Raw genomic sequence first — 72089 nt, 5'->3', positions numbered from 1 at the left:
TTTATAGATGATATGGTATGCTTCAGATCATTAGTCGTTCAAAGCAGGACCGGAACAAGGATTTTTGGCTACACAGTAAAGAAAATGCATATGCATATGCATATTCACCAGTGTGTCTTGTAACCCCCTTTTAGATTTCTTACTCAGTTTAGTGTATTTTATCCCCCCTCGTGTGTCTCTTACAATCCCCCTTGTGTGTCTCTTACTTCCCTCAGCCTCTTTGTTTGTCTCTTTCCTCCCCCAGCCCCTTTGAGTGTCTCTTTCTTTCCCTCAGCCATACATACACACACAGAAACATACAGACACAGTTAGGGTCTGTAGTAGGGAATAAGGGCTGCATGTGGGGGGGATAAAGGCTAGTTGAAGGGATGTGTAGCAGGTGAGTTAGGGCTGTAGGGGAGGGAGCAGTGGCTATAAAAGGTGGAACAGGGGCTGAGATTACTTTATCCCAAGTGGTCAGGGGCTGTAGAGGGGGCACAGGGGCTACAGAAGAAGAGGGAGGGATACACGATGTAGAATAGTAGGGAATGAAGAAGGGGGGACATGGATGTAGAAGAGAACAGGGAATGTAGAGGGGAGCACAAAGGCTGAGAGGTGGCACATGGGCTGAGATGGGGCACAAGGGCTGACCTGTAGAAGAGGGGCCAGGGGCTGTAGAAGTGGGGGCAGGGGCAGGGGTGTGGTGGGGGCCAAGGGCAGCAGAGGGAGACACAGGGGCAGTAGAGGGGGGCATGGGGCTTTAATGGGCACAGCCTTTGTAGAAGGGACAGGAGCTGTAAAGGGGGCAGGGGCTGCTGTAGGGGCAGAAGGCTGCGAGGGGGCACAATGGCTGTAGATTTTGATACAGGGGCTGTAGTGGGGGGGTAGGGGCTGTAGATGGGGGGCAGGGCCAGTGGTGGGGGCACAGAGTCTGAGAGGGGGCACAGAAGCTATAGAAGGGGGCAGGGGCTGTTAAAAGGAGGGGTTGGGCTACTTAAAAAAGATTTGGACAGAAAAGAATAAAACTAAAGTGTATTCCCCCTTCCTGAGTCTTACCAGGGAGGGGGAAGCCTTGTCCCTGGTGGTCAGGTGGGACAGGAGCTTGAGTCTGCAGACAGCACTCAGCAGCCAGGGAAGTTGGCCAGCCCCTCCTGAGTGCTGTGGAGTCTGGGAGAAGAGCAGTGGAAGTCACACAACCTCCTCCTGACATCACCAGGCCATCTTCCCTGGTTGCAGGCTGCAGGGAGACAGGTGATTTGAAAAATCCAAGTCCCCATCCAGAGGCAGGGGATTCAGATGTTTGCGCCCCCCTGCTCTGGCACCCTTGTGCCACCTTTCGGACTCACCGGCCCTGATTCCAAGTCTTCTCCATACTTTTTTTCTGCCATCATTCTGGTACAGGTTGATATTAGTCTTATCTGTCCAAAGAATGCGGTTTCAGAACTGGGCTGGCAATTCGGGACTTCGGCACTTCGAAACTTCGGAACTTCGGAATTTCGGAATTTCGGGACTTCTCTTGCAGCCGCTTATTAGATAACTCCCTAATTCCCACGGTATTAGGGAGTTATTTACCAAAAGGCTGAAAGACCTAAATTGGTCTTTCAGCCAAATTTACTAATACTAAGTAAAAATTACTTAGTATTAGTAAATTTTGCCCCTACTTGCTATACCGCGAGTAGGGGCATGTCTATTAAACAGTGAGCAGCCTGTGGCTGCTCACTGTTAAAAAAAAAAAAAAGGGCCCCCCTCCCGAGCCCCCACCGGCGACGCAATCCACCAATCCACCAATCAGAGAGTTATGAGTCAAATTGCGCAGCGTGGAAAAATTCCAAAGAACTTTCCCACGCTGTGTAAAATGACACAGAGCACTCTGATTGGTGGATTTCAAGCCAACCAATCAGAGTGCTGTGAGGGGTAAATGTAGAGACTTAACTGTCAGTCTCTTCATTTACCTGTCAGAGCACTCTGATTGGATGGCTTAAACCCACCAATCAGAGTGCTCTGAGCCTAATTGCAGGGCAGGGCAAGGCTTTACAGGCCCTGCCCCGCCCTGCAGAGCTCAGTCTGCGCGGAACCCTCCATGGGTGAAGAAGGATTTTTTTTTTGGCCTCGCTTATTTTTTATTTGCCCTTTTTTGGGGCTGAAAAGAGAAGATTTTAGAAGAAAACATAAAATGGTAAGTTTTATTTTAATTTTTTTTACAGGTACTTAGTTAATCGTCCCCCCCTCATTATTTTTAGGGTGAGGGGGGTAGGTAGGGATTAGTTTTTTTGGGAGGTGGTGACTAGGGGTTTGGGGACCCCTTTTCACCTGGAGAGGGGGGGTTAATTTTTTTATTTAGAGCCCCCACCCAATAGGTCACCCCTTATTGGTATTTAGGGCCCCCACCCACCGCTCAGGGGTGGGGGTCAGGGGGGAGGACATTAGGTCCCCCCCTTATTAGTATTTAGGGCCTCCACCCGCTGCTCAGGGGTGGGGGCCAAGGGGTTGGACATTAGGTCCCCCCTTATTCTAATTTAGGTCCCCCCTTATTTTACTGTAGGGCCCCCACCCGCCGTTCAGGGGTGGGGGCCGGGTGGGGGGGCAATAGGTCCCCCCTTCAGGTTAGACTTCGGAAATTCGACAATTCGGCAATTCATCTATTCGGACATTCGGAAGTACCCGGAAGTACCCAAATTGCCCGAAATTTGTCCGAATTCACATTCGGACCGAAACTAATTGAACATGTCTAGTTTTCTCTTTATTGTAGACTTGGATAATTATATGCTTACCTCCTGGAGTGTTATTCACTTGGCTAGATGTTGTGAAGGGGTTTTTGTATTTGTGTTATTCTCTTAAAAGGCAGAGGCCTGTATGATGAGGGACTGGATCCCGACTGTGCAACCGCCTTTCTGGTCCACAATCCGCTGGCGGTCGGTATCCCTCATATAGCCCATGTCCTCTGGAGGTCTTCGACCTGCTCGTATGGCGGCATGCTGGGGCAGATGGGAGGGAAGTGCCCAAGCCACTGGACTCGGCTGGGGCGGTGGGACTGGGAGAAAGGATCGGAGCAGTGTCTGGGGCTGGCAGGGAGATAGATCGGGAACTCTGGGACTCTTGTACTACTGCTTAGATGCTTAGATGGCGTAGGCTGAGCTCATACTTGGAGCAGATGTCCAGCATGCTGCTTTTGTAGGCCTGTTACTTTCATAGGCGTTAATCACACTCATGTATATGTTTGGCAGTGGTTTTCTTTTCTTTTAACTTAGTGATCAAGTGGTATTTCTTTTAACACGTACAGCTTGTTAAATACTGATGTGGAGCATACTATTGTTTAGCATGTTTTAACTACTAACCATTAGGCATCTCATGATGTGTCTTGCACTATATATATCTACTAAGCTTGTTATATATTATTTTACAAAAATCAGTGCAGTATTAAAGACATCTCCTGTGCCATATTGCACTACTTATCCATGTACAGCACCTCTAAATGCCTCCACTAAGCTTGTTCATTTTCACTATTCACTGAGATAAAAAAAAAGAATAATAAAAAAATAGATACACTATACAGTGCAGATGGTAATAACACCAGGTGAAATAAGAAACAACAGTATTGATTCACTCACATGGCATGGAGCCTATATATATGGCTCACGTTTCACACAGTTGAGCTTTTAAAGGCAGCACCCCACTTTGCTTCAAGGAGAATATTCCACTCTCAAGACAAAACAGAGAAAAGGATAATAGGTTAATAGTGCTACATGCTTATACATAAGGTATAGGTGAGGTATTATGTTATGCTCACCATAATTAGAGCCTTCTAAATCCATGGCTCTGAGGTTTAAAGGCCTAATGTCACGTTGTGGGGTGCAACTACCTAAGCTGCAAACCTACAACCTGAATACAAGTAACACTGCCAAAGGTGCTTGAATAACAATGTATTAAATAACATAGATTATGTAAGAAAACAATAAAAAGTGCATTGAGCAGAATATACAGTGAATAACATCTGCCAAAATATGTTGTTGTTTTTTTGTAAATTTATTTTTATTCAGCTTCTTCAGTCAACAATAAATGTCCAGGTAATCAGTCCCATATTTAAGCTAATCATGTCCAGTTTCTCAGAGTGATCATGTGACATACACTTTAATTAAAGGAACACTGTAGGCACCATAACCACTTCAACTCTCCCTTTAAGAGTTTATAATAACACAATGTTAACTTATTATGAACATCACACTTCTGCAAATCCCTATTGTTTTAAGGAAGCTAAAAATAAATAATAAGGGAACTAGTTATGTTCAGTTTGGACCGGAAGTAAAATGAATAGTTCAATCCAATCAAGTCCATATTTATTAAACTTTTACAATCCCTCTGAATGAACTGCGTGCGTAATAATAATTGCAAATGACATTTTGTAGCACGTATCATTGTGCAGCCTGGCCTGTCTCTTATTTTAATACTTGTTATACCCAGATAGTGCGACATGGAATGTAGAACTGTTTTGATATGGTTAGTGAATTCTCTTAACCCCTTAAGGACACACGACATGTGTGACATGTCATGATTCCATGTTATTCCAGAAGTTTGGTCCTTAAGGGGTTAATGACCAATGGGGAAAACATTACATTACGTTTAGAGACTCTGTTTCACAATACCAACTGTAATGATTTGTTTACTAACCTTATGATCCTTCCTCATTACAACCAAACGCGGTGGAAACTGGAAAGCTGGAGATAGCATATCTACCATTTTTGAAGATGCGTTTTAATGTCTTTAATATTTGTAACACAGAAAACTGCCTTAATAGACACTTTTAAATCTGCAGCTTCCTGGCTCAGCATTTCTACATTTCTACTTTGAATATGTAAGATATCTAAAATGGCAATGTATTCCACAGTGATAGCTAGCATATTAGATGCAGATTCTAAACCATTATAGGAATGCCAATTTCTACAAAGCGTTTTGTCATTAGTGATTTTTTCTATATTTGCTTGTCCCTGTGTGTTTAAATCTTCCTATGTTGTATATGGATGTGGTATTTTTTTTTTCTCTTAAACTAGTCTGTCACTTAGTGTTGACATAAGCAGATGGGCTTGAAAATAGTAAGCCATATTTGATTTTTTTTAAACCCATCCCTAAAGCTAGTCACTCAGGGATCAATAAATGCCTTGCATTCAAATATCTTGTTGGTATGTATGAATTTACTCTCTTCTGTGAGCCTCTCATTTTCCCTGTCTCACAGTAATTCTTATATACCACTCCTGAATGTTTACAGTAACCCAGTGGCGGATCCGGGGGGGGGGGGGGGGAGTGGGGGGGGGGGGCAGTGGGGCAATTGCACCCCCCCTGCCCCCCCCCCGAGATTCTCCCCTGCCGGCTAATGCAGGGCTGGCATTGTCCAAGTGACAGCCCTGCAATGTGCCTGCGGACCGTGGAGGGAGATCTGAGATCTCCCTCCCTGGTCCGCAGGTACATGGCTGGCAGCTGGCAGGGGAGGGAGAGAGGACCCGGGAGCTCAGCCTGCAGCTCCTCCGGGTCCTACTCTCGTGAGCACGGAGCGTTGCCACGGCTACCAAAGCAAAGCTCCGGATCTCAGTAAAGGTAATGGGAAGGGGGGACAAAAAAAACTAAACATTATTAAAAAGCCTCCCTACCCTCCTTCCCCCCCCCCACCCTCCACCCCCACCCCCCATGTGGCTATATGGGAGCATAGCTGATGTTAGTGCTAAAGTTGTTTCCCCGGGGATCCTAAAGGCTGCAATACGTAATTACAATGAGCACATCACACCAACAGACCTTGAGAACTGACTCAGACACAACACCGCTGTGAGGTCCAAAGCAGTTCTGAGTTTATTGGTGTAACTCATCAGATTATATAGGTATCTGATCATGTCACATTACATCACATTATACAGAACCGCCCATTATTTTGTACAGATGTCAAAGGTTAGTCATAGTCTCAAAACACAATTTGTTTATAGTTCATTGCCTAAATTCAGACTTGGCAAAATTAGCAAAAAGGTCAGGAGTTGCGGTTTGGTAAATTCCTTATTATTAAAGTATTAATGCTCTAAAAGGAAAAATCTGTTAAAATCACAAAAGGTTATACATGTTTTATATGAATACTATTGGCAGATTGGTTATAAGATTTTATTCAATAAAATCTTATAACCAATTCCTCTATTTTGATTTTAAAATGTAAATTCACTTTCTCTTAATGTACAAATATAGTGCAAATATAGAAAGGAGTTTCCAATGGCTACTGGGTATTGTGTAACAGACTCACTCACGGGACATGTCAAATAATTAAAACATTAAAGCGTACACTGGTCATTTGCAACCAGTTTGCCATAGTACTCTATGTGCTCCAGGCCACCTCAAAGTGCACCATCAGGATTATTCATTTAATGAGAATTATTTGAAAGTCAAAGTGAATTTTAAATTTAAGGCAAACGTAACAGAACTGGAAACACAGCTGACTTTTTCCATTTGAGGTATTTTGGCCTCAAAGGGACACTCCTGGCACCAATACTGCTTTAAGGCATTTGATTGGTTTTGGTCTCATTAAAAACTTTATAGTTTTGCATAAAAAATTTTTTGGAAGCATGCTGCAACATTTAGCCACATCCCCTCACTCCATATTATTATTATTATTATTATTATTATGATATTTATATAGCGCCATCAAATTCCGCAGCGCTTTACAATGGGTGGAAGAACAGACATGTAGTTGTAACCAGACAAGTTGGACACACAGGAACAGAGGGGTTGAGGGCCCTGCTCAATGAGCTTACATGGTAGAGGGAGTTGGGTAAAATTACACAAAAAGGTAAGGATAGTATTAGACTAGTGACAGTTGCAAAAGAGGAATCAGTCAGGAGCTATTAACAGTTTAATTGAAAGACTTCAAGTGGGATTTAGTTTGCACTGGGAAATAGATAAGTAAAAACATATTGTTTTAAATATAATTTAGAGGGGCCCAGAATCGAAATACCGTATATACTCGAGTATAAGCCGACCCGAATATAAGCCGAGGCCCCTAATTTTACCCCCCAAAAATGGGAAAACTTATTGACTCGAGTATAAGACTAGGGTGAGAAATGCAGCAGGTACTGGTAAATTTCTAAATAAAATTAGATCCTAAAAAAAATATATTAATTGAATATTTATTTACAGTGTGTGTATAATGAATACAGTGTGCATATAATGAATGCAGTGTGTGTATAATGAATGCAGTGTGTGTGTATGAATGCAGTGTGTGTGTATGAATGCAGCGTGTGTGTATGAGTGCAGCGTGTGTGTATGAGTGCAGCGTGTGTGTATGAGTGCAGCGTGTGTGTATGAGTGCAGCGTGTGTGTATGAATGCAGTGTGTGTGTATGAGTGCAGTGTGTGTGTATGAGTGCAGTGTGTGTGTATGAATGCAGTGTGTGTATGAGTGGTGTGTGTGTGTGTGTGTGTGTGTGTGTGTTGCAGAGCCTTGGTGGGGGGTGGGCAATTTTTTTTTTGCTTTATTATTTTAATTTTTTCTATTATTATTATTTATTATTATTTTTATTTATTTAATTTAATCATTATTTTTTTTTTATTATTATTTATTATTATTTTTTTTTTTTTTATTATTACTATCTTTTTTTTTCGTCCCCCCTCCCTGCTTGATACATAGCAGGGAGGGGGGCTCTCCTTCCCTGGTGGTCCAGTGGCATTGGTAGTTCAGTGGGGGGGAGATGGGGGCTGGCAGAGCTGTAACTTACCTGTACTGCAGCTCCTGTCAGCTCTCTCCTCCTCCGCGCCGTCCGTTCAGCTCCCTCTGTCAGCTCACAGTGTAAGTCTCGCGAGAGCCGCGGCTCTCGCGAGATTTACACTGGGAGCTGACCGAGGTGCTGAACGGACGGCGCGGAGGAGGAGAGAGCTGACAGGAGCTGCAGAAGAGGTAAGTAAGATCTCTGCAGCCCCCACAGCCCCATTGTCTGTATTATGGCAATGTAAATTGCCATAATACAGACTCTGACTCGAGTATAAGCCGAGTTGGTTTTTTTTAGCACAGAAAATGTGCTAAAAAACTCGGCTTATACTCGAGTATATACGGTAGGAAGGAATACATGTTGGTGTTCTTAATGCTATAGTGTTCCTTTAAGGCCTATCTTAGTATGTTGTGTGTAAACAAAATGATCTATGTTTATCTTGATTACAAAATGATCTATGTTTATCTTGATTATCTTTATTACATGGCCTTATCAAATAAGCTGTCTGGGAGAGCTGAGAAACAACACACCATGTCCCATCTTTATTGTAAGTCGACTTAAAGTCTTGAAAGTGATTTTAGATTCAGTTTTGTTTTTGGGGGCATTATGTATGCATGTTTGGGCTCGGTTGTCTGGACTCACCAAGATAACCTGACCTGGTTACAAAGAAATCAGAAACATCTTTATATAAATATATTACATTATGTATATTCTCAGTCAGGTTTTGGAACACATTAATTACCTTTCATAAAGCTGGGATTCCTGCACTCCCGCCCCTCATCAGAAGGGCAGACGTAGAACCAGAAATGAGCCAAAAAAGTGGATACAGTTGCTAATGTACTTTGTAATCCATTTTTAAAGACAAATTAGAATTTGTAGTGATTTACATTTGTCAATATTTTCTTGGGACAGAAATTCTGGTATTTTGTCAGGTTTTTTTTTACTTCCCCTTAACAACACAATCACATCCACATTAATCCATCTCTGCTACACTCCACTCTTTTCTCATCTCATGCCCTGCACTCATTTCTCTATTCTTTCTTTCCTGCTCCCACCCAATCTCATCCTAGATCCCGCCCATATAAAATCCATTCACACCTCCTATCACTATCTCTCCTCCTACTTCTAACAGCTGGTGACGTCTCTCCCAACCCAGTGTCCTTCACCTCGTCTGCTCACACTAAAACAACTAGAAACCACGCAAACCTCATCCAAATACCCTGCAACATTCACTGTGCACTCTGGAACGCCCGTTCCATCTGTAGCAATATTAAATCAACAGCCATACACAACCTCTTCATCTCTAATTCCCTCACACTACTAGCACTCACTGAGACCTGGCTGTCCCCATCTGATACTGTTACTCCAGCTTCTTTATGTTTCAGTGGACTACAATTCTGCCACACTCCCAGACTCAACTGTAAAGGCGGCGGTGTAGGAATCCTTCTCTCCCCTCAATGTACTTGTCAATGTATCCTCCCTGCCCCTGCCCTATCCTTTACTTTGAAGTTCACACTGTCCGCAAATTTAAGCCCACTCCTTTAAGAATTGCCATCATCTATCGCTCCCCCCCGGTCATCCTAGGCTATTAATTGAACACTTTTTTTCCTGCCTACCCCACTTTCTCTCCTCTAGCACTCCTTCCCTCATACTTGGAGACTTTAAAATCCCAATCAACAGCCTCAACTGCCCTGATGCCTCCCGTCTGCTCTCTGTAACCTCCTCCTTCGGCTTCACACAGTGGTCTACTTCAGAAATTCATACAACAGGAAACAATCCTGACCTCATCTTCACCAAATGTCTGTACAACCTCTCCATTGTTCTATTTCCTTTATCTGACCACCATCTGTAGAACTTTGACATCGGCATATCCCATACCCAAATCTCACCACCCTCAACTCTCCAATCTTGCAGAAACCTCCACAGCCTTGATCTCCAGCATTTCTCCACCAAACTCCAAACTCTCCTTTTACCAATCTCAGATCTCACTTGCCCTAACGCTGAAACCTCACTCTGCAACTCCACTCTATCCTCTCAACTAGACATCATGGCACCTCCTACATTTATATGCAGCAAGCGTTCCCAATTACAACCCTGGCACACCAAGCTGACCCGATATCTCCAAATATGTTCCAGAACTGCTGAACGCTGTTGGAGAAAGTCTCACTCTGCACCTGACTTTATACTATAAATTTATGCTGCGCTCCTACACTCTGGCTCTTTCCTCTGCTAAAGTAAATTATTTCAACACCCTCATAAGCACACTGTCCCGCCAACCCAAATGCCTATTTCGCACTTTTAATGCTCTTCTTCGCCCTCTTGCTCCCCCTCCTCCTACCACCCTGTCCGCCTCAAACTTTGCAACTCACTTAACTGAGAAGATTTCTACAATCTGGGAAGAGACCTCTAATCTCTCTCCCTTCTCTTCCAATGATCATCTCCCAATACATCACCCAACCCCACTCACTCCACTGCTCTATGCTCATTCGCACCTACTACAACAGAAGAGGTTTCCGCTCTGCTCCGGTCCTCCCGCCCCACCACCTGTTCCCTTGATTCTATTCCCTCATATCTCATCCGTACCCTGTCTCCCTCTCTTGCTCTTCCTCTCACTAAAATGTTCAATCTTTCCCTTTCCTCCGGCACATTTACTTCACCCTTCAGGCATGCAACCATAATGCCAATTCTGAAAAAGCCCAACCTCGACCCCAACTCCCCATCCAACTACCACCCTATATCGCTAGTGCCGTTTGCCTCCAAGATCCTTGAGAGAGTTGTGTATGCGAGATTGACAGTCTTCCTTGAATCCAACTCTCTGCTTGACCCGCTTCAATCTGGATTCCCCACTCGTCACTCGATGAAACAGCTGTGACCAGTATCCAACGTTTTAATCTCTGCTAAATCTCGCAGCCGTTACTTTATTCTAATTCTCCTTGATCTTTCTGCTGCCTTTGACACTGTTGATTAACAGCTTCTTCTCATTCTCCACAATCTCGGTCTATGAGATACTGCTCTCTCCTGGTGCTCCTCCTATCTCTCCCAGTGCTTTTTCACTTTTTCAGTGTTTCTTCTCCCCAACTCCTCTCTGTTGGTGTCCCCCAAGGTTCAGACGTTGGCCTCCTACTGTTCTCCATCTATACTGCCTTCCTTGGTAAACTCATTAACTCCTTTGGCTTCCACTATATGCAGATGACACGCAAATCTACCTGTCCTCTCCTGATCTCTCTCTGCCCATCTTGACTCGTGTCTCTGACTGCCTCTCTGCGATTTCCAATTGGATGGCTGCTCACTTCCTTAAACTCAACCTGTCCAAAACAGAACTTCTGTTCTTTCCTCCCTTAAGTGTTGCTACTCCTGTGTCTCCCTGTCAGGATTACAGTATGATCCAGCATGTAGAATTGTGTAACACAGGAGACTAATAGGTAACGTATTACCGGGTCTTAGAATGGCTGGACTAACGTACCGAAGGATAGTCAGAGTAATTGCCGAAGTCAGGGTCACAGAAAGGGACACAACGATAAAGGAAAGCCAGAGGTCAGGGATACCAGAAAACAGGGAAGTCAAAATCAAAGCCAAAGTAAAAAAACAGAATAACTAGAATAAGGAACGCGCTCTCGGACAACCACTAGGGAAACCACGACAAGGCAATGAGAAAAGGTAATCCTAGGCTTTTATACCTGCTTTACCTTTCTGATTGGCCGTGATCGCTCTTTGACCCCAAAACGTGCGTGCGCAACGTCACATGCATGCTGACGTCGTCAGTCACGTGAGCGAGCGTGGGGGTATAATTAGCCTTGGATCCGCAGCGGCCGGCATCCATTAACATGCCGCAAGTGTCATTCATGCCGATGCACGGCCGCTGACCGCAAGGTGAGGATGAATATGTTACACCCCCTCCCTCCAAATCAACGGCGCCACCATCACCTCTACCTCGCAGGCTCGCTGCTTCTGTGTTCTTTTTGACTCCGACCTCTCCTTCACCCCTCATGTCCAGTCAAACGCCAAATCCTGCCGCTTCCATCTCAAAAGCTCATAGCTCTCATCCGCCCCTATTTAACACCAGACGCGGCGTTCAAAAATCTTTGAAAACATACTTCTTCAGGAAAGCATATAATTTACACTGTTAGCGGATTTTCACTACCCCCTGCCCCCCATTACCTACAACTGTCATAAATAACCTACTAATTTCCAAGTGAATACTTTTCTAGCAACCTATTTTATTACCCCTACTTATACACTTTGTGTCACTATACCCCACTCCCTCTAGCATGTAAGCTCATTGAGCAGGGCCCTCAACCCCTCTGTTCCTGTGGGTCTGTTTGTCTGATTACAATTACGTGTCTGTTAGCCCACCCATTGTACAGCGCTACAGAATTTTGCTGGCGCTATATAAATAATAATATTAATACATAATAACATATTTTATATTTTGTATGCACTGTATCTATTTTTTGTCCAGAATAAATGTTCCTTTATGAAGTTCTACCTTTGTCTGGTATAAAAAGCATAGATTTGTACGGAATTGATATGTGCAGTGTGCGGAGGGATTTAAAGAGCTGCCAGTAATGTGCAGGGTTTTATTGGGAGTAGGTAAAATACCTTTTAACCCCTTAAGGACGGAGCCAAATGTACAAGTTGTGATCAAAACAAAACGTAAACAAACCACAGAATTTGGCTCTATGTCTGTTCAACTATAATTTACCTCTTTCATACTAAGTGCACCCACACTTATTATATATCGGTTTGTTCAGGGGAAACAGGGCTTTCATTCCATATCAAACATTCATATATAGAACTCCATTTTATATGAATAAAATCTAAAAAAATGTGAAAAATTAAGAAATTTTTATATTTTTCAATTTCTGCATGTCAATTTAACTGTTAATGTCACACTACTGTTTGGTTTTACTGCAATAAAACATACATATTTGTATTCAGAAATGTCTCATGAGTAAAACAGTAACCCCCATGTATAGGTTTTATGGTGTTTTGGAAAGTTACAGGGTCAAATATACGTCTTGTCTATTTATTTATTTTTTACATAGAAATTTCACAGATTGGTTTGCTGGGCCTAGGTTGCCTTTGAGACCGTATGGCAGCCAAGAAATGTAAGTTACCCCATCATGGCATACCATTTGAAAAAGTAGACATCCCAGGGTATTCAAAATGGGGTATGCCCAGTCTTTGGTAGTAGCCACTTGGGCAAAAACGCTAGCCAAAGTTAGTGTTCGTTATTTTTTTTCATTTTTCAAATAAAAACTGTACTTTTACTGATAATATTATTGTCAGTGTATAGTTAACTGCCCTGAAACACTCCTAGTTCTATTCAGTGATGTCTCACAAGCGCCACGGTACCCCCATGTATAGGTTTTATGGGGTTTTTCAAAGTTAAAGGGTCATATTTACGGCTTATCCATATATGCTTTTTCACAATGAAATTTGTCATATTGGTTTGCTGTGTCTAGGCTGCCTTTGAGACCGTATGGAAGCCAATAAATGAAAATGACCCCTTAATGGCATACCATTTGAAAAAGTAGACATCCTAAGGTATTCAAAATGGGGTATGGCCAGTCTTTTGTAGTAGCCACTTGGGCACAAATGCTAGCCAAAGTTAGTGTTCCGTGGTTTTTTTTTTTGCGTTTTTCACATAAAAACTGTACTTTTACTGATAATATTAGCATCAGTATATAGTTTACTGCCCTGAAACACTCCCAGTTCTGTTCAGTGATGTCTTACGAGCGCCACGGTACCCCCCATGTATAGGTTTTATGGGTTTTCAAAAGTTACAGGGTCATGTATACGGCTTATCCATTTATGCATTTTCACAATTACATTTGTCAGATTAGTTTGCTGTGTCTAGGCTGCCTTTGAGACCATATGGCAGCCAAGAAATGAAAATTACCCCTTAATGGCATACCATTTGAAAAAGTAGACATCCCATGGTATTCAAAATTGTGTATGGGCAGTCTTTTGTAGTAGCCATTTGGGCACAAATGCTAGCCAAAGTTAGTGTTCCATGTTTTTTTTTGCGTTTTTCACATAAAAACTGTACTTTTACTGAGAATATTATTGTCAGTATATAGTTTACTGCCCTGAATCACTCCTAGTTCTGTTCAGTGATGTCTCACGAGCAGCACGGTACCCCCTATGTATAGGTTTTATGGGGTTTTCAAAAGTTACAGGGTCATATATAAGGCTTACCCATTTATGCTTTTTCACAATGGAATTTTTCAGATTAGTTTGCTGTGTCTAGGCTGCCTTTGAGACCGTATGGCAGCCAAGAAATGAAAATTACCCCTTAATGGCATACCATTTGAAAACGTAGACATCCCAAGGTATTCAAAATGGGGTATGGTCAATCTTTTGTAGTAGCCACTTGGGCACAAATGCTAGCCAAAGTTAGTGTTAGGTTTTTTTTTTTTCATTTTTCACATAAAAACTGTACTTTTACTGAGAATATTATTGTCAGTATATAGTTTACTGCCCTGAAACACTCCTAGTTCTGTTCAGTGATGTCTCACGAGCGCTATGGTACCCCCCATGTATAGGTTTTATGGGGTTTTGGAAAGTTACAGGGTCAAATATACGCTTGTCCATTTTTGGTTTTACACATTGAATATTGGCAAAGCGATTTTCTGGGCCTATCTTGCCTTTGAGAGAGCATGACAGCCTGGGTAATAACATTTCCACTATTATGGCATACCATTTTCAAAAGTAGGCAACCCAGAGTATTTCAAATGGTGCATTTTAAGATGTTTGATCTAGCCACTTTATCAGAAATGAAGGCCCCACATAGCGGTAATAGTTTTATTTGTGCTTTTTTCCACACATGAACTCACTTTTCACAGGACATTTCTTATTCCTGGTATGAGTTATTGCAACAAAGCCTCACAATTTTTTTTTAACATTGTCTCCTGAATATAACAGTACCCCCATGTACCGGATTTTCTGTTTTTTGGGGGAAGTCACAGGGACAAATATATTAGATGTCCATTTCAAAGTTGGAAATTTGACAAGGTGATTTCCTGGGCCTATTTCGCCTTTGAGAGAGCATGGCAGCCTGGGTAATAACATTTCCACTATTATGGCATACCATTTTCAAAAGTAGGCAACCCAGAGTACAACAAATAGCAGACCTTCAGATGTTTGGTCTAGCAATTTTAACAGAAATGATGGGCCCATGTAGCAATTTCTACTTTTATTTTTGTCTTTTTAATCACATAAATTGCATTTTCACTAGAAATGTCATAATCCTGGTATTAGTTAGTGCACTAAAACCTCAGTATTTTGATTTAACACGGTCTTCTGAATATAACGGTACCCCCACGTATCTTATTTCAGATTCTTTCCGATAAGTACAGAGCGAAATATATTAGATGCCCTTTTAGCTTGTAAGTTTGACAAAGTGATTTGCTGGGCCTATGTGGCTTTTTAGAGAGCATGGCAGCCTGGGTAATAACATTTCCACCGTTATGGCATACCATTTTCAAAAGTAGGCAACCCAGAGTACAACAAATGGCAGACCTTGAGATGTTTGGTCTAGCCATTTTAACAGAAATGATGGGCCCATGTAGCAATTTCTACTTTTATTTTTGTCTTTTTAATCACATAAATGGCATTTTTACTAGAAATGTCATAATCCTGGTATTAGTTAGTGCACTTAAACCTCAGTATTTTGATTTAACACGGTCTTCTGAACATAACGATACCTACATGTACAATGTTTCCAGGTTTTTAGTATATCACAGGAATAGTACAGTACCCCCACATACACTTTGATCTGAAGGCAGAGAGAGGCAGATATATCTTTGACTCCGATACTGTAGCATTAACCCTGTGATTAGTTTTTTGCTTTTTTTTTTTTGAGAAGGCACATTTCAAGTACTACAAATGTAGAATTTTGAGTTGTTTGGTGTAGCCACTTTAGAATGGCTAGCATAAACAGGGACAGGCCAAGGTCAGGGGAATCCAGAAATCAGAGTAGTCGGTAAAACAAGCCAATGGGTCGGTACAGGCAGCTAACGAAGCACAGTCAGGACAAGCCGAGGTCAGGGAATCCAGGGAAATCAAGCAAACAAACTGCCAAAGTACCATACAGAGTGATTTAGTAGTTCAGCTCTGTATGGTAGACTTTGAAACAGTCTGTTATGCAGAGGGCAGGTAGGGATGGACAGGAGGGGCAATAATAACTGGAGTCCTTTCGGACTCCTCTTTTCCAGCAAACACGGCATCTTCGTTGGGGTGACCTTTTACAGTATGTCGGGGGGATTCGGGAAGGGAAATGTTTGCTGGAAAGTCGTTGGACATCTTCTGATTCCAAAGGAGGGTTAGGATTTGGGGTCTGAGCAAATATAATTTGGGACAAAATTTGGACCATAAACTCTAGAAATGGGCATGGTCTACCTATGGCTTCCTTTTTATAAAGCACATAGGCATTGAAAATTGCAATCTGGGTTATGTAGACTGCAATTTTCTTGTACCAGGTCCTACTCTTCCGGTTCACCAGATAGGGCTGTATGCACTGATCAGCCAAGTCTACTCCCCCCATAAACTTGCTGTAATCCACAATGCACTTCGGCTTCTCCAGCTGCTCAGTTCCACCTCTCACAGACACTGGCACTGAAGTTTCGTCGTGCATTGTAGACAACATGTACACATCTTTCCTATCGGTGAAGCGAAGGGCAAGCAACTCATCCTGGCGGAGCGCTGAAAGGGAGCCTCTAATGCGTCTACCTCTTGCCAGGGTTTGGGGGAAACCTCTACGATTCTTACGCACTGTGCCACAGGCTACGGTCTCAAAGCAAAATAGAGTTTTAAATAACTCTATGCTTGTGTAATAGTTGTCGACCCATAGCCTGTATCCCTTATTTAACAAGGGAAGGATTAGGTCCCATACTATCTTGCCACATGTACCCACAGAATCAGGGCATCCTGGTGGGTCAAGATGGCTATCCTTCCCCTGATAAATACGAAATGCCCATGTATATCCAGATTTTGATTCACACAATTTATACAATTTTACACCGTATCGGGACCGTTTAGAAGGGATATACTGTTTAAAAAGTAATCTACTCTTAAATTTCATTAAGGACTCATCTATACAAATATTTTCTTCAGGGACATCATTTTGGGAGAATTTGTCTGACAGGAGTTCAATTAGGGGACGAATTTTGTACAGCCTGTCAAACAAGGGGTCGTTTCTTGGGGGGCACAGTGTGTTGTCGTTAAAGTGGAGGAAACGCAGCAGCTGCTCATAGCGATCCCTCTTCATAACCCCAGGGAAAAGAGGGGTCGCCAGGATGGGGTGCTTGTACCAGTAGGACCTGATACTCGGCTTTTTGACAATGCCCATAACTAGAGTTAGGGCCCAAAATTTGCGCATTTCTGCGAGATCCGTGGGGTGCCACATATTACGCCGATTGTAATGTGACCCCGGATTCGCAGTCAGATATTGGTTGGCAAATAAATTGGTTTGCTCAACCAATAACTGAAATACGTCCTCTGACATAAACAAATCGAAATATTTGAGGGGCTCCCAAGCATCCACTATAACCGTGATGCCAGGGGTCGCCGTAAATGGGGGAATATCTGGGGCCGTCAGGTTTGGGGGCACCCAGTCTCCATCTGGCATTGGGATTGATGAGCGTCCTCTTGGTGGTGGGGCACCATCACTAGAGGAGTCAGTCATAGCCTCAATGTCAGAGGCAGTGATAGTGTCACTGTCTTGCAGAGTGTCACTATCACTGCCTGCCAGAATGGCGTACGCCTCCTCGGCCGAGTAGCGACGTGCCATTCTAGGGGGGGACTACTCAATAATTAATTAAAAAAGGGGGAAATTACTAAATTCCTACCTGCCTAACACCCTACTACCCACCCTCAAAAACCCACCAAAAATTTAATAAATGTACTGATCGCAGTTTAGGCTGCTGCGACCAGTACAGAAAGGGTTAATTTTTTATTTTATTTTCTGTTTTTTTTAATAAAAATAACCCCCCAAAAAAGTCAGCCTGATCAGAGAGCCCTCTGATCACAGTGATCACTGGTACAATACTGTACAGTAGCGATACTGGCTGTCACTGCGATCACAAACTGCAGATCACTGCGGATTGGCCACAGGGGACCTGCGTGGGTTGCCAGGCAGGTCCCCCAACTGTGATCTGCAGGGATCGGGAACATGTGGGTGGGCTTAAACGCCGCGGCGTGCTATGCCGTCGTGAAGGCGTTTAAGCCCATAAACGCCGTGACGGCATAGCACGTCGTAACGGCGCGAACGGGTTAAGAGCAACTGGAGGAAAAGAAATACAAAAATAAATACATTGATATGCCTCACACAATAAAAATATTATATTTTAGAAGTCAGATGATTATATGATGCATCATATCCATCACACATGTATATGTATACGACATTTACAAACACATTCAGATTCATAGAATTTTGAACTTTACATACAAATATTTTAGGGTGTGATACACACGGTTATACACTAACCACACAGTTGTAGCAAATTGAAATCTGAATTGCAGTAGTGAGGCTAGATTAGCCAAGCTGTGACTAAAATTAAAGGGACACTATAGTCACCGGAACAACTACAGCTTATTGTAGTTGTTCTGCTGAGTATAATCATTCTCGTCACGCTTTTTGCAGTAAACACTGTCTTTTCAGAGAAAATGCAGTGTTTACATTAGAGCTTAGGGATAACTCCATTGGTCACTCCTCAGATGGCTACTAGAGGTGCTTCGTGGGGCAGTGCTGCACAATGTGTAGCTCTGTCATTCAGTGTATCCACCCTCTACATGCAGACACTGAGCTTTCCTCATAGTGGTGCATTGATTCAATGCATCTCTATGAGCAGCTGTTGATTGGCCAGGTCTGTGTTTGGCTTGTGCTAGATCTGCCACTGATCTGCCTCCAATCTTAGCCTATGGAAAAGCATTGTGATTGGCTCAGAACAACACTCCTGATGATGTCAGCCAAGCAGGAAAATCAGGGGCAGAGGCAGCAACTGCAGACTTGAACAAAAGCAAGATTTTACTATATTTAGGGGGGGCAAGCGGAGCCTGATGGTGGATTTAACATTATAGTGTCAGGAATACATGTTCTATAGTGTTTTGTAGTATATTAAATGCACTTCCCTATAGCACCCTATTACTATCTTGGAACTTCTTTTTGGCACTCACCAGATTTCTCATCCTCTGCCCTCTTCATGTCACTGGTCACGTGGGGTTCCCTTCACTGTGCCATGACTATTGGACCTAATGAGGATTGCAATACACTTGTACATTGCTTGCCTTCGTAATCCCGTGAGACCAAGCACTCTGAGAAGGTATCTTGAAGCTGTGGGGAGCAAGTATAGTGCTTGAAATTCAATGGCAGAGTTGACAAATGAAGTAAAGCTTGACTGAAGCACCTCCTTTTGTCAACAAGACATTTATACATAAGAAAAGTAGTCGCTGTTCTGCGCTAACCAGCATCTCTATACAGAAAGTTCAGCATGTCTGTGCGGAAAGTGGAAACGCAGCACTGACTCAGGAAGCAACTCTAATGGCTATTTGAGTGACTGCCATGAGAGGTGTAACTAGCCAACAATGTAAACACTGCCAGAAGCACTACATTAAGCTGTATTGGTTCTGGTGACTATAGTGTCCCTTTAACCCAGCACTGACCTCTGCTGAATTACACACCTGTTAAAGAGACACTCCAGGCACCAAAATAACTTCATCTAAATTACAATTGTTTTGGTGGCCCCTGGAGGCACTCTAACCCCTTAAATTGCCTCCAGCGCTGGTCTCCTCTCCTTCCCTGGCGGCTTTCAGCTTCTGAATTTTAGGATTCAGTAAGCGCAGAGTACCTTTTGCAAGCCAGCTTCGTGAATGGGGGATCACTAATTGCTGAGATCGTCAGCTGACTGTTCTCAACCAATCAGCGGTGTGCCTGCCCGGCGGCACTCCGCGCTTCCTGAATCTTATAATTCTGAAGCCGGAAAGCTGCCAGGGGAGAAGAGACCAGCGCTTGAGGCAACTATCGGGTTAAACTGTTCAAGACTGTCTCCAGGGGCCTCCTGGCACCAAAACAACTTTATTTTTGGAGAGTTCTTTTATGCGCTTCATATGCTTTTTGTTTCTAATTTCTGTGATAGTAACGTCCAATATGATACATAGATTTATAGTTACAACGTTTGGAACAACTTGAGGAGGATGTCAATATGATCTCATGATAAAGAACTATAGCGGTGCAAAACTTTAAAAGTGGAGCAGTTTCTATGGTGATTTCACCACTCTTAGAATGTTTACAGTCCATCTATCAAGGTGTATGAAAAACAATGGGACTAGCACAGGGTTTACATAACACACCAACCAGACACACTTGTCATAGCAACCAACCCTAGACATGTTTACCAAATCGCTTCTTATTCTATTCCACTACCCAAAATGTGCCAACATTGAACAGACTCATCTTAAAAGTTCACAAAAAAAACCTCCAGTGGCTGTGTTAACCTCTTCATGACAAATGATTTACCCAGACTGTCTCGTTATAAACCCTCACACCCTGTTACAAAGGGGTTAATTTCTACAGCTGTGCTGTCTATGTTTGCCTGTAACCCCAGACCTCATGGCAATCCAGACAGACACACACACACCAGGCAGTCACAAAGGGAAGGAAAGGGGGAGGCAGCTAGCAGCAAGCATTGCCACAGCTGTGCAAGTTAGCATGCTTCTATCTCTGTATCCAGCAAACCAATAGGGCCTGGAGGGTGTAGATTGTATGGGAGGCTGGCCATTGCTTCCCTGAATGCAGCTGCAGCTTGGGAGGTCCTTCTCACTGCCTCCTCTCTTTTTTTTTTTTTCCTCTGCTCATTTACTAAGCATGGACTTTTTTCTTTTTTTTGTTGCAATTATACAGCTGCTGTGTGATCCTGGTCACGCATGCGTGGGGCACTATCTAAAAATGAACATCCAATTCAATGCCATGTAATGGGGAGGACTGATGTGTGCCGGTGTTATTATCCCTCCGCCTGGACTGGTGCTGAGAGGAGAGCACATCTAGGAGAGCAGCATGAAGCGGCTGTTGCACAGGGAGTGGGCTGCTGCGGCTCTCCTGTCTCTCTGATCCTGATCTTCCTGGAAAAGATGGGTCTGTAGGAGCTCAGAGCCCCCAGGTCAGTGCCTCCTCTTTGGCTATAAAACAGCTGTATGTGTTACCTCCCGTCCATGTTCATGGGAGATCCAGGGCTGATATAGATTTTAACGCCCCCTCCTTAACCCTTTCCTGTAGAAATCGATGCAGTAGTGAGTGTCTGAATAGCAATTTAAGGGTTAACGTTCTAAACCTGGAACCCTCAGCAAGACTGTTCCATTGGTTTCCATGGTGACTGCTCCCCATTTAGCACTTTGACCCACACTTGCTTTCGATACTTATGGCCCTTTGCTGGCCCTCCATGCCAATTCATTGCCAAATCACTGTATTCTGCAATGATGCATGTCTTATTTACTGTAAATCTTAGATGTGTTTGTATAAACTAGCAATTTATTCATAGCTTTTGATATACTACATTTATATATGTTTGTGTTTTTATCTTATTTAATAATGCTGTGCATGGTCATATTACAGCAATGCACTGTACTCTGATTTCACCCCTCAGCGCCACAGTGGGTGGGCTTGTTGCTAATTTTAGTTGTCTCTAATCCATTACCATACAGTAGCTTGGCAGTGCCATACCTATTGCTTTTTGATTGGGATATAATGCATCCACATTGATCACATATGATTAATGCTCACAGTTTGCAGTGCCGTCTCTAGAATTTGTCCACTAAACAGCACATTGGGGGAAAAAAATAATAATTGGAAAGATAAAGCTAAAAAACAAGTTGGGGGGGGGAGGTGGGGCAGGGGGGGGGGGCTGAATTGGAGAATGTTGACTTGAATTTCATAATTTCAGTTAACTGTTTAGTTATGAAGCTGTGATTTCTTGGACCACTGGTGTGAAGTGGGCATCTCCTGCAGATAGGATGCTACAGGTCCATTTCTATACACCCACACAGTGTGGGTGCAGTGACTTGGCTTCAGTCTTCAAGCTTTGCTGCATATTTGGTACAGCTGGTTACATCTTGTGAAGTCTTGTGTTGTAGGTTGTGCAGAACTGCAAGGCGAGAGAATTGGAGGTTGGCACTATCAGATGGGTAAAACCGTGGGAGGCAGATTTTTCTTGACAGACTAGGCCATTGATGGTGCAGGCAGAGGGAAATCAATTAATGAAAGGTCAGGAGATAAAACGTTTGTAGGTGTAAAGGGTATATTTTTGGCTCTGTACGTGTCATAACATGCATAGCACAGAGTGAGGGTAGCTTGGTTAGATATAAAAATAAGCAAATACATGGCAGAGGTGCCTTAGAAAGGGCATTAAACAGAAAAGAATGAAACCTGTAAAATATAATGATATTTAGTAGAAAATTATTTAGCACTATTTATGTGATAATTTACATGGATTGTGTATAAAAATACCTTACGTCAGCCATTTCCAATGTGTAAGGTTTTGCTCTGGATATTGGCCTTCCTCTATCGTGTTAGAAATTGTGTGTGTCTTAAAGTATGTGTGAAATAGAGGTGAGTGTGTGTGTGTGTGTGTTTGACCCCATTACACCCTTGACTGCCAAAGTAAAATCATCATACATGTCCCACATAAAACTCAATCAGTTGATAACCGCTACACTTGATGGACTATTTTACATACCTCCATTGGCATGTAACCTACATGGAGAAATGGCACGTTTGTTTATATTAAACATTATGCAATCTTGGGAAACCTGTAAACTGCGTTAGTGGGCTTTGACTTTACCGTCGTGGGAATGTTATTGTTGAGTTATCCCTAAGTTCCATAGGGTCTAGTTACAACTGAGTATTCTGCCAACGGACATGTTAAATGTCTGTAAATATTACAATCATGTGAATTTATAGGGAATTCCAACCATTTCAAAGAAAATATATGTTGTATACTAAATCCTATGATGCATTTGTGTGTCTAGGAGACATAATTGTCCTACATTTAACTGGTCAAAATACATTTCCTCTGTCTCCATTTTAACTGTCTTGGAAAATCCGTTATTTTTTGTTGTACAATTGCACAAATTATTTTTATGAAGCATAGCCATTAATATGTTTTCAGAAACTATTTCTATTTGGTTGTACTCTTTGTCCTTAAAACTGGGTGCAACAGAGTTGTTCACTAAAGTGAGAATTCAAAGTGTTGTGCTGCCAGTTCTGCTACTTGGGCCCCACATTTAAAATTTTCTTTGAATACTTACCATAGTAAATAACCCTGCATGTACTGGATAGATCACTAAAACCTGTATTATTAAGAGCATTTAGTATTGCGATATACTAACATTTGCCATTAAGAGAATTTTATATTTTTGTTAATGTTTGAGTCTACTTACAGACCGAACAATGTAAATATATTCTTCATAATTAACATATTACCAAAATGCAGGTGATAAAACATTTTGGGTCTTTTAAATGTAAGCATCTGGATGTAACTCTTTAGTGGCTCATGAAAATATTTCCTAAATATTCTGTAATTCCACTATGCTGCCAGTTCGGCTACTTTGGACCAACATTTTTTTACTTTGAATTCTTTTTTTTTTAGTAAAAAAAAAAACTCTGCATGTACTGGATAGATCACTAAAACCGCTAGTAATTGGAGCGTTGACTATTGTGATATACTAACTTTGTCATTAAAGGAACACTATAGGGCCATAAATACAAAGCTGTATTCCTGACCCTATAGTGTTAAAACACTACTTAGGTGCCCGGCTCCCCTTACCCCCTTTAAAAAAGCTTTAAACGTACTATTTTCAAGTGCTGGGTGAGTCCACACACTCTCAGCCAATTCAATGATTTCCCGTAGGGGAGCATTTGGAGGCTAATACGCATGCTCGGCAAAAAGCAGTGCCGCGCCTTATCAGCATCTCCTCAAAGAACAAGGAGACGCTGAATGTCAGTTCTGCTTATTGTGCAACACTGGCCAAGGAAGCACCTCTAGTGGCCATGTGATCTACCTACAGATAGATGTTGGAAAATCTACCTTGGGCACATAGAGTTCATGAATCAGGTTGCCACAACTATCCTTGACAAGCAAATGAGCACAGATAGACAATGCGTTTCAGACTTCACTCTGCATTTCCGCAGGTACCATTAGTAGGGGGACGCTGTTTTAGACAGCCTTTTTTAAACCAAAGCATTAGGTTGTGATCTAAAAGGACCAGTGCCAAGAAACCAGTCATGGAATGTACATTTTCAACCTGTGTGGTATTAAAAATTACTCCTACTCTTACCACTTTCAAATTGCTCCTGGAAGCCAAGCCCAACTTTAGCTCCTCCCCCGCCATACATTTTTACACATACTATACGGTAATTATGAAAGTGTAATTGATTGCTGCAGAGCACTAGTACTGAATGTCTAAAATAGTGAATGCCTTGCCATGCTATATTTTATGTAGACCGGTTGGAATCATAGTTCATCCCGAATATTGTTTTATTACTTTGTGTTCTTGTTGAATAGTACTTACCTCTTGTGTGACTGCAAAAGTTAAATAAAGAATTTAAAAAAATATGGCTTTCTTAATCTCATGTAGGGCCTGATTTTTGTCAAATGTGTAAATTGCCACATCATGCCGTCTTGTAAGACAAAAAATATTTTTTTTTACGGCATCTCGTCGTGCAGATTTGAGAATGTCTGTCTGTGTGTGTGTGTGTGAAAAATTTCACGATTTTGGGGAATTTTCACAGACCACCATTTAGAACCCTTGTGCATGCGTTAGAGAGTACACTGGTGATGTTAGCTCCTGGCAGTTAAAACATGGCAACAAAGAGGAGAGAATTTCAGGTGGGAATATGACATTCCTCCTTCTCCCATCAGGTGCCACAGTATAAGCAAATATGTTACTTCAGGGTTTCCAATTAAAGGGACACTGTAGGCACCCAGACCACTTCAGCTCATTGAAGTGGTCAGGGTGCAAACTCCCGTCACCCTTAACCCTGAGCATGTAATTATTGCAGTTTTTATAAACTGATATAATTACCTGCTAGGATTAACTTCTCGTCTAGTTGCTGTCTACCAGACAGCCACTAGAGGGACTTACGGGTGGATAGGCGACTTTTGGTCGCCTAGTCGATGCTGGACGTCACTGGAATCGAATAATGCTTTCCTATGGGTAAATTCTAATGAGAGTGCAGCCATTGCTGCGCATGCGCATCACAGCAGCCGGCGGGGGAGGGGTGTGGGCGGAGCTGAGCCAGCGCCGAGGGACATTGGTGCCTGACCCAGGTAAGTGACATAAGGGGTTATTAACCCCTTTGGCACCACAGAGGGGGGAGGGGGGTTGGGGGGGGCTTGACAGAAGGGGAAGCTATAGTGCCAGGAAATCGAGTTTGTTTTCCTGGCACTATAGTTTCCCTTTAAGGAAAAGGTGCTTTGCCTTTTGTTACGTATTTGATTCTGTGGCTTTTTAGACTGTTATTAACCCCTTTATCATAGTTGGAGCAATCCTTTACTTTGACAGATAGCAATTCAAGTCTTTTTAGTGAATACTTTATTTTAATTTGGTATGTTTTTTTATTGGTAATTAGATCTGTCCCCAGTTATGAAGTTAAAAATATAAACTTACCTGAAATCCAGTACCGGGCTTAGCTCCTCACAATGGTTGCCACACCCCTTCTGCTTTCACTGTCTCCCCTGTGAGGTTATAGAGAAACATTTGATTGGGCTGTTTTACAGACTCGAAGAGCATGCACTTCAATATGTAACTATTGCATGAGCACCGATCTGAGCCAGTCATGGTAGGGAGTGTGGGTAGACAGATGATGACAACAGACTAATTTTTTGCACAGAATTGACATTAGGCAGCCCAGAGTTCCTGGTTGCCTGATTCAGGAGTGGGGGTTGCGACTATCCGCCGGCACAAACTTTCAAATATCTCCGACTGTAACTCTCTACATACAGAGTAACCCTTTATAGGAAGCCTTTCAACCACCCTGCACTAGTTGAGAGTATATGATTAACCGGAGCAATGCACAAAAATGCATACAAAATAAATAAAGTGAAAGGTGGGTGGAGTGCAGTGAGAAAACAGAGTGCAGGCAAGCCTCTGTGAGGAGGTCACTCCAACCACAAATATATACACCAAAAAACAAAAATGCATAATGATAACACCCATATGACGGGAATGCTATCACCCTCCCCTATGACCTGCATTTTTGTGTGAAATATTTTCAATAAAGTTAACTCTTTTTACAACATTTGTGAATGTCTCGCCTACTGAATTTAAATGATTGTATAGTCTAGTAATAATTTCCGACCCATCAGGTTTATTTATCACTTCTCTGGCTTCATTCTGTATAAAATACATTACAAAAAAGGCAAAAAGAAAAGGTATTTTATACAGCAAATTACTAGGCTCTGCTCCTTGTGCAGTATCTTTCGCTTCAAACATTTTCTCTCTGCTCTTACAGTTTTCTATGGGAGAGCTTTAGTTTTCTCCGACTTTTCTACAGGTAAATCGAGAATAAAGCATGTGGATAGACATACTAAGGGCATCATAATACAGACTAACATATTACCTAATTGTAGACATTTACTAATTGCACAAATATATATATTCACATTTTAGAATTGTTTTAGCATGTGTGATTACCACACTGTAATGGGTTCTTGAAACCTGTAATTTTGTGCAAGTGGTATTTACCATGTGTAACTGTATTGACTATTTATCAAATTCACACAATTACTATTGTTATACTGCTTTTGGACAGTTAAAGGGACACTCTTAAGCACTAAATCCCTACATCTTAACATAGTGGTTTTGGTGCAAATATCCTGTCCATGTACCTTCTCCATAACTCCCAACATTTATATTACGCAAATCCGGATTGTGCCACAAAGGGGTCTTGCCAACTAGCAATATCCATGATGGGTGCTACTGAAACACTTCCTGCAGGGTTCAAGTGCCTCCTGCACAGTGTGAGCACATCTAATGATGCCCTCATGCTTTGCTGCTCTGGGACACTTCCCCAAATGAGGAATGCCAGGGAACTATGGCGGGCCAGAACCCTGAAATAAGGACTGTCCTGCTGAAAGCCCCACTTCTCCTTTTGTAAACATTGCATTTTCTGTGAAGTTTTCATTGCTCACGAAGAACACCTTCAGAGGTTGTCACTTAGACTGCAATCCTTTAGTTCTTGGCATCCTTACCCAGCATAAAGATGCTGAATGCTCCTCATGATAGATGCATTATGAGGAGATGCTGATTGGTGCAGCATAGGGATTGCTGCACATGCACTGTAGGGCCATAACTACTTCTCTATGGAGGATCTTTGGACTGGCCCACAGATCATCCTCGTGATAATCTAAAAAAAAAAAAAAGGAGGAGCAGCAGCCGCTGTGAGGCCTAAACTGTGAGTAAAACATATAAAGTTTTACTTTTACTGAGGAGGTGGGTGCCACTAAATCTAAATCAACAGGAACAAACTTTAATGGAGAAATTCACCTTAAACTACCTTTAAGTTGAAAATAAAGGAAATTCGAAATAATTAGTAATTTCCTTTTCATATACCATTCATTGTTACGGTTACTTTTTCAATTGTGGTTGATTAGTACGTGACCCTCATGACTGCTAAATAGGGAAACGGGAAACTAAATGGATTAGCTGACTTTTACATTTGCTTTTACTCATAATATGTATTTCTGTAAATGAATAATGCATTTTTTTACATGGCTCACTTTGAATGGCTATTTAATGGCTGCAATTATCTTCATAATGGTTTATTTGTGTTAAAAGGATTTTTTATTACTGAGATGGTAGAATAGAACCCTTATCTGAATCTTCACAAGTAGACTTGTACATTTTGGTTTTGGCTAAATCATGATTCATCCGAATTTCAGGTGATTGGCAATACATCTGAAATTGAGAAGCACAAATCGGTCAGTGGATGTATCCCAAAACAAATGGAACGGCCAATGGACAAACCGTTTTGTTTGTTTGGTGATTCAGACTTTACAAATCTCAACTGTTACTAGCAGCCAGTGGGCAAATAGTAAAAAAAAAAAAACCTTGCCAGTGGAAGGGTTAATCATGTGGTAGCTGGCCATTACTTACTAGTCCGTTACCACATTAAAAAGTTAATAAAAAATAAAAACACAAAAGCCTATGGAGGTCAATATGCCATCCACATTACCCCTCCCCGAAACCTGCCATGACATTTAGGGACAACAATTTAATAAAAAGAAAGGACATGCAACACCATATTGTCCACCACAGTCTACTTTCTTTCCTCACAGTAATAGTAGTTATCCCAGGCTTTAAAATCTCAGCCAGAGCACTCTGATTGGTTGGCTTGGAGCCAACCAACCAAATCATTCTAGGAGGCAAGTCTCGCCTCTCTTGAGACTTGCTTGGGAATATTCCACATAGATGAAATTCAGTTTGTCTAAATGAATTTGGACAAACCAAATGTTTTGTCATGCACAAGACTAATCATTCGTGCTTTTGGAAGAATGTAATTTGGTTAAAATGAACTTTTATAAGCTAATAACCAGTTCTACGTGTAGATTTTCTTTAAATTCGGAAGGATAGTAAATTAGTCATCGCTTCTTAGTAGAGATACTCCTTTTGTAAATATGCTCCAAATTTATTTATGTATGGTAAACGAGTATCAACCACCATAAAAATAAGAAGCGATCATAACAGACCATGACAATTTTAGATATTCATCAAAAGGAATATTTTTAAGTTTTATTTTATTTATTTTTTTTCTGTATTTTTTTTTTTTTTTTACTCAATTATTTTTTCATTTTACATTAAAGGAACACTTCAGCGAGTACAATCCCTATCACTGTTCCTCTTCTCCTGTCCCCCTCAACCATGTAAAGGTAAATATTCCAACGCCAATGTCCCTTGGTGCTAGGTCATGCTCTTCCACCTCCATGTCAACCGAAATGAAAAGAAGTGGTCTGGGTGCCTATAGTGTCCCTTTAACCCCTTAAGGACACATGACATGTGTGACATGTCATGATTCCCTTTTATTCCAGAAGCTTGGTCCTTAAGGGGTTAAGGAAAATGTAACAATAAAACAATGATATGGATACGATCTAAATTTGTGCAGAATATCTAACATTGTTACTGAGTCTTCTCTTGAGTTTACAGTTAGCTGGGGGTTTGCTTTGTGATGTGATTGCAAGATTTGTAACTACTTGTCACTAGTTCACATGCATAACTTTTCTCAGTAAGTTTTGAACTGTGAAACCAAGAAAAATTAAAGCATGACCTCATCAAAATGTGGAACTAATGATCTGGTCAAACGCCAGAGGTAAACTGCTTACATTGACCCTATGACTAATTACAAAGCAAGCAGTACAGTAATATTACAGTAATATTAACATGATATGCTTCATAATATAAATAAACCATTTTCTATGCTATGGCACAGAAGATCAAGGTAGCTAAAAATAAAAAAAATATTAGACATGATTTTGCCTTTATCATTTTTGGTTAAATTCACATGAACTCTAGTTGTGTACCTGATTAATGTATCATAGGTGGGTGAACACATTTTGTCTGTTGATGGAACAACCTAAGTTTTTTTTTTTTTTTTTTTTTTTTTCTACTCAAAAATAAAGAGCTGGTTTTCATGAATACTATTTTAGAAAAGCTTTTATTGCTCTCTATAAGTGGAAGGCCGTATATGAAAGGAATAATCTATAATCACTACACATATTAAAAAGCCAAAGCAAGGTTAAACCATATTGTTGCCACCATGTGTCGGATGGGATTGCTGTATGTATGTGCTACAATCAGACCTGCCCAGTAGTACGTTAGTTTCCTTACTTTCTAACACTACTATATGCTTATCCATGTATAACTCATGAGTCCTTTGTTGGAAACTTTCTTTGGGCATCTAGCTGCTTAAAGAGTGGTTACAATGTTTGGCGTTGCCACTATAAAAAGGTTCCCATGAATACAGGGGTCAGTGACTATAATATTACAGGATCTTCCACTTATTATTCTACACTTACATCAGTGACTTAATGGAACATTTTAGTGTTGGGAATACAAAACTGTATTCCAAAAACTAAAGTGTCCCTCTGCCTCTCCAGTCATGACAGTTTTAAAATGCTTTTTTTCACTTACCTGGTTCCAGCGCCATAATCGCTTGGTGCTGATTCAGTCTCCTCCATCACGGAGATGGGGAACATAAGGCGCATGCGCGGCGTGCGCCAAGCGCGCATTGGGGCTTCCCTATAGGACAACATTGAATCAATACTTTCCTAAGGGGGTTTTCAAGGCACTGGAAACTCTCATGCAAAGAGTGAGGACATCCAGCATCGTTTCACGGAGTAAAGCTCCAGGAAGCGCTTTTAGTGGTTGTCTGCAGGTTAACCCTACAATGTAATTACCGTACATACTAGAGTATAAGTCGAGTTTTTTGGCACATTTTTGTGCTCAAAAAGCCCCCTCGTCTTATACCCTAGTCTAGGTCTGTATTATGGCAACTTACATTGTCATAATACAGACCATGACATGTTGGGGGCCGGAGCAAGCTGTTACTTACCTTTACAGCAGCTCCGGTCAGCTCCCAGCACCTCCGCGCAGCTCATGTTAAGCTCCCAGTGTAAACCTCGCGAGACACGCGGGCCGCAAGATTTACACTGGGAGCAGACCGCGAGACTGGCAGTAAGTACCGGCCCTCCCCCTGCACAGCCCCCCCTCCCTGGCCAAGTATGAAGTAGGGAGGGGGGGACAGAAATTAAAATAAAAAAAATAAAAAATAATAATAAAAATGCCCAGTTGATGGGAGTCTGACTCCCTTTTCTAACTCCCTGTATTTAATGCAGAGTGTGTGCATTATATACACACACACACACTCTGTATATAATGCATAGTGTGTGTGTGTGTATATAATGCACACACTGCATTATATACAGGGAGTCAGACTCCCATCAACCTGAGTCACCCTTTTGCACCTAAAAGGTAGGCAACAGGAGGGTGACTTAAATATTATCTACGGTATATTTAATATTAAGTGTGTGTGTATGTGAGTGTATGTGTGTTTGTATGTATGTGTCTGTCTGTAATATGTATGTGTGCCTGTCTGTTTGTATGTGTCTTTGTATGTATGGCTTGTGTGTGTCTGACTGTGTCGATATGTGTGTGTGTGTGTCTCTGTATGTATGGCTTGTGTGTGTGGGTTATTGTCTGTCGGGGGGGGGGGTAAGAAGGAGGGATGGAGGGGCCACTGGTCCCACTTACCGGTTCTCCGGTGCAGTGCGGGTGTTCTCCGGTCTCTCCCACTCATCCTCTGCAGCCTCTGTGGGTGGTCCAATGACTGTTGATATCACCGCTCTTCTTTTCTCCTGCACGCCAGCTGTAACGCAGCGCATGCAGTAACACTGCATGTATAGTATGAGCCCCAACACAAGCTGCTCTATGCAAACATAGTTGCCATTATTTTTCAAAGTCTTTTTTTATCCTGTTAGGAATGGATCCCAATACTTCTAATCCCGGACCAAAACAAAAACGCAGGTCATACGAAGCTGGTTTCAAGCTCAAGGTTGTGTCAAGAGCAGAATAAAGCAATAACAGTATTGCAAGTAGGGAATTTTTTGTTGGCGAAAAACAAGTGAGGGAGTGGCGGAAAATGAAAGCTGACTTGGAAAAGATTCCAAAGGCAAAAAAAAGCTTGACGTGGTTTAATGACTTCATATGGGGCTCTAGAGACTGAATTGCATAAATGGGTTATGGAGTGTCGTCAAAATGGTTACTGCGTAACACGCATGGGAATTCGCTTACGTGCCCTTCAAATGGCTAAAAATGACAAATTAAAAGCACCAGGCATTGAAAATGTTGTTGCATCAGCAGGATGGTGTACCCGCTTTATGAATAGGTTTGCCCTATGTTTGCGGCAAAGAACAAAGATTTCACAGAAGTTGCCAAAAGACCTTGATGACAAATTGATGTCATTCCATTCATTCATCATAAAACAAAAAAGGATCCATAACTATGACCTGGGAGATATTGGGAACATGGATGAAACACCTATGACCTTTGATCTTCCAAGCAACAGAACTGTGGCAAGTTTGGGAGACAAAACTATTTTTACTCAGAACCACAGGAAATGGAAAAAAAACATTTCACAGTTGTTCTGTCATGTTTGGCTAATGGAATTAAGCTACGGCCTGTCATTATTTTGAAAAGATAGACCTTGCCTAAAAAGGTCAAATTCCCACCACGAATTACAGTGCGCGCACATGTTAAAGGCTGGATGGATGAAGATGGAACAAAAAAATGTCTGGAAGAAATTTGGAACGGACGACCAGGAGCAGCCTTAAAGAAAAAACATCATTGCTAGTTTGGGATATGTTCAGAGCCCACACATCTGATGACATAAAAAAATTGGCAAAGTCTTCTCAAGTTACTTTGGCCTTTATTCCAGGTGGGCTTACATCTGTATTGCAGCCCCTAGATGTGTGTTTAAATAAACCTTTCAAAGACCATGTGCGAAAGAGGTGGCATGAATGGATGTCATCTGGTCAACCCCGACTGACAAAAGTTGGAAATCTGATGAAGCCCGACATAGAATTGATAGCAACTTGGGTTCGTGATGCATGGGAAGAGATTCCAGAGGACATCTTTATTTATTTCATTTTTTTATGAAACTCTGGTAGGGCTTACAGAAAGGAAGGGGAGTATCAAAAACAATCATAAATTTTCATTGCAGCGATGTTATACAAGTGATACACAGTGTGATAGGGTTTCGTACAGGCTAGTATTTGTTTAGGTGCGTATATCGTGGGGGCGCGTGAGTATGTGCATTTCTGGTTGCCCTGTAGTAGGTGTTCTTGTAGAGTGATTCTTTCAGGTCGAACTTACAGGGTTCTGTGTTGTGAGCGTAGTTGTAGGCATTCACGGTCAGTGCTTTGAGGGTGTGTGTGTGTGTGTGTTTTTTTTGAGTGTATCAAATAATACTTGTGAGTGTGTGAGAGAATGTATGTCTGTCAGAGTGTGTGTGTTTGTCTGTCTGTCTGAGATACAGATGTACATTTGTGTGGACACCCAGTATATCAGTACGATCCACTGTAACATTCTTTTACACTATCACCCAGCCCAATATGCCTTTACCTCTCCCTCCCCTCCCCCCCTGATTATTTCCTATTTGGTGGAATTTTTCTACCATGTGATTTATCCAGATTTTTTGCCAGTTTGGTATTGGCCAGTTTTTTGGCCAGTTTTGTATTGTCATCAGTCTTCTGTCTGCAGCCTCCTTCTGGCCTGATTTTCATGTTCCTCACCATGCTACATATATACTTTATATTTGCATTACCTTTACTGTGTTATTAATTTAATGTATTAGTAGTCAATTCATAGGTAACATGCCCACTTAATGCCGTTGTATATTTTCGTGTTTGTCAGAGTTGTGTTTGGTTGGACGGTTACTATGTGTAAATACAGCTGTGTACACTTTCTTCCCCAGTGTCCTCATCCATTTCAGTCTGTTACGTCTGTTTTATTTTTCAGTTTTCTGTTTATTATATTACAAGGTACCCTAACGCACCTCTCAGAAAGGAAGTTTTCACCCCAGGTATCTGTTGTATTTTTGATGATATAGTACCTTACAGTTTACATTGTGTGATTTTAATGGCCATGTAGGATTCAAATATGTGGTTTCCAATTGTTCAATGATTTATCCAAATGAAAGAATATACCTAAAGTACCTTGCTTTAAATTGTACCTTTTGCGGTCTAATGTAAAGCTGCTGATTCTATTGGAGTTTCACTGTTCCATCTATAATTTGATGGGATCATAAGGCGCTTGCTGCTGTCGTTTGATGAGTTTGACCTTTCATGGAAGACAAAGGGACTTAGATTAGATTCTATCAGGAATAATGGGACTAAAACATCCAATTATCACTTTAGATGAAGGGTTTTGAGAATACACTGTAAGCCAATTAGTCCACTTGCATGGCTATACAATATAGCTGAAACATGTAGGATTTCATTCTAGTTCTATATCCAAACTAAGGATACCCAGCGCCATTAGTAATTGGGCATTTTACCAAATGGGTAAACTCACATGGGACCAAATTAAACAGGTGACCGAGAAGTGTGAAACTCAAAAAGCAGATGGCGCGTTTAATGACTTATTATTCTTGTCTAACAGTGGGAAAGAAAAAATATGTAAGCTTACAAAAACTCAAATTTACATTAATATTAGAAGGATCAAAGTCAATATCCTCTATAAGGTAATATTTCAAACTTGTATAAGAACAAACATCATAATGTTGCCTGGTGTCAATACTAGCCAATAAAAGGGACTGAATTAAGCCATATCTGAAGAAATGTTTTGCTGTGCAAGTTGGAGACTAATCCTAGAGTGGGTAAATATACAGAAAGCGCAATATCTACCATTTAAACATATATCTTTGAAAAACGCAACAGCTAACAAAGTTATGGAGTATTTATTAAAGGGACACTATAGTCACCAGAATGTCTATAGTAAGTCCTTACAGACTGAGCTCTGTGACCACATTGTGTTTACATTGTTGCCTAATAACAGTTATAGTGGAAGTCACTCAGACAGCCAAAAGAGGTGCTTCCCTATTTTTAGCGATGCTAAATGCACCCCGTAGAGATGCATTGGTTCATTGCATCTCTATGTAGAGTTGCTGATTGGTGCAGTGCGATGTTCAGCTTAGGAGAGCATTGGATTGGATGAGATCATCAAAAGTGATGTCTCAGCCATGGAGAGCCTGGAGGAGAAAAAAGGTTAGGTTAAACCAGGGCTCAACTGATCCCAGACGCCAGGTCAGTGTTTGTCTGTCTGTAACTTTGTGAGAGTGTGTGTGTGTGTGTCTGTCAGTGTTTGTCTGTGACTGTGTGAGAGAGAGTGTGTGTCTGCCTATAAGTGTGTGCATTTAGGTCACCAGCCCCCTCTGATGGCATGGGAATGGTGTTCTTACCTTGTTCCCCAACGCTATGCCGGTCACGCTGCAGTTGGCCAGCCTCTATAGCTGAGATTATCAATTACCAATCAGCATCTCCTCGTAGAGATGCAATATATTAATGCATCTCTATGGATAAAGTTCAGCGCCTCCATGCATAGTGCAGCACTGAGATAGGAGACACTTTAGTGGCCGTTTGAGTGACCGCCATTAGAGGTGTTACTAGGCAGCAATGTAAACACTGCCTTTTCCATGAAAAGGCAGTTTACTTTGAAAAGCCTGCAGGGACAATCTATAGAGATCAGACCACTACATTAATCTGTAGTAGTTCTGGCGAGTATAGTGTCTATTTAAGAATTTAAGATCCTAACTTTTATAGCTGCTCCTAGATTGAAAGCAAATTTGTCAAGCCCTGGGTTAAACACCTTTTTACTGTGATCTAAGTGGGGCCGAAGACCTGCACGTTTCATTCCTGACACTATAGTGTTCCTCCCACAGTCTTCTTCACGTCCGCTATGGAGATAGCCTAGCAACCACAACTGTATTTACTATGCATGAAGAACCTGTGGGAGTTGTCTTCTGCTCTTCATTCTCAGTCAATTTTTGACAAAGAGCCTATGCTGAAGAAATGATTGACCAATTGACATACCTTTATCGAAATCTGCTGACACAATGTATCGATAGAATGTAATGTTCTTTAAATAAAGTATAGGTTGTACTACTTGACTTGTAATGTAATGCTGTATTATGTTACTGTGTCTCTATCTACTAGAGTAGAGTACTCCGGTCACAAGCATGATGGGGATTGCTTGGTGATATCAATGGGAGTGGTTTTGTTTTTTTAGACCAACTTCATCTGCCCTTGTGCAATCCTGCTGAACATGCTTGCCTTCTTATCTGTATCATGTTATGGCGTCCAATCCTTAAAGGGACACTATAGGCACCAAATCAACTTTAGCTTAATGAAGCAGTTTGACCAATGACCAATTGTTCCTGTGTCATTGTGTAATTGTCTCATTTATTGTAAAATTTCCCTCTTTCCTAATATTTTAAAGCGTTGCGGAATTAGTTGGCGCTATATAAATACCAATAATAATACACCAACATAGCTTCCATGAACATGTTGTATAGAATTTAAAGTTGTACAATATGGTGTGCTGGTCACATGCCAGACATGGACCTAAAGTGGTTTCATCTAATAATGCTAATGATTACAGCACCTATTTAAAATACACTATATGTGTATTACTGTCTTTTTGGTGTAGAGCCACCACGTTAATTTATCCATTGTAATTTGTGGCAGTTTGAGTTTCTTTAGGTATGCTTAGAGTGTATGGTTGGCACAGATGAAGAATGTGCCAAACAAGAGAGCCCTGCTGGTGGAACAACTAAAAGATCTGTCCGTCTGCCTATCTATCTGACTTTGGCTTTCATTTAATAAGCTTTCCAAACAATTCAATACTGTTCGAAAATCCTCCCTGATTCTGTATCTACTCAAAAAATCCTATAGATTGTAATGGTGACTTCTGTAGATATATCATCTAGAAGGATTTTCTGACAGTATTGAATCATTTGGAAAGCTTATTAAATTGAGGCCTGTCTATTTTAGACAATAAAGACACCTTAAGTATACTACTCCCACCTTTTGAATGCATTATGTGGTATCTCATGCTTCCAACATTTCAAATGGACAAAGAGGGACACATTAATTTTAGTGGGACTGTACTGTACTGAGGCCATCGATGTGACTGTACTGATACAATTTAGGTGTCTTATTAACAATCTATTCAATTACAATGTAATTTAGAAGAAACACAATGCATTCTTATTTACACAGACTGATTTCTAAACACGTTTACTGATGTTTAAATACAAATGACTGTGATTATTATTGCTGTGGAACTCTGTTATGTATTCAGACACACCAGCAATATGGAGCTCCTAGAAAAGCTGGACAGGGAGAATTGGGCCCAAAATTGACACTTATTGAGGGGGATAGGGGTGGCACTACTATAAGTGTCAATGTGGCATGTCATCCAACACTTATAGGAAGAAGGAAGTGGGTATATTTTACCCACACTCCACCAAGCATTAGATACAGCCGGGTTTGACAAATTTGCTTGGAATCTTTGAGCCAGAGACATCAACACCAAAAATACAATTCTTAAAGGGACACTATAGTCACCAGAAAAACTGACTGTTAAGACAAAAGGTAATGTTTACATTTCTGCCCGGTGACACCTCTAGCGACCGTCACTCAGGCGGCCTCTAGAGGTGCTTCCTGGGTCAGTGCTTCACACTGTGCAGCACCTACATTAATGTTCCCTATAGGGATCCATGATTCAATACATCTCTGTGAAGTTAAATTGGTGTAGTGGCATTTTGCTGTGCATGTGCAATTGCCTTCCAATGCTTTTCTATGGGGAAGCATTGGATTGACTGAGATCGTCAAGATTGATAATCTCAGCCATGGAGGTGGGGCCAGCCGCGATGTAATCGGCGCGTTAAAGGTGAGGAAAAACCTTTCCCATGTGTTTGGAGGGCACACACACACTTTTTTTTTTATTTATCTCCCTACCTTTTGGAGAGCTTGAGTGGATAGCTTTCCCTGGGGTCCAGTGGGGCTGCTGTCATCTTCCTGCTCATCTCACTCTCGTGCACTTTTAAGTGAGCCTGGGGCTGGAGTGACGTCATAACCCAGCTCTCGGCATCACTGTTTCTAACTAAGTGATCTTCTGCAGTTTAGAACGTATAAACATCTTCCAAGTATTCGCCCCAAGAATGCAATAAATTACCCTCTCTTTTAAAAAAAATAATAAAAATTCTAAAAATGATCAGCTTAGTGAATTACCTTACATTTGTGTTGCACTAAGCTATTTTTTAATTACTAACCATCTACTTGTAAAGATGCACTTTAAGTATATGTTTGTGTAAAAATAATGATATACCTGTTGTAATAACAGAAGTGTTCTAAGTTAGTATATTATGACTTGTCTCCATGGAGTATGTATTATTTGTCTGCTTATGCTACCTCATGAAGCAACAGAGACATATGGTGATCTCCACAGAGTATAATTAGCACTTCAAAATACACATTGCAATGCTGTCCTGGTTAAAATACGATGCCAAGGGTGAATTTATTGATAGTGGTTTGTTAAAGGACAACTGTCTGCAAATTTTCACTACTTGTTTTTTTTTTTTAAGTGTATTGCTGTTAAGAAACTTCATTTTTTATTTTGCTTATTAAATCTTGGAAAAATTATTTTTATTGAGGCGCAACAGAATTAGAAAGTTTAAACGGTAATGTTGGCTGACTTGGCTTATTTGTTGGGCTGTAACAAATCCCATAGATGTTTAATAGGGTTGAGGTGTTAAAACTTGGTGTGTTTATTCATTCACATTCTTCTACACTAGATTCAACAAAACTTTTCTGTATGTGTCTTGTTTTGTACATAGAACTTTGTCATGTGAGACAGTAAATGGCCTTGCCATTGTGGTTGCCAAAAACACACTTTTTTTTTTCTAGAATATTATTGTATATTGTAGATTTTTGTTAACAAGAAATAATGGGTCTAATGTGAAATTGAAAAACAGTCCCATACTGTTATTCCTCTATGTAATTTTACAGCTAACACTATGCTGGAATGTAGTAGTTTATTTTATTTTTTTAGCCGATGATGAACACTGTCATCTGTTACACTGTCATAGTAAACTGTGATGCATGATTCTTAAGATTGTTACGTTTACCATAACTGCAACTTTGACCTCCTTTTGACCAAATTGTGTGCACTCCTGCGCTGAGTAGTGACCTCAGTGCACCCAAGCTTCTGGTTACCTTAGTAAACGAAGTTCTGGATTGTGAAAAAGTGACAACTTTAAAAAACAGAACTATACAGAATTTACAAAGTCTGTGTAAAAAAATAAATATATATATATGCCAAAAAGGTTATGTTGGGGAAAAAATTGTGATTGAAAACCTCTTCCACCTAAAGTCTGTGGATAGTTAATACAATGTTAAACAAAAATCTGTACACCAGTCAAGGCATAAGACTTGCCTTTCCCACAGAAATCACAAATTTGCAGTGATGTTACTACCGCAAAGGATTCTGGGGGGGGGGGGGGGGGTGCAATGGCAGTGGGGTGGGGGGGGTGGGGGGGCAATGGCAGTGGTTTTCTGGCTTCTCATCTTTTCTTACGTTGTGTTTCAAAGCTGTTGTATACAGCAAACACAGACTCAAAGGAATCCATGTTTAAAATGGAATGAGGCAAAAATGTGATTCTTTATTAAACTAATTTGCATATGCCCACCCAGAATCCTTTGCAATAGTAACATCACTGCATTTGTGATTTCTGTGGGAAAAGCAAGTCTTATGGCTTGACTGGTGTGTAGATTTTTTTAACACTATATGTGTGTGTGTGTGTGTGTGTACTGATTCTGGCGCAAAGTCACTTCATGCAGCGAGGCCACTCTGCCGCTAGTGGGAGTCGGCTGAATTTTCTTGAGTGGTTACCTACATACATTAATACATTAATCCGCAGCACCAGTTCTATCTCCCTTGACACATACCAAGCAACCTGCAAAGTTATTTTTCTTGTCTTTTTTTTAATATATCAGACACATAAACCTTGTATTATTTCTGTGGTATAGTGCAGTATGGCTACTTTAGATCCCTGAGGATTTTTACAGTGTGCCCAGCATGACTTTCTTTCAGTTTTCAGTTTAAGCCTAGCATATACATTTCTAGCTGTTTACTCATGATCACAGAGTCAGTCATGATCGCATAATCTATATAACGTCTTGTTCTTTTACAAGCACTGACTTTGTTATATACTTATTTTACTTTAAACATTGTGCACAATATTCTCTATGCCATGTTATATTCCAGGACTTGACAAATTTGCTTGGAATCTAGGAGCCAGCAAAAAAAGTTAGGAGCCAGGTTTTTCAATGTCAAAAATACAATTCTTAAAGGGACACTATATAGTCACCAGAACCACTGCAGCTTAAAGTAGTTGTTCTCGTGTCTATAATCTGTCCATAAACATTTTTTAATGCAAACCCTGCCTTTTCAGAGAAACAGCAGTAAATACAATGTTTCCTCGCAACACTTCTAGTGACAGTCACTCAGACGGCCTCTGGAGTGCTTCCTGGGTGAGTGCTGCACAGTACCTACGTATAGCGTCTCCACGCCCTGCATAAAGGCATCTCTATGAGGAGATGCTTGTGGCGTTTTGCCACACATGCGCAATAGCCTATTGGGAAAGCATTTGATTGGCTGAGATCATCAAGAATCAAGATTGCTGATAGCAGTCATGGAGGCAGGGCCAGCTGCGGCGAGATCAGTACAGCGTGGGAGAAAAAGGTGGAGTAAAAAAAACCCTTTCCTATGTTATTGGATGGGGACGAGTCATCTAAACATACTCACTCACTGACGCGCACACACACACATGCACACTCACTCACTGACATTCACTCACTAACACACACCCACTGTCACTGCAATAATCACACACATTTATGTGACCACCCAGCCTCCCTACCTGGGTTTAGCTTACCCTGTGGTCCAGCGGGGCTTAAGTCATCTCCCTGTACAGTAGAGCACTGTTTAGTGATGCTGGGGCCGCCATATTCCGGCTCCCGGCATCACTGGAGGGCGCGCGAGGAAGCAGAGCAGGGAGGTTGTTACAACTGCCTCACACGCCTGGCCGTCTGCCTCAAACCTGCAGGAGCCTGTGCGTACGCCAATGCTCTCACTCGCAAGGCCGCCCACCCACGCTCTTACTGAGCTGGCCGGCCGACCGACCACCCACACGCATGCCCATGCTCTTTTTAAGCCTGCCGGAATGGCTCCTCCGTTAATAGACAGCCGGCCACCTTGGGGGCTGAATGGGCTAGCAAAGCCCAGATGCCAGGACAAAAATCCTAGTCGCAACGGCGACCTGGCGCTGTGGTATTTGTCGAGGCGCTGTTATATTCTTTTTATTAAAGTGTTTCTTACAGCTATTGTGGCCTAGCCAACCTGATTGTTATCTCATGCACAAGAAAAAATAAAGAATTTAAAGGTAAACATTTTAAAATTATTCAAATTAAAAGATTGGGAAACCTGCCGAGAGCTACAGACATTGACAGTGTGTTATTTGCACAACATCACACTCTTGATGCAGCAAAGAATAGAGATGTTATCATTCATGTAGAACATCGAAATCTAGCACTGTTTGTGTTACCCCTGACCACTGAACAAAAGACTATATCTACTTAATTCCTTTAGTTAGAGATAAAGTGATCCTCTCTACATTTTTATAACCCATTATTTTAACAATGCTTTAAAAATAATTTCAAACATTATTTTAAAAGAAAAACGACAACAAAAGTGCCAGGACATGCGCTCCAAATCCAAGAATAGTTTAATCCACTCAGTGCAAAAATAGACAAACAGGGGGAAAAGGTAAAAAAAAAACTTTACACAACTTTTGGACCTACAGGTCCTTAGACATATGAGTGCAAGCATACAGACCTATCTGACACCAGAAAGAGGCTCCATAAATCTTAAGCCTGTCTTTCTGGTCTGAGGGTTGCTTTATAAACCCCAGCCTGAAGTTACTGAGTTGATCTGGTTAAGAAAAAAAAAAAAATGTTTTAGAAACCATATCTTTTCTGCTGTCTGCTTATTCAAAGCCCTGTTCATATTTTTGTGAACAGGGTTGTGTACAACAATATCCTGAGCCAAAACCTGTGCATACGCACGGCTGTATTGTGCTTCTAATTGCCTTTTAACAACAGAATACAAATGATTTAGGAACTTTTGGGGAGATTCATTAGAGTGGGAACTTCTAAAAAGGGATGCAAAGTTTTATAAGTGGGGCAATTAAACAGGAAACAAGTGGAAATTTGCAAGCAACTTAGAGTGGTGTCTACCTCACCTTTACGCCTTTGCACCCACTTTTCAGAACACGGCACAACTGATAAATCTCCTCCTTTTTGATAATAACATACCGTTTACATTTTAATCCCAAGTAGCTCCCTTTCTTAAAATTTACTTTATAGTTATTATAAAAACACCCGTATCAACGGCTATTTCTATATTTGTGTTGCTCCCAGCAGGACTCAAGACGGACATTTTTTAGTCGTCTATAGATCATCTGATACAAGAAATAAATGGTATCAAGTATTACAAAGTGCAATTAGGCTTGCAGTATATAAACTTTATTTCAAAGAACGAGATAAAGAGATATCATATTTTCTCTCTTACAGTGCTCTATAAAAACTTGCCATTATCTAAATTGACTGTAAGAAAATTACTCGCTTCCAGTGCTTTGTAAGCAAAGATATTGAGCTGTGTGATTTCTGTTGACATTATCTCTGACATCCAGCATGAGAGAGAGGCTGAAAATGGGGTTGTAAATCATAATTCCCGCAGTGATGGAAATGTAACCGGTGAGATCCAAATGTGTGCAAAGCAATATCTTTGACACCTTTTCTTAGACACTTGACACATCTTCTAAAATTCAATTTGCAAAAATAGTAGGGTGTATTGGAAGTATTAGTGATATGCATGAATACGGGCAAAGGGACATGCAGAATTATGTAACCTGAGACACTAGTACGTCTTATTCAGTCTTGCAGAGTGTCTGTGGCACAGGACTGTGTATGCTTTATATTATTTTATGGGAATATGTGTGGTAACAAAAGCAATATAGAATGATCCAATCAAATCTATTTGTAATTTGAGGTTTGAAGGAATGTGCTTAGGAATATCAATTAAAAATAATTATAGTGTGTGTGTGTGTGTGTGTGTGTGTATAGACACACCAAAACCAATCAAGCGGGTCCTCCAGTAGAAATACTCCTTTATCCCACAGACAACAACTATTGCCCAGTTAAAACTATGGACCGCTACTGCCACACTATAACAGGTCTTCCAGGTAATATGCCACTTCTGTCATTACACGGTAAACCTCTCACGTCAGGTAAATTCATATTTTACATCAGAATAGTATTCATGAGACTTGGACTAGTCCCGTTTACATTTTCAGGTCATTTATCAGCTGCCTCTAAAATAGATATTCCAGTGCATAAAATTAAAAGACAAGGGCACTGGAAATCTTCTGTTCAGCTCACTTTATTTACAGGCCTACCCATGCCTTGGTTTTCGGTACACCACAACCGACTTGGGATCACCACACTTCTGAGGAAGCTCTTTTGGAGAAACGCATTAAGTGTGGTTTTGTATTTCATACTTAAGCCCATAATGTTTTTATTTATAGATCTATAGTATTTTATATACAGTCTTCTGTCTATAAAGTGAATTCCTTACACCTTTTATATTGGAAATTCTATCATTACTTACCCTGTACCTGCTGGCTCCGTAGATCCTGCTTCTCCTAGGTGGGGATCATACCACCAAGGCCTCTGACCGCTAGAGTTAGTTCTTGATCTCAAAATTGTAAGATACCTCCCTCTGAGTTGCTTATTTTACTTACTTATTACACTATTGGAGTTTTCTGTTTTCTCTACATGCTGTGCTGACCATACTTGTTCTGGAGAGCATTGACCTTTGTGGACCCATATACATCCTTAGATGGGGACAATACCGTCAAGTGCAACACAGCAGAGCTCTAATGTTAGCTCCTTAAATTTTGATTGGGCCATCTCTGTGTATTTTTTTTTCAATACTTTATTTTTGTGCGAAAGTCTTGTTACATCAGTAGCATACAGTATTTGTTGTACATTGAATATGTGACATGAGTATTAACAGTATTCCTGATTTATCACAGGTATTCCTTTGTCGGCCAACATTATCATGCCTGTCCTATAACAAGGACATTTCACTTTTTAAATTTTTCACATAACTTGAGTATCAAACCAGCAGTATGTATCGAACGACAAACTATCTACACTAATGAGGTTGTTGTTGCGTAGTTAACGTCAAACATCGGTTGGGGGTTGTGTCACCAATCCCTTCTGATGCGGTCCTGGTCCGGCCAGGAGTTATTATGTCGGTAGTGCATATGGATTTGGGGCCCATCCCCCATTCCGATATTGGAAAATAGATGAGGAAAATAAAAGAGGTAGAGCATGAAAGTATATGAAGTAAGGGGGGGGGAGGGGAAGAGGAGGAATAGAGAAATATAAGGAGGGGGGGGGATGCGTCAGTCCCGTGTAGTGCGGGGGCGTCCGATGTCTCACTTTCCATTCCCGTCTGTTGAGGTGTTAATTTGTGTCCTGGAAAAGTTCGCTACTTGTCCATGGTTCCCATATTTTTTTCAAATCTAGACATGGAACCTCTCACCCTGGCTGTTAAATTATCCAATAAAGTATACTTCTTTCAGGTTGGAGATCACCTTCCGTATGGGAGGCATGTCCACATTTAGCCACGACTGTGCGAGGGTTCTTCGTGCTGCCAATGTTACTTTGTGTACTATTTTTTGTTCCCTGTTGGTCCAGTCGTCTAGAGATCTATTCAATAAATATGTCCAAGGGTTTAGCTCGGGTGCCCTGTGGAAGATCTTTTTAAGTAAGTCGAAGATTTTCGACCAGTAGGTTTGTACCCGTGGGCAGTCCCACCACATGTGGAGATATGTGCCTCTGTGGCCACATCCCCTCCAGCAGTCATCGGACGGTATTTGGTGCATGTGGAATAGTTTGACCGGGGTGGCGTACCACCGAAACATCGTTTTGTATTATTGCTCCTGGAGGGATACACATTATTCACCTCCCATATTTCACTCCACTCCCTCCAGGACCTCTCCTAGCTCCCTTTCCCATGTTTCTGTATATGTTAGTGTACCCCATTCTTCTGTTTCTGAGCAAATGTGTGCGGACATTGTAGTAATAAGTCCAGATGGCGTGGTTTCATTTAAACACATTTTCTCATAGAATGTCAACGGGGCTTTCCCTGCTCTTTGTACGTGTGGGCGTTGTACATAATCTTTGAGTTGTAGGTACCTAAAAAAATCCCTGGGGTTGAGATGGGTCACCTGTTTTAGTTGTTCGAATGTAACTATGCCATCGCTCTCAAACATGTGGCAAATTCTCTGTGACCCTGCTTTTTCCAGGTTTGCGAATTCCCTAGCCGCCATTCCCGGGGGGAAGGCCCTGTTTCTTAATAGCGGGGTAAGTGGGGATGGGGAGGTCGCTAGTTTGTATTTGGATGATGACGCGTCCCATAATCTCAGGGAGTTTAATACCGCTGGACAGGTGGTTCTCAGTATTGACCTGTCTTCTCTGGGCACCCACATATGGTATTGCAGTAAGTCTGGGCCGGTGAGGAGGGACTCTAGGTCCACCCATCTCCTCACCTCCAATTGTGCGTGCCACATGGCCACCTGCGCTAGTTGTGCAGCTAGATAATAGAAATAAAAGTGTGGGAGCCCTAACCCCCCTCTCTGTTTTTGTCTATATAAGATGTTTCGGGAAATTCTGTGATGTCTATTTTGCCAAATGAAGTCCCCGACAGCCTTTTGCAATGGGGCTAGATCAGATTTTAGTAGTTTAACGGGTAACGCCTGAAAGAGAAATAGGATGCAGGGTAGCACATTCATCTTTACTGCGTGAATACACACGATCCAAGATATAGGTTTTGTCAGGCCTTAAGCCTCCCGATGTCTCCTCATGCTTCCGGGTTTGACGGAGCTTAGCCACACCCCCATTGACGCGGTCTGCTATTTAATGCGACCGCACCAGCTGATAGACGCTGGATTATTGAAACGCGTACCGCACATAACTCACCGGCTCACATACCTCGCTGAGACGACCACATGCTACTGGACCGGACTGGAGGATTATTCAAATCCCCAACATCTCTCCTCATCACCGATAAGTGCCTGCACTCTCTGTAACCATACACTGAAGCAACCGCCTCAGAGGAGAGCTGGGGACACAATCCCTCTACTTCTGGAAGCTAAGTATCTTACAGTCTCTGAGATAAGAGCTAACAATGCTAAAGCTTTATTTCAACTTACTAAAGTCTGCTATCAAGTTGTCCAGCAAGCCTGCTACAGCTTTCCTCAAATCAAGTATTATTCAAGTTCAGCTGTACCTGTCTTGCTACTGATAGTCTTTATTTTCAACTTACTAAAGTCTGCTATCAAGTTGTCCAGCAAGCCTGCTACAGCATCCCTCAAGACAAGTACTATTGAAGTTCTGCTGCACCTGTCTTGCTACTGATAATTTCAATGTATACAATCTCTTATAATTTGAACAAGAATAACGGACTCTTATGAATTCTGAACCTTGTCATTGCTAACTGAAGCAAACCGTTTATTATTTAAAGAAACAGTACCTGTAATTCTGGAACTGAAGTCTCAGTTCCATCTAAGTGTCTTAATAAAATATCAAAGTCCTAAGAAATCTGCAGTTGTGTTCCACATCATTTACTGTGAACGTGACAGGTTTATCTAGCCACTTATCCATCTTGTATTAGGGTTCGCATAAGTGGGGTATAGTTTAGATGGTAAAGTTTGGCCGTGTCGTTTGGAAGTTGTATCCCTAGGTATTTTATGTGGTCTTTAGCTATGGGAATATTATAGGTTTCCCGCAGCGCTGCCGTGTCCACTGCGGACTGGCCCAATAGTAGGGCACTTGAGTTTTCTAGATTGGCCCTATAGCCTGAGAATTCTTCCGAATTGTTCCAGGACTGCTTGCAGAGCATCCATGGAATCTTTTGGTTCTGTAATCGTCAGTAGGACGTTGTCTGCATAGGCGGAAACTAGAAACTCCTGTCCTCCCACTGTTATGCCGTGTATACGTGGGTGTTTGCGTAGAGCTTGTAGGAGCGGTTCCAGGGTCAGCACAAACAATAGCTGGGAGAGGGGGCATCCCTGTCGGGTTCCATTGCCCAGTTTAAAGGATGTGGACCTCGCTCCGGTGATTTTAACTTGTGCATATACTTGGTTGTACATGGCTTTGATCGTGGCCACATGTTTTTCTGGGAATCCCAGAAATTGTAGGAGTTGAAAAAGATAAGGCCATTCGACCCCGTCGAAGGCCTTTTCTGCGTCGATTGCTGTAGGTGTGTCTGTGGTCTGCTGACGCCATATGAGGTCTATGTTCCTTCTGGTATTTTCGAACCGTTGTCGATCTGGTATAAAGCCTACCTGGTCTGGGTGTATCAACATTTTCAAGTGAGGATTGAAGCGATCTCCCAGGACCTTCGCTAAGATCTTTATGTCATGATTGATTAACTAGATGGGTCTATAGTTGTCTCGGAGTAGGGGGTCTCTACCCGGTTTCTGAAGAAGGATTATGTTAGCCAGGGACATTCCACTCTCTGGGCTGCTGCCTACCATAAAATTGTTTAAAAGTCATTCTAAGCGGGGTGTGAGTTCTTCTTGATATGTTTTATAATAGGCCCCGTCAAATCCGTCCGGACCTGGAGCTTTATTGCCCTTAAGCTGTGCTATTGCCCTGTCTATTTCGTCTCCGGTGATGGCTTCGTTCATGAGCGTTGCCGCCGCCGTCGGAAGTTTAGGAAGGTCTAAATTGCTTAAAAACGTGTGCATGTTTTTACTTGCTTCCAACTGTGCGGTGGGATCTCTTGGAGTATGGTTGTAGAGCATCTTGTAGTAATCTGTGAAGACTTGTCTGTGTATTTTTTTTTAACTGTTTACTGAACATACACACTGTACTATTAGTCATTTTTTCTTCTTTTTTGAGGTTGATTATCTTTCTATCAAAATTCCAAATTGATGTATGTATGTATGTATGTATATTTGCACTATCAGTACTTTATGATCTTGTGTCTGCAGAGATAACATGCATTTTCTTCACTGTAAAAATGTTATAAAATAAACATACAAAGTTCAGTTTAATTTAAGTTTTTTTCCAATCATGAGTGATTAACCTATTAAACTGGAGAAAGTTCACCTTGCAATAATTTCATCATTATCGATGTATTCCTAATGGTATATAACAAAATCATACAAAATTAAGTGCTGCTATCAAACTCCTAGTACTTCTGTCGGGCAGTATTGATTATAGTACACATCAGCCCCAATATATATATATATTTTTTGACCATTGAAGTAATACTAAATAACCTCCAGTTATCTAAATGTGCATATGGATTTGGGACTTATTAGTTCTTATTCTAAATTTGAAATCTTCATCTTGTTGCAAATATAAAAGATTCTAACAACCAATAAGAATGAGTCTACTTTTAAAAACTTTGATTTAAAGTCCTCTCTGATTTGCATACTTGTCCAGTGCTAGGGTGGAGAACACGTCACATTCTGCTGACTTTTTGTTAGGTTTGTTTTTCCAATGCAATGCATTATTACATGAATTCATTTAGAGCAGTCTATATTCCAAACACGTTTCTCACCTTAAGTTTTAACACCTGGTTGATCAGGGCAATTTCTTATTTTTTTAAGCCTTGGGTCAGGACTCAAAAATGATTGTTATGTTAGCGTGTTCCCAGTGGTAAGGAGCTAACATATTTATCAGACATCAGGTATGTGCTTACAATAAAAAGTTTACTTTGTCAAGTTCAGTAGAGACCTATTTCAGTATTAATTATATTACAGTTGAAGAATAGGTCATTAAGCAAATTATACAGTTTAACTATTTTGTTTAGAAGTTAAACTCCATCTCCCTGGTGATGGTATAAGATGCTGGACTAAAATTTCACCCTTTCTTTGGAATACCATGCTTCCCGACATTTCCGATGAACTAAGAGGGACACTTCAATGTTAGGGGGTGAATGGTGGTGTGACTAGGAGCAGGCCTGTGTTCTGAGATATTTTAGAACATTTAGAACAAGAACAATGTATCCTATTTACACAGACTGATTTCTAAAGACATTTATTGTAGTTTAAAGATACATTACTGTTAGTATTATTGCTGTGGAGCTCTGTCACACACTCAGACACACTAACAACACGGAGCTCCTAGAAAGAGGAACATTAGTATAGAATAGAGGAACACAGGAATTTGGTCCCAAAATAGGGACTGTTAGCAGGTATGGAGTCCATTCCTGCCACGTGGAACACCTCAGATGTTAATCACACTTTCTATTAACTTCCTTCCCAAACCTAGAAAAAAATATCCACTTAGGAATTCATTAGGAAACAAATTCAATTTGTGGATGATGGGAGGTATTACATTTTGGCTTTATCAATCAGCAAAATTGATATGTCAAACTGCTTCATGACCTCTTCATATCAGACTGGAATATAGCATTTATTGCCTTGCAACAACCAAACAATGTTGGCAAAATGACACATACTGCTGGTGAGATGGCACCCTGACAAATTGTGGTGTTATGTTGGCTGCCTGTCATATCCTGGTGGGAAGGTGACATCCTCTCACGTGCTATCTGTGGTGGTTAGGAAACCCCTCTTCAAAAGGGTTCATGACAAATGATCAGACCTCGGCACTTGATGACATTATATTTTAATGCATTATTACATGATGCATAAAATAGAAGGTATGTGGGTTAGTGTGCCCCATTGTTTACCGTTATTTATTTATTTTAAAGCCCTAAGCACTTTTCTATTATTTTAACTACCTGTTTATTTGATATGAAATTTACAACATGAAAAGCTGTTACACGTACACTATAAAAATATATACATGTTATTTTTGGGGAGAGTCAATGCTTTGGTTCAGTCTTGAGAGATGTGACTGGGACTGTATACACAAAGTGATTTAACTCATAAATAGCAGAGAATTGAGCATTTAGACTACAGGACGTATACACCGAAACCATTTTTTTTTTTTTTTTTAAGTTGAAGTTCTTTTGTTGCTTAGATGGTCCCTTTAAAAGGGATGATTTTGAGGAAGATGCGGTATTTGTGAATTTTATGTTCATATTTTTTATTCAGAGTAATGATTTTGGAGATAATTTATTTTAATTAATAGTCCATAATTATGGACTAGCTAACATCACCATATATTCTGCCTCATGAGTACCTGTGCTTTTGGCAAATGCTGTATAGTTATTCATTTACTCATTCTGGTATTCTATACTTTATCAAATATTTATATTTTCTTACTTTTTTTTTCTATCCTTTGAGACATCTGGCTAAAGTTGGATTTGATAAGTGTTTGCTTTTGCCTCATAGTGGCTTTGTACGTCTAAAACAGTATTTGGCACTTATCTTTATTACAAAGTGAAGGGTTTAAATGTGAAAACAATCTATTGTTTTGTTTTCTGTTTATTATGATGTCTTGTGGGTTCCATCTATATTTCTATTTTTTTTATTTTATTTGTATTTTTTGTTTACTCCGTGTTTCCCATTCCAGCCCTCCAGGTTCACCATCAATCTGTGATTGCATGCTTTTAAAGTGCCCCGATATCAGTGTGACAGTCCTGATTGTCTGGTCCTTCCTTGGTGTCCTATTTTTGGGGACACCGGGAACTGTCATCAAAACGTTTTGCACAAGCGTGTCATTAGATGTGCTTGTGCTGCACTCAGGGTACTAGGACCCTGCAGAGAGCACAGATACAGTGCTTACTGCAAGTCCTGCGCTCATTGATTGGCAGGCAGACTGGCATGCATTCAGGCAAGGCTGACCTGCCAGTAATTCAAGCGGACCAAGAGGGCTGAGCCAGTTACACAATCCTGTCACTAGCCTGTCCCTTTACCCACCTCTCTTTTCAGGACGCCAGTGTTGGGGGTTTTGTGATCTGATTCATGTGGATCATTGTTTAGCTGTGATAACTGGGTTGGATTCCTGTCTACTTGTTAGAAGCTAGGGGTATTTTTAAACATTTTAAATTTTTAGAAAAAACATTCCACAAAGTTAGGATGGTACAATGCAAATGTCTATACACTCTTCTATTTTATTTTATCTCAGGTTAATAGATTAAAGTAAGGATATTTACAGAAGTTGTGAGAATATTTGATTTCTGTCCTGGAAATCATCATAGCGTTTATTTAAGTGCACGTAGTGTTGACAATGAGAGGAGTTACATTGCTGTAAATGAAAATATATTTTAATTTATCCGTTATTGGAACACTTTACGCATGATGGGTAATTTGGGTAATGATGCAACTCAGCATTTTAACATTTTATTCTGTCTTCCAAGACATTTAGGAAGATACAGCATTGGGCTTATCTTCTCCATTTTTGTAAAAAGAATAATTTCTAAATATTGCTGATTACCTACCGCATGTTAAATGATATGGATGAAAGAACAAGTGTACTCGACGCACTGTGTGTTAAGGTCTTTTGTGCAATTTCTTTCACTTATGTAAATGCATTTGTTTGCCTAAAAATACCTAAACGTAGAATGGGGTTGTGCATAAAGAAGCATTCATATACCCCCCACCCCCCCCTTGGGTGACTACCCCCTGCGACACTTAGGTATAAGGTGTACAGGGCGTCTACGTTGCGCAGGGGATGTGACTCTACGGATATTTTTTTTTTTTGACTGTTCTATTCTGACTATGAATGTTCAATAAAAATACATTGAATCGATTTTTTTTTTTTTTTTTTTTTTTTTTTAAAAGAAGCATACATGGGCACGTTTCTAAAACTTTAACAGGAGGAACATGATGATATTTCAATTATAGACTGTTGCTCTATAGTTTGTATTTATATATAATTCCAGCTCATTTAAACATTGTATACAATCATAAAAAAAAAAAAACGTCCGTCCACCCATCTTATAGGATAAGTACATTTATTCACCAACAGCAGTTCCACTTGTCTCATATGATGGAACTTCATTTAGTTTACACATAGCCCTATTTATAGCATAGTGACCTGGACTCTGTGCTGCAGTCGACCGACCTGCATACCTAACATGTGAAATATGCACCTTCTCTCTTTTCATTGGATAGAGCGAGATTAGTCCAAATTGTGTCAATAGCCACAAAAACAACTTGGCCAAAACTTTGTCAAGCATCATAACAACCACACTCCGCTATAGGGGTTATTATGCCAGGAGTATCCTGGCACCACACCTCGGCAAGGGGACAAATCTCTCACTTGCGTCCTGCTGGTTGTAGAGCCTCCAGTAATGCCAGGTGAGCTGCATTGGGCTTCTTCAGGGCTGGATGCCGATACCGATCATTCATTGGCTGAGCCCACTCTCTCTGTGCACAAAATACCCACAGTATTGGCATTAGCCAGCATGGGGCTCCTCTCTGTCTGGATAATGATGGAACTGCCTGAGATGGGATTACACCGCCAGCAGTCTAACTTTCTTTGTAGGTGCAATGTTTCAGACTGAAATGCGGCACACATAGATCCTTGGACCATGACCACTTCAAAACACTGACGTAGTGCTTGAACTATAGCATTCTGGCTATCCGACTAACAGCTCTGGGAGGTTTGATTATAGCTGGAAAGATGTTTCAAATCACTGTGATTCTAAGCCAATTTTCAGAGCTTAGATTGAGTACTCTCTGCAAAGTTGTTATGGTGCTTCGTCACCCTTTAAACTTACTTGCTGCATAGCACTTTAAATCACTTTGATAAAGTGTCAAGGTTATTTTAATAGTGATAAAGTGCAGTTACAGGTTAAATGGACATTAAATAAGCAAACAAAAGTATGTGAGGCATGGAGTAAAGCTTGTTAGCTTGCCTTTGAGTTGGTGACCACACGGGAACACCTCAAACAAGCTTTAGCTCTTTACACATATGTTTCTTATCTTGATAAAATAGCCATATTGCACTATTCATTGTTCACATAGTTTTAAAGCCTGCCTCTGTTGTCCTCACTGCACAGTTATCTATGGCAAATGCATTCATCAGCAGAATATGATCTGCGGCTTTTGACATTAAAAAAAAAAAAAAAAAAATGAAAATATTATAAATCTTTTTCTTCCCTCCCCCCTTTCGGATATCTATAACAGATAGAAATGACTGGAATTTAGGAATCTCTTGCCAGATGGATTATATGGTTGTCATGGAAACAGAGTTGGGCCATAAATAAGGCCCTGCCTATGGTGCCTCTGTCACATTCAAGCAGCCTTTACAAATCATATTTAACCCTTTATGGATGCAGAAGAAGACCTTGTATAATTCTGTTATTAGATCTGTGCCAAAATCTGTAATGTGTGAGTCATCCTTTGCGCGCACACACACACACACAGACACACACGAAAAATACATGTTCAATCACACTGGCCGAAGACCACTGCATACATGCATAAACACACACTGCATACATGCATAAACTAGCACCACATATCAACACAAACACACTGTAGAGGATCACAGTATTACACTGTGTGCAGAGTACTAAACACATCAATGGATCACCTGCCGAGAGCCACTGTATAGACACACTGAAAGGGTTAGCTCAGACAGAGAGCTTCCGAACAGGGCCTGGCAGATCGTTATAAAACAGTTTGTCTACTTGCAGTGGGGTTGCTACAGGGTATTCCCTGCACCATAACCACTACATGGTGCTCTGTCCCTGTAAGCCAAGTCACCGCAAAGGGTCGAAGTTGTATACACACTTATGAGATGAAGTGGTCTGGGTGCCTTTTGTGGCTCTTTAACATTTGATTATAAAATATGTTTGTGGAAATGTTGGCTAGAATATATCCCAGTAGCTATTAAACTATTAAAAAAGTTGCATACACCAAGACAAAATGTCAAAGTTGTGTTCAGACTGGAGATGTGGGTTTAAAAACAAAAATCACTTTTTAAGCTTTGATCACTGTTACTATATTATTATTCACCTATTTATTTGGGGTTTAAAATATAAAAAAATGCATTTTTGCTGTAACACTCACTCGCTTGGACACCATTCATTTTCTGCACTCCCTTCGTCAACTCCCCTCTTTAAGCAGTGCATATCAGGCTCTTGTTAAAGGTGAAAACAGTTGGACATGCTTACTTCTGGGAAACAGAACAACTACGACTAGAGGGAAGATGATTAACATTACCTCTGCTTAAATGACTAGGGCAATTTCAGCACTGCAAAGTAGGATATATTAATATTTGCTATAACCTGCCAAATGGCAGGTTTAAAATGGGAAAATAAGTAGGTATATCTATGACGCAGTTGGTGTTCCAGATAAGGCTGGAGTATAAAGGCCAGGAGTGTCATTGCGAAAGTCTTATACGCTAAGTGCTGCTGAAGTGTTTGGTATGAGCCTGTATTCCCTGTATTTTATTAGAAATGCACACAAGTGCGTTTTAACATAGAGTGGTTGTTTGTGAGGTGATCAGGAGGACTTTTAAGAAATGTATGTGGCACAAAAAGTAGTGCGTGATTTTTAACCATTTGTGTTCTATGCTACAACATACCAAGAGTTACCTTTAAATATCAAAACCTTGCCATAAGTAAGACTTTTATCTATTCCTTTTTAATTTTTGTTCATTATTCATAAAAAACTATTTCTACTGAAACTAGTTTTCTTTTCACTATTGTTTTGCTTTCTTGCTATTACTTAAAATGTAATGTCCAAAAATACCTTTTCCTTCGTTTGTATTATGCAATGGTCTGTGCTGTCACACGAGAGCTAATGTTGTTTTATTTGTGTCATCCTTTTAGGTTGAAACCGATGAGTCGCAAAGTGATCGTGGATATGTTTTCTGATCAGAATTTCCAGTCAAATGGCAGCAATGGAACGTAACACACTGTGCGACGTACTAACATGCTTTGAGAAAGTCTTCTGCTTTCACAACAATGGTTTTTTCAGCAATGCCAGCTCATCCGGTCACCTCTTATAGCACACATATGGTCTACGAAAATGGTTACACGAACCTAACAACGCCTCAGCCTACATTTCGCGGTAACTTGGATCTACTGCCAAAGTATAGTCCAGTTGCCATGACTACAACTGAGATTAGTCCTTTACAAGTGAATGCTTCTACAACTCCATCAGCGCAAGATGTAGCCAGCACTTTGAGTTTACCCATTCAGATCATACTTTCTTCTGTAATGATAATTATACTTTTACTTTCCTTCCTTGGGAACTTTGTAGTGTGTCTCATGGTCTACCAGAAAGCTGCTATGCGATCAGCGATTAACATATTGCTTGCCAGCCTGGCTTTTGCCGACTTGTTGCTTTCTATCCTGAACATGCCCTTTGCTTTAGTGACCATTATCATCACCGAATGGATTTTTGGTGATATTTTCTGCCGAGTTTCGGCCATGTTCTTCTGGTTGTTTGTGATGGAAGGTGTTGCCATCTTGCTCATAATAAGCATAGACCGATTTCTCATCATTGTTCAAAAACAAGACAAACTCAATCCTTACCGCGCAAAGATCCTCATTGTGATTTCATGGGCCACCTCTTTGTGTGTAGCCTTTCCACTAGCCATTGGGAACCCACCCTTACAAATACCCTCCCGAGCACCCCAGTGTGTATTCGGCTACACCACAAATGCTGGTTACAAAGCTTATGTGATTCTATTGGTTTTAATTTTCTTTTTTATTCCTTTCATGGTGATGCTGTACGCTTTCATGGGCATATTAAACACTGTGCGCCACAATGCAGTTCGTATACATAGCCATCCAGACAGCATATGCCTCAGCCAGGCTAGCAAGTTAGGTCTTATGAGCCTCCAACGGCCTTTTCAAATGAACATTGACATCAGCTTTAAAACTCGTGCCTTCACTACCATTTTAATTTTGTTTGTAGTCTTTATAGTCTGCTGGGCGCCCTTCACTACTTACAGCCTTGTTGCTACATTTAACAGTAACTTCTATAACAAGCACAACTTTTTTGAGATTAGCACATGGCTACTTTGGCTATGCTACCTCAAGTCTGCACTAAATCCAATAATCTACTACTGGAGAATAAAAAAGTTTCGTGACGCATGCTTGGATCTCATGCCCAAGTACTTTAAGTTTTTACCACAATTACCTGGTCACACAAAGAGACGAATCCGGCCTAGTGCCATATACGTATGTGGAGAACACCGATCTGTAGTGTGAAAATATTTAGAAGTTCATTCTTAAGGGGACTGCCATGAACTTTACCATTTGTATATGAACTATTTCCTCTGTGCAAAATGTGATGAATAAAAATCTCTGCCAGGAAGCAATGTAAATTTAAAAAAAAAAAAAAAAAAAAAACATGTTACCTCTAGGATTTAAAGAAAATCCTTATTTGAGAAATACGTTGTCAGGTTTATGCTTACCAGGCCTGTCTTTCCTGTAATCACAGGCACTTTGTATGCTGCTAAAATTTATTGGATGTGTTATTTTGTTTTCTTCTGAATCAAATGTTTTGCTGCTTTTTGCTATAATAGTTGAGCCAAAAAAGTTATGTAGCTGAGATTTACAGGAGATATATATATATATATATATATATATATATATATATATATATATTTTTTTTTTTTTTTTCTTTAAAGTAATTCTTCTACATTGATAGTGGTGAGTTGATCAGTCAGCCCATCAATACTGACGTCATAAACTCCTTTTCTTCACCTTTTGGATTAACTACAATTATATCCAAAGATTATTGGAGTTGTAGCTCTTCCACGAGCTAGAGGAAGGAATACTTAAACTTTACCAACTGCTTTAATTCTTTTGTGTGTGTGTGTGTGTGTGTGTGTGTGTATAGAGTTCCACAATATTCTGAAATTCTACTTAGAGTATATCCAGTTTCTTTCACATTACTTCAGGATAAGCAAAATGTTTTGTGCACTTTAAAAGAGTTTATAAATATATATTTTTTTTCTTTTAATGTTTTACTGCAGAGGAAACTATTAAAACTGAAGAACATAATTTTTGATACATAAATGTAATTATCTCAACAGATGTACAGCTATGTGGTGGGTTTATGTGCAATCTAAAATTGCAGACATTATAATCACGGCATGTGCCATGTCTGTCTGTCTATCTAGCTATCTATCCATCCACACACACATGTATATATTCTTTTGTAAATGGGAAGATCTTCGGTGTCCACAATATATTTTCCTGGAATAATATTTTCCGATTTATTTCACGCCAAGCAGGTAATGAAGTTCTAAATTCCACAAGTTATGTCATATATTTTTGGCCAGAAGTGGCATTCTCTCAAGAAATCTAGTATGCATTTACTTTAACATTCATTAGCAGGTTATCCCCCGTGCAATATAAAGCACTGTTAGAAGGACAGCATGGATTTACAAGACTCTGTGCCTTTCTTTCACCTTATGCTTACTGGCACATAAACGTTCAATTACAAACCTAACTTCCTTAACCCAATTTTTATCTTTGGGAACTCTAGTCTGGTGGCAGTAGGGTAAGTATCAAACCCAAATGTCTGTGCCTTATTTTGTTCACTCACAATTAGAAAGGAGAAAATGTTGGCTAATACATATGTCTCCTTCCGTGTCTGGCATACATACGTATCACATCGCTTGGTACCACCTTTTCACATCGTTATCATTTAATACAGGAATGCTCAAAAGGTATATCCCCTGATTTTGTAGAACTACAACTCCTGTGGTGCTTTGCATGTATTTGGAATGCCTTTTGAATGGCAAAGCATCATGGAAGCTGTAGTTTTAAAATGTATGGGGATCTACCTTGTGGACACCCTGATTTACTATTATGCCAGCATTATTTGGCTCATATTTTCATCCACATATTTTTGGAGTCTTGTCCATCTCTGCAAAGTTTTCTTCTACATATCACTGTTTAAATATATATATATATATTTTTTATCTTACTATGTCGACATATAAAGAGTAGTGGAAAATAAAGCCAAGGGTTGCTTGCAAAAGAAGGGAAACAGGAATGTAGCAGAGGAAGCCAAAAATACCTGGACAGCTGACAAGTACTCACTACTAGTCTGTCATCAATTTGTGAAACATTGCAGGCGAGTTAAATGCTCAGTAATACCCACAGCCCAATTACCTAGATACTTTTATTCAGATTAGGAATATCCCTACATAAAATGCACTTTTACAAAATGCTGATTTACAAAATTTAAAAGTTTATTTAACACAGAAAATATAGTTTGGGCTACATTTATAAGTGCATGTGCTAAGCTCATGCATATTTTCATTAAAGGGATACTATAGTCACCAAAACAACTTTAGCTTGATAAAACCGTTTTGGTGTATAGACCATGTCCTTGCAGTAGTATTGCAAAATTTTGTGCCATATAGAAGTTAAATCACTTAATGCAGGCCTAGTTACACCTCCTTGCATGTGACTTGCACAGCCTTCCTAAACACTTAATGTACCCAGAAGGTACTTGAAAATGAGAGAAATCTCAATGTATTCTTCCTGGTAAAATATTTGAGATATATATATATATATATATATATATATATATATATATATATATATATATATATATATATATATATATATATATATTAAAAAGAGTTCTCTAATGTTTACACTTCCTTTAATCTGTTTAATTTAGAATTTCTTATCTCAATAAGAAATAATATCAATAGCTTGCTATAATTTGCTATATTAATAGCTTGCTAGACCTTGCTCCTGGGTGCAATTAAAGTTCAGTTTACAAAGCAGGGGATAGAAACCTCTAAAGTAAGTTAACATCTGATCTGGCAAATTATTTTCCCGTGCAGGCTGTGTGAACCACAGCAAAGGGAAGTTTGGCTAGGGATGCATGGACAAAAACCAAGAGTGATTTCAATCCTAAATGGCATATAATTGAGCAGTGAGATTTTAGTTTATAGGCATGATCTATACAGTTACACTCCCAGCTGAATGTAACCCCTGTTTCTAAATGCATTATATAAATATATAATGCATAAATGCAACAATAATTAAATAATAGAAAATAAAACATTACCCAAGGTATCCACTCGTTAAAATGCCAGCATGTGCTTGGTTTCTTGCCTTTACAGCGATTTCTGTCCAGGCCAGGAAGTAGGTCAGCCAATAGGAATGCTTTTATTCTCTCTAAGCAAGCCTGGATCTATCTCGTAAATCACTGCCCAGCAGCCAAATAATGTGCAGACATCCCACAACTCTTAGTATACACCTTAATGCTAGAGTTTGTGGAATGACGATAACATCATTTGACGGTGAAGGGAACTTTCCTTGTGCAGCTGTTCTGCCCATTTGTGTGTGGAGCTGCTGTGTCAGTTTTCATACCCCACAGTGGATGAAGGACAGGTAAATCAGGTAAGTATTTAGTTTACCCTATATGCATGCTGGTAATCTCTCCAGCATAGTGTGTAGTTGAAAAATATATCGCCTGAATGTAAAAAAATCGTTTTAAACCCATATGCTTTTACTGTGTGTCATAAATCCTTGAAAAGTGTTTACAATATTTTTTTAATACAATTGTATTCAAATAACTAAAAATTAATAGATAGCACATGGATCTTGAAGCTTTTAAATACTACTAGTCCAATGCGGACAATCAATTCTGCTTGTACACACGCTGCTGATGTAAAAGAAGAATGATATAGAAATAACTGAAATATTAGATATGTATGTCTTAAAATTGGGTGGTGCCCTGATTACCGGTATATTTTTTTTTTTGTTTTTTTTCTTCACACCACTGGATGCTTACTTTGGACAAAGTATTTATTGTGATTTGTACCCCATACTGGGTAAATAATACAAATTGTAATGTATTCGTTCAAAGCTATTTGGTTTATTGTAAAAAAAAAAAATATAAATATATATAATAATAATTATGTTTACTTCTATGTAAAATATAAATGCTTGTCATGAACAAGAATATGTACATAAAAGTGATGGAATGCTGTATGGATGTTTTAGAGGTGAGTTCAATTAGTTAGGGTTGCTTTTTTAATTTTTTTTTTATTAATAGCTGTTTTTCAATAATGAATTCAATGACTTGAAAACCTGTTCAGTAATCTGCTTTGTTTGCCACTTCCAGAACCTAATTATTGGGTGATGAATACCTTTATTTTACCCGGACCAGCTACTGCGTCCTAGCTTTTCTTTAGTGTTAAAGCACAAATAAAATACTGACTTAAAGTGACCTGTGTTCCTTAGACCATAACCCAGGCTTGCTTTTATTTTTTTTAATGTCCCTGGGCTTGAAATTGTGTTTTATTTTAATTTTTTTATTAATAAATGTATGGACTGTGGTATAGTGATTGACTCTTCGGACACAATGTACCTTAACTTCTTTGCACTCCACATTTTATCAGACTAGTGTACATTTCTAATAAATATGGTAACAAATTATCTCAGGATATCTCATCTCAGACAATAGTTGTAAGTCACCAAGCCAAGTGTTACATAATGATTTATACATAATATTTGTTGATGTTTGGTAAAATCAGCAGGGCTACATCAGTAACATATACAAGAAAATCTGTACTAATCCACTTTAAAAAACTCAAGTTATTGCCAGCAAACATGAACTAAGCATTCATTACGGTACCTTCTGTTGGTTCTTAATATAGCTCATATTCAGTTCCTTTCAGATATCTAATAAAAATTGGTGGATCAACATTTTATGACCTATACGTATGGTGACCATCCTATAGATTGCCACATTTTACTAGAAATGTATGATTTCTGCATTGAGTGGGGCAGAGCGTGAAAGTGCTCTTCCATCGACTTGTGGAATTCATATGCACCTAGTGTGAAAGAATGAAATTAAAGGGACACTGTAGGCACCACAACCACTTTACATCATTATAGTGTCTGGATTTCCTTGGTGTCATTTACCTGCTCAGTGTTAAACAAATTTTTAATGGTTTATCATTTGGTATGAAATGAGGGTCCCAACGTGAATGCAGTGTGTATGTGTGTTTGTGTAGTGTGTATAGTGAATGCAGTGTATTTGTGTAGTGTGTGTGTGTGTGTGTATAATGCAGAGTGTGTGTGTGTGTGTTTCTGTAGCTATGTAATTTGTGTAAAATGGGGGAGGGGGAGGCATTTTGTATTTATTTTTAAAAATTAAAAATTTTTTTAGTACATCCTCACTGCTTCTTACTTGGCCAGGGAGGGGGGATATGGCATTCCCTGGTGGTCCGGTGGCATGGACTGTGCAGTGGGAGCCCAGCAAGCTCTTACTTACCTTCCCAGCAGCTTCCATTAGCTCCCTTGTGTAAATCTCCCGGCAGTGTACCATGCAGAGCGTTGCCATGGTAACCCGTGGCAACGCTCTGACGGCCGCTGGACTTGCAAGATTTAGACAGGGGAGCTGCTGGGAAGATAAGTAAGAGCTTGCTGCAGGCCCTTCAAGACCGCCGGGCTTGTGATGGACCCAGCAGTCCTGGTATGTATTATCGGCAATGTCAGTATCTCTATAGGCCGATACCTTTTATTTCCGAAAATACCGAATATCGTCCAGACCGATAATTGGTCGATCCCTATAGCCGAGTTACTATTTAACAGATACATTTTCCTACTTTAGGAAAAAGAAAGATGCTGCTAAGGTAGAGCATCTTTGATATAGTTTGGGCGTTGCACTAAGTGTCTTAGGGTTAGGGGTACTTATGACTGCTGTTCCCTGGCCTAAACTTGAACAAGCCAATGCTGTTTGTCAACCATTTAGTGTTTTAGTAATTAGAATAAGTTGTCCAAGGCATTCTGGCAATTCAACTAGATGTCCCTTTAATTAAAGATGCATTCTACAATGCTGCAGTACAGTATACATTTTCCATAAGTATCCATAGTAAAATTAAATATATGATAACACTATTTTGGGCCCATCTTATCAAGGGAAAATCTAACCACATTAAAGGAACACTATGGGGTCAGGAACACAAACATGTATACCTGACCCTATAGTGTTATATCTGCCTTCTAGTCCCCTTGCCTCCCTAAATATAGTAAATGAATCAATGCATCTCTATGAGGAAAGCTCAGTGTCTGCATGTAGAGGGTGGAGACACTGAATGGCAGTACTGCACAGTGTGCAGCACTGCCCCATGATGCACCTCTAGTAGCCATCTGAGGAGTGATCAGTGGAGTTATCCCTAGTGCTGTGATGTAAACACTGCATTTTCTCTGAAAAGACCGTGTTTGCTGCAAAAAGCCTGAAGGGAATGATTCTACTCACCAGAACAAATACGATACGCTGTAGTTGTTCAGGTGACTATATAGTGTCCCTTTAAGTTGTAGTGGTTCTGAGAAAAGGCATTGTTTGCACTACTGCCTAGCTCCACCACTATTGGCTTTCTCTCTGATAGCTAATAAAGGGACTTATGGGCAAAGATTGAAGACCTTTGTTCGTCTTGTCCCCGCTCTGCTTGGAGATCTCCGACACTCCCCAATGCATTTCTATGAGGAGATGCTAATTAGCACACATCCCTGTGGGGAAGCATTGAATTGTCTGAGGTCATCATTAGTAATGTTCTCAATTGGGGAAGAGTGGAGGCTGCGGCAATACCAGTGCACTGGGTGACTATAGGTAAGTAAGGCATTTTATTTTATGGCTCTTAATCTATATAGATAGCTTAACATGTTTTCATTCCTAACGGGAGTGTTCCTTTAAATACAGAGAAATATGAACCAATTTCCTAAAGTTCCTCCTTTTATTTAAGGAGGAATTTTGCTTAAAATATATGGGAAACAAATCAGTGCACCTAGCATTGCAATTTTTTTTGTTGCCAGCTATTTATTTTGTGACACATTAATAAAAACAGATGTTCATATCAAATTCTCTAAACAAATTCTTGCCATGGTGTCAGATTTCATCCATTTCATATGAGCTGCGATAACTGTTTCGCCAAATCAGAGTTCCTTGTTTGTAGCATATTGCTTATGGGTCATCTAAGTAGAAAGCTTTTTAGGTAAACAAAAAAGTTAACTTTTTATTTACTGATGAAAACAAAGGCATTTTGTAAATGTCACTTTACAATAAAATTGCAACATCCCTTAAAATTATTTTCAGAAGGTAATTCCTTATCTTTTTACCTTAGCTTTTTTTTTTTTTTACTTTTTTTTTAGTATCATTTAACAAGTAATGAAATGAACCATATCTTCTGTAGATTGTTTTTATTATAACTACTATGAATTTTATGTATAAATCAAATACATCGCACACAGTGGTATGTTTTAAATGCTCATTTGTAGATGAGAATCCATATTCCAATTTATTTTAGGCAGATTTATGTGTCAGCACAGCTTAAAAAAATAATTATCTTTTCACCAAGATTCCAATTTGTACATAATGATATTTTGTATTCTTTGAATAAAGTTATTCATGTGATGTCATTTTTTTCTTACCTCACTAGTCCTTGATAAAATATACTTAAAGAGATACTCCAAAAATATAAAATAAATAAAAACACTTTTTAATAGATATGCCCTAAATGAAAACTTGCATGCATTGAAGTATTTTCCATTGGGGGAATATATAACAACAGCTTGCAAAACATGCAGTTCTCTTGTCTGATACCTTTACAAGCCCTCCCCTTCTTACCCTGCCCAGACTTTATGTGGCTGTCCAATCAGAGAATTCCCAATGCAGCTCAATAAGACGTCTTTGTAAGGCAGTCCAGTGGAGCTAAACTCAAGAGGCAGCAAGGCAATTTGGTAAGCCCAGTTTAGCTCAACTGGGCTTATCAAACCAGGAAGTAATTTTTACCTGTTGTCTACTTTAACGTCAAGGGATTTAACCAGGTTAATTTATAAAAGTGTCAGTTTTTAATGAAATCTGCACTTTTTGCTAAATGAAAAGAGGACACACTCTTCACAAAAAGCTTTTCAGAAAGCTAAAGTGTTTTACGGGTCTGGAGTGTCCCTTTAAACCTCTGCAGCAAACTAGGTATTTTTTAACATACATTGATCCAATGTTGATTGATTTCTTATAGCTACAGCACAAGGAACATAACAAAAATGGCATTGTTCATATAGGATCAGAATGAGTTGGTAAAATGAAATATTTCAGCACATTAAAAGAAATAGGAAGGAAGGTGTTAAAATGCTGCCATACATCATTTAAAATTGATGGTAGATAAATGTATTGTTTTAATCCTCTATAATGTCACATTTAAAGTTTATTTAGTCACATATAAAAGCTGTAGCACGGGAAAATATAAAATAAATCTGTCTAAAATGCAATGTGCAAGCGCTGCTGATATATACATTCTAACGTGAACACACTACAAGCTTCAATAAAGATGCATGCCTATTCAGCAACAACCATGCATTCGCCATGTACATTACTGCGGAGAAAACACACTTGCTCCACCCATAATTGAAGGGTAAAAGAAAACAAATCCTATGCATATTAATAATTGCAACTTCTGCTGATCTGTGCTATTGCAAGGTGATGCTACTAAGTAAGTATTGATATAGATGTCTGTTGGTTTTAAGTGTAACGAGTGTTGCTTTTTTACATTCGCACTGCTTTGGTATTAAACTGTTACTCCGCCTTTTACGCACTGGTGTTTTTTATTTTTTTTTCCTGTATCTTTCCTCCCATTTTTCTCCCCATTTTTTATGGCACTGTTTACCTTTTTTGTTTAAGGGTGATCTATAGCATTATAATAGTTTTGTGTTTAAACAGGTGCCCCAAGCACCATGACCATTTCATTGATTTGAAGGGGTTGTAGTGCCTGGATTATGCATAAAGCAGCATTTTGCTTTGAAGCTCTGAACTTTCAGAGCTTAACCCCTTACATGCAGGAAGCAAAAACTCTGCCTCCATTGTTAACCAGCCCAGAACAAAGTTCCAGGTTGGCTAATATACAGATATGTCCGGAAACATTTGGACACTGACACAAGTTTTGTTATTTCAGCTGTTTACCATAATAAGTTCAAGTTACAGTTAAATAATGAATATTGGCTTAAAGTGCCATCTCTCAGCTTTAATTTAAAGGGTATCCACATCCAAATTCGAGGAGGGCTTTAGGAAGAGCTCTTTAATATGAAGCCCCCTCAGTGGATCAAAAGTAAGGTCTGGAATTGATGCCAGGTGTGGCATTTGCATTTGGAAATTGTTGCTGTGAACCCACAACATGTGGTCAAAGAAGCTCTTAATGCGAGGGAAACAGGCCATCCTTGGGCTGAAAAAAAAATTCATAGCAGGAAAATTAGGAGTGGCCAAATACACAGTTTGGTACATTCTGAGAAAAAAAAAAAGGATGTACTGGTGACATCCACGGAAAACAACAGTGGTGTATGAACATAGGATCCTTTTGTGGTAAAGAAAAACCCATTTATAACATCCAGCCAAGAGAAGGACACTCTCTCCATGAGCTAGTTATATCATTATCCAAGACAGAGAGCAAATACAAAAGTTTCACCACGATGTTCAAACCATTCATAATCCTCAAGAGTAGAAAGTAAAAAAATAAAATCTAAAAAAAAAAAACATCTCCGTTATGGAACAGCGTTCTTTGGGCCGATGAAACTATAATCAACCTGTACCAGAGTGATAGGAAGAAAAAAGTATTGAGAATGCTAATAGACTTATTGTACATTAATAAACAGAAAGATTGTGAGTGTGTCAGGATGGCTGTGCCCCAACACACAGAATCAAGTTAAACACGAAGAATAGACTGAAGTTAATAAATGTATTACCAAGCCTTAGAATGGTCGGAAACAAAGTCGAAGTGAGGGACACAAATAGGAGCATAAATGAGAAGACAAAGCCAAAGGATCAGGGATACCAGAAATACGGATAGTCAGAACAAGCCAAGATCAAAAACTAGATAACAATAAACAAAATGTGCTACCGGATAACTATAGTAAGTGGAAACCACGACAGGGCACTGTACACCAGCAGGTTTGGGTTTAAATAAAACCCTGCTCAATGGCCAGAATGGGTCATATGATCCCAGAATGTACATGTGCATTGGAAACGTGATGTCGCTCGCACGTTTATGTCACAAATTAAGTTTTCGAGGGTGGCGCTATTTAGTAGCTTGGTAATGCAGCAGCCGGCGTCATCCATGATGCTGGACCCTAACTCTACACCAGATGCGGCTCGTAGGGAGAGGCGCTGCGGATTAGGTAAATAACCTCTCCCTCCATCATCATCACCAGAAGGCAGAAGGGTGCAGAGAAGAGCAAGCTTGGAAATACATTATAGCCATGTACCCACAGCCATGTGAGGTGACAAGATTAGCCCTTGTGCTCTTCCAGCAATGCTCCCTAACGAAACCCTGCAGAGATGCTGGGAGTCAGGTTATCAGGGGACTCTGGCCCCGGCATCACTAAATAGTGCGTGATCTCGAAGATGAGAGCAGTCACACTAGATCCCAGGGAAAGGATGTAGGAAGGCTGGGTGCATTCATTTAAAAAAAAACAAAATATGAATAGGTGTGAGAGAATGTGTGTGGGTTTGTCAATGTGTGTCTAATCAGTGAGAGTGTGTGTGTCAGTAAGTGTGTTTGTCAGTGTGTGTGAAATCAGTGGGTGTGTCTGTCAGTGAGTTTGTTTACTCTGTGTAAAAATGTATGTGTGTCAGTTTCCTCTGTGTAAATGTGTGTTTACAGCCCTGTACAGTGTGTGCTTAACAGTGTTGCTTTTTAGTTCATGCTATGCTGATCCCCTTCCATTTCATCTCTGCCCCCTGACCTTCTACTATCTACATTACCCAAGCACCTAGCAGCTCGGATTGCCATGACTACACTTACTGCTGTGCGGAATATTTAGGAACCCCTTTCCTTAAATGTATGAAGTAATCATGATGAATATGTTGTATGAATTATTGTATACTCATGCATAGTGGTTAAAAATCTCATAATCCACCGATAGGGACTTCAGTTTAGTGTTAAACCATTGTAATTGCAAATTTTATTTTATTCTAATTTATTGCTAATTGAAAGTCCTCGGCAGCTCGTTAAGAACAGTTTTCATCCAGTCAGGATACTTCTACACAGGCCCCACTGTATATATCTCCCTTTAGGGGTGAGATGACTCATTATGTCTATTTTTTTGGTGTGTATGTATGGGGGGGACACACAACTAAAACGGTACACTCAGTGAATAACCCTGTAAATTGTAAAAAATCCTGGGATTACAATCTGCATCTGGTGAAATGCACATATTAAACAGAAGACAATAGCTGTCAGAGGCACAGGCAACAAGCTATCAGAATTTTTTTTCTCCTCCCCCCCCCCCCCCCCCCCCCGCAACACCAGTAGATCCGTCCCTTCTACCTGAGCCCATTTATTGGTCACTGCTTTCTCTGTATGAGCGGGTGGAAGGGATCTCTCAATGTTTCTCTCAAAGTTTCTCACCCTCTTTCTCTCCTGTTTTTTTCCATATACCCCCAACGAAAAACATGCAGGAAAAAACCCATGCATGTTTTCCAAATGGGGGTGTGGGGGGGGGGGGGGATATATATAGTTAAAAAAAAATGCAATGGGTATTCCTTTATTAATTCAGACATTATTATTATTGATATTGATATAGAACCAACATGTTCCTCTATAATTTCAATGTGGAGATATACCATCAAATAAGGCAAACTATTCCAAATACAGATACAGAAAGATAAGTCCTGCGCTCACTCCCATCACTCCTGGGCAGCAGCAATGACCACAGTACACATCAGCCCCAATAATCTTTCTGTATTTGTATTTACTTTTTGTATCACACAGCTTTGTTACGATGCTGCCGCCCATCCCATGTGTTCCCTATTAAGGGTTAATAAGTATATGGGGGGGGGGGGATCTGCCTTGACGTTGGCAGGCGGGCATTCCCTCCAATGGCCATTGGAGTAACTAAATGACTTCCATTTGTTTAAATATACATAGGGATTAAGGAGAGAGTGCAGGTAACTTGTTTTTCTTTGGTTTAAACTATTCCAAATATTAACCGGAACATTAGGTAAAAGTTTACAATCCAGAGGGTTCTTTAGTGGATAAACGTATGAGTAAAAATGTTTTCATTGTGCCTACACTGAATTTATGGGTGAGTGAGTTTTGTTTAATTCTGAGATGCACAGAACCGGGCTGCATGAAAGAAAGGGGCGAAGATCGTTCTATATTGGATTTTCATCGGAAATGCCTTCTAGGTCTTATAACCAGTGGGCACAAATATGAAAGATACATGTAAAGTATTTCTTATCGTCACCAGATCCTTTTATAATTACAACTTTTTTGATCAAAGGTTCTTAAAAAATATATAGACTTTTGGCTTCAAAGTTGCGCAATTCTGTATTAATAAACTTAAATGATTCATAGCAGCTAAAGCTTATCTAAATAAATATTTCAGAGTTAACGTTTCTTTTAAAAAAATATGATCGGAATGATGGTTGACTTTTTTTTCTTCTCCTAATCAGCATTCCCCATGGGCTTCATTATCTTGAAGGCAGCTATTAAATGAAGCTGTGTTTAATCTTGGCAAAACGGATTACTAGGCAACAGAATCTGTTGCTTTCCTATTAGAAGATGCACCAACACAACAAGTGTACTTTAATGTTTCTCATAAATATGATGCATTGCATGCACTATAAGCAAGTTATGTAAATACGTTTAAATTAAACTGTAAACGAACTTTTTTTTATTTTAAACACAAGGATAATAGTCATATTCATAGTAATAACTTTGGATAAAGTGCTATAGTATACCATGGATAATGCAAAAAAAACTAACACATTTTAACTCTGAATAGCAGCAAACTAAAATCTATGACAAAATTAAAAGAACACCATAGGTCAGGAACACAAACATATTCCTAACTCTATAGTGTTAAAACCACCATTTAGGTGACTTGCCCCACCCTTAGCCCCCTTAGAAAGGTTTAAAACTTGCCTTATTCCCAGCATCGCCCGGGTCTCCGGGCACTGGCCCCTCCCTAGGTCTCCCTAGCTCTTTGGCTAACATGATCAAAATTGATGATCCCTGCCAATCCAATGCTTTCCCATAGAGGAAGCATTTGATTGGCTGAGATTGTCAAGGAGGCGGGGTAGGGGAGTCAAAAGCCAGCCTTGCCAATTAGCATTTTAGCCTCAGATATGTCATTAGGATTTTAATTCGATACAGTTTGGAGTTTAGCAAATAAGTTCCTCCTGTGAAATCACTAAAACAGACGCTTTAGCCATGTCAATTTATGTAAAATACGTATTTGTACATCATTCATTGGTTGAGAGTTCTAATTCACTTTCACTTATGTTTGTGAGTTTAATACCAAATAGCACTAATTTCACTTTACTATTACTGTATTACGCTATGTAGTGTTTATTCCTTTTACAGGTTCATATTGATCTTATCATCCTGGCCTATTTACCAGGTTGTATTTTATTGATTTTTTTACGTGTACTGGGTGGTTTCTTCCCACTCTTCTTTCTCTCAATCTTGTTTAATTGGGTGTCTGTGAGGTACACCTGGGTAACACCTAGTTTTCACGTATTATTTCAATTTCTTTAGTGTGTATATATATTTTCTAGTTTTCTAATAGGGACTTAATTGATATTGCTAAGGCAGAATGGGAACTTTTGCTTTTGCAATATCTCTAAAGGACCACGGGACGCAGGTAATTGTCAAACCATTCAAAAAATGGACTAACTTCCTACTGTGAGACAAAACTAGGAGTCTCCTAATAGCTTAAAGAGACACTCCACTGCCCAAATACAAAAACTATTTGTTAATAACACTGTTTAGTAGATATGTCCAAAAATACAAATTGGATTCAGTTAATTATATATGTTTTCATTGAGTTTATGTATAAAACAGCTTGCAAAATCTGCAGTTCTCTTGTCTGCAGCCTTTACAAGCCCTTCCCTACCATCCTCACCCAGACTAGCTGTGGCTGTCCAATCACAAACTTCCCAATGCAGCTCAATGAGAATTATCTGCAAGGCAGGTGCTCTGCGCAATTGCTGCCTCTTGGGTTTAGCTCCACTGAGCTAACAAAACCAGGACGTAACAGGACCTGTAGTCTGCTTGAAAGCCAAGGAGGTGTAACCAGGTTAATTTCTAAAAGTGTAAATTTCTATTAAAATCTGCACTGTTTGCAAAATAAAAAAAAAGTAGGACACACTCTTTAGACATAAAGCTTTTAAGCAAGTTCAAGTGTTTTAAGGTTCTGGAAATTCCAGCACATTCTTTCAAGCTATGCCCAGAGTGAACACAGCAGCAATGTTTCATTGATCTTTGTCAAATTTATAGTTAACCAAATAGTTATGGTGTTTAGACTGCTCCTTTAAAGGGACTCTCCAGTGCCAGGAAAACAATCAGTTTTCCTGGCACTGCAGGTCCCCTCTCCCTCCCACCTCCCATCCCCGGTTGCTGAAATGGTCCAAACCCCTTCAGTGACTTACCAGAGGCAGCGACATGTCCCACATCGCTGCTTCTTCCTCCGCTCACGCTCCTACCCTTCATCACGCCAGCCGGCGGGGGAGACTGATCACGCCCTCTGGCGGGGGAAACCTAATGCGCATGTGCGGCAATGCCGTGTATGCTCATTAGACCTCTCCATAGGAAAGCATTGAAAATGCTTTTCAATACTTTCCTATGGGGATTTTAGCGACGCTGGAGGTCCTCACACAGCCACTAGAGGAGGAATTAACCGTGCAATGTAATTATTGCAGTTTATGAAAACTGCAATAATTACACTTGCAGGGTTAAGAGTAGTGGGAGTTGGCACCCATACCTCTCCAATGGGCAGAAGTGGTCTGGGTGGCTGGAGTGTCCCTTTAAAGCTGATGATGTGATTAGTTTGTATTTTGCCATCGTATTATGCTATTAAAAACCTTTAGACTGTAAATGGCAGTACTCTTAAAAAAAATCAGTTTGAGCTATTAAATGGCAAGATACCTAATACTCCATGACTTTGTTATTTATGCATTTTGAGTATTTCTTATAAATAAGTTACTAATAAGTGCTTTTTTTCATGCAATCTAAAGGAAACAGCAGAATGTTAGAGATATTAGAGGAGTGAATGTAAACGGTTGTTTTCAGCTCTCAATAGTTACTTAAAACATTCTCAGGAAGCTGTTTTTCTTAGTGTTGATATGAGAGGTGTAGTAATTACATTTTCTATAAAATTTTAGAAATGTAGGTTTTGGTGAACACCTTTTCAGTAATGAGTGTAACTTTGACTGAATAGTCACCTCCAGTTTCTTAGCGATCATCTTCATACAAGACTTTGACAATTGAGAACCCTGTTGACATGCTCTTTGATTCTCCAGTGAGTAGTTCAGTAAATCATAGATATAAATCATCTCTGAAAACAAGGTCATATTTCTGAAAATAATGGCACAACTATGTTTTATATCCATATCAGCTGTGAGATACTGATAGAGATCACATTATACTCCCTGCTCTGATAAAAAAATTTTTTTTTTTTTTTTTTTTCAAATCTTTATTTTATTGTGCATAGTTAAGACAAGGTACATGTATACCGGCAAGTGTCACAACAGCATTCTGTCAGAGTTTACGCGGTCATACATAGGTTGTAATGTGGCTTGCATAGACAGTGCACTTTTATGTATATTTAAGACGAGATATGCATGTAAAACAGGCGTATAATACAGGCTTAGAAAATAGGCATATAAATCAGGCTTAGAAAACAGGCTAAGAAAACAGGCATGTAAATCAAGCTTATGAATCAGGCTTTTAAATCAGGCTGTTAAATCAGGCTTGTAAATCAGGCTGTTAAATCAGGTTTTTAAATCAGGCTGTTAAATCAGGCTTTTAAATCAGGCTTTTAGATCAGGCTTGTAAATCAGACTGTTAAATCAGGCTTTTAAATGCTTTTAAATCAGGCTTTTAAATCAGGCTGTTAAATCAGGCTGTTAAATCAGGCTTTGAAATCAGGCTTTGAAATCAGGCTTATAGAACAGGTGTATAGAATGTGTCTAGGGCCGTGGAAGGATGCAAGGTTATGTATGTCATGCATCAATAAGTGACTGGTCCTAGAGGGGCAGCAGGAATATTCAGGTAGTTGATAGGACAACGCATGCTAAGGGACTACAGGTGCTGGTCATTATTTGAGAGAGGAGACCACCAGGTCTATTAATGACTTGGTACCACATAGTAGTGGGATCCGGTGGATTAGTGGGCATAGGAATATAGACATGAAACAAAATACTAAAACATTAAAACACATGCTACCATTGTATATTAGTGCTGTGTGTGGGAGAGGGAACAGCAGGTTATAGCTTTAACTTAGCTAGTGTCCCCTGGTGCTTATTTCACTCAGCCTATGCCCATGGCTATCAGACGCTGTCCAGACCTATTTGAAGGGTAGCCCAGGCCTCCCGTCTCCTGTCTTGGCAAGTGGGCTCTGTCAGACCTTTTGGTGGTAGTCGCTGGGATTAGTGGAAGTCTTCTGTGCTGTGCAGAGGTATGTCTCTTATGGATCCGGTTTTGCTTTGTCTTCTGCTTGTGCTGGGATGATGCGTGGGGCCCAAGCTGTACCCGCAGCCGGTGCGACGGATGGTGCTTTGCTCGCCGCCATGGTGGGGCCTTTCTCTGTGCCGCTGGCTGCTGCTTTGGGGTTGCAATCCGCCTGGGAGTGTCATGCTGTGTCAGCTGTTGAGGGGCCTTTCGTTGTGGCTCTTGGGGCTTTGGGGTGAGTTTCTCGTTGGCTTTCTGCCCAGAAGGGCTGTTTGCGTGCGGCCTGGGTGCTCGGTGGGCTGTGGTGCCTGGCATGGTCCCACGTACCCCTT

At 40.2% G+C, this 72089-nt stretch overlaps 1 protein-coding gene across 1 annotated transcript; it reads left to right on the top strand.

Moving 5' to 3' along the window:
* Nucleotides 1-20552: 20552 nt before the first annotated feature.
* On the top strand, nucleotides 20553-55892 carry GPR63 (G protein-coupled receptor 63). Its single transcript, XM_063441321.1, has 2 exons — nucleotides 20553-20868; nucleotides 54155-55892. The coding sequence occupies exon 2, from the start codon at nucleotides 54290-54292 to the stop codon at nucleotides 55541-55543; it is 1254 nt and encodes a 417-aa protein (XP_063297391.1). The 5' UTR covers nucleotides 20553-20868; nucleotides 54155-54289; the 3' UTR covers nucleotides 55544-55892.
* The last annotated feature ends 16197 nt before the right edge of the window (nucleotides 55893-72089 follow it).

Source organism: Pelobates fuscus, chromosome 2 (assembly GCF_036172605.1).
Source record: "Pelobates fuscus isolate aPelFus1 chromosome 2, aPelFus1.pri, whole genome shotgun sequence".
In the NCBI taxonomy this organism is placed as follows: domain Eukaryota; kingdom Metazoa; phylum Chordata; class Amphibia; order Anura; family Pelobatidae; genus Pelobates; species Pelobates fuscus.
Note: the sequence above shows the minus strand (reverse complement) of the source record. Positions and strands in the feature narration are given on the sequence as shown.

Excerpts from the sequence above, each read along its gene's own strand:
- GPR63 (XM_063441321.1), top strand. The coding sequence starts at position 54,290 with ATGGTTTTTTCAGCAATGCCAGCTCATCCGGTCACCTCTTATAGCACA.